We start from the raw sequence: 72,089 nt of genomic DNA on the forward strand, positions 1-72,089 counted from the left end.
GAATTTTCGTAAAACCCTGTATATTTGATAAATGTGATGAGATATTTCGAGGAATTATAATGTTGGGACGACCTGAGTGTGCTGTGATCAAACCTCACTCGCGTGTTTTATCTACGTCGTAAGTTGTTGGTTTGAAAGAATGATTGCCATTAGAGGCCGATTTTATTGATTCTTAAGCAGAGTATCATTTTAGCAAACCGTGCGGTACATTAAAAGAAATGCTAAAATTGGTCGAAGCAAAGTCATAAGGTTTGAAAACGCAGCAATGTTATTTATTACAATAAGTAACAAGAAAGTTTTGGAAATTTTTTCCGAGTTATCTCACTCAACTGTTGACAGGCTTTGTAATTTATAATGTAATAAAGTAAGTTTCAAACCACCCAGCGAAGAGCGCCATTGTTCATCGTTTTGCGGCTTTGTCATTTACTTGTTCAAAATTTTCAAAAATTAAATTTTCTTTGGAAACATAATCTAAGAAGCAAGGCTAAATTAAGATAGAATAATATGTTTTCAGGGTTAAGCAGGTACAACAAAATCAATTTGAAAATTATATTGGAATCTTATAATCATTATGGAAAGGTTGCAGTTACTTCTGCTTAGTCTACTATCACAAAAAATTAAAACCTAAACCATTTGTTTAAACAAACAGTTGTAAGTTACTCGTATAACAAATAATTATCAGAGACTTCATTAGCAAAGTCTTTACCAAACAGGAATTAAATCAAAAAGTAACGTGTTATTTTCAGATTTCCATATGGCTATGAAGAGTTTCTAAACACTTATCATTTTGGGAAATATTCCTTTCTAGGAAAATTTAGAATGACGCCCTTTATATCTAAGCATGAGGGAACTGCCTCATGACTTGCATTCAAAACTTCCTCTTCTGGTTTAAGAAAACTCTAAACTATGTAGATCAGAAGTAAATAACCATAGAAAGGGGCTTTAAAAATTATCTGGGCTCCTTAACAGTGTATGTTTTTGTAACTAGAACTAACGGATATACAGCATTAAGCTTATAGTAGAAAGCAAAATGATTTAAATTTCAAAAAAGATTCTTACTTGCCAAAGCATTTTTCGCTTAAGGTATTGTACATGATAAGTAGCTTAAAATTGTTTGTCTACAATCGTTGAAATTACTAATAGCGGAAGATTTAAAAAAATAAACCGAATGCCACTACAATAATGGTTTAGACTTTCATGAAAAATGTAGATTCGAATTTTGAACCGCCACCAACGGTCAAAATATTAGAAATTTACTAAGAAAAAGGACTTTTTAAATGATGAAAAAAGGATGCTTCTTCGTGGAGTTTAGATATCGCATTTATTTACAATATAAAAGCTAAAAACACAGTAGAAAAAGCAAAGAAATTAGAAGAAATGTAATGTTTAGCAGGGAAGTCTAACAATGGATTAGTTATTCTTATAAATGAGGAAAATAACCATGTAATAAATAGGGATTCAACCAAAGGTCAGGAGGCGTTTGTTATGGGAGATAGGATATGTTTTGAAGAGGCGGTTTTTAATGACTTAATATTAAAATGACCAAATAAAACATTAAATTGTCCAAAAACAAAAATGAACGTAAAAAATGATGATTTTAACCAAACAATTTGACCTTGACCAAAAATTTTAAATTAAATTGTCCCAATTTTAAATAAACTAGTCAAAAAAATTCAATCTTTATTGATATTATTATTATAAAGCTTATTGCAACAAGAGAGCTTTTTTATCTTCTTACCTATTGGAACTGTTTTCGCTTCGTGTGGGACCACTAATTGTTGTTTAATAATCGCCAAACCGATAACATGCTTGCATATGAATTTTTTTTTAAAAAGTTGGGCACGTACAGGAGCTATCACGCCAATCAATATTGTTCATTTCCATCAACCACAAAGACAATTGATGTTTCGAGTATGTTCCAAAAGTTACAAAATTTTATTTATCGCTACACTTTCAGTATTTGTTAATACTAGCTACCTTAAGTCCAAAGTTTTAGGGTAAGCATTGGATGATTTCCAAATACTTTCGACTTCACTTTCTATATACCAATCCCCGACTACTGTTTTAGCCATGCTAAAAAATATCCCCAACATAGTCGTCTGTGAATTGTCCCTTCTTTTTTAATCACATTGTTTGTTGCTTCTAAGCAGTTATTGGTGCTAGGCACACCTAAAGCTCGACCTTCAAATCAACCATCAAAGGTTTCAAAAATTTTCTATATTGCAAATAAATTCGATTTTTAAAGTAGCATTCTTTTTTAAATCATTTAGTCAATCACTAAGGGACTTGTGTGTACTATTTTCACGTATAGTGTAGCCGTCGTAGCCACCTATGGTGGAGCCAAATTTTACATCATTCATTATTAAATAGGTATACAAGTGACAATGAAAAGTCAATCAATAGAGAAAGAATGCTGTCGGTGTCCCAATTTTATTGATCGAGGACCTACAAGTGTCTAATTTAACCATTTTAGTGATTTTGGGCAATTGTTAAGCTTGGAATGTACATACTTTTCTTAAATTAAGTTAATTTCGTTCAAAATTATTTTCTTCACTTGCCGACTTGCTAAAGTTGCTCTTCGGTTGTTAAAGGATCTGTGCAAAAATTATGTTAAAGTAAACGGTGATTGATATAGGCACATAGTGGTTGACAGAGCGCTTAATTTTAAAATGAATATACTTAGGTTGTTATAGTGAGCTTATTTATTTATTGAACGGGACGATTGAATTATGTTCATAATTAAGAGACAGGTTTATTAAAATATTGTTCATATGTAAGAGACAGGGTGTTTGGAACCTTGTCCATAATTAAAAGGCAGGGTAGTCATGTATTTTTCTTTTAGTAGAGAATAATCTGGTAAATAATGTTTATAAATGTAGTAAGGTTAAACGACAGGGTGGTTGTGTTATGGTTTCAAATATAACACATTTTTCTTGGGTAATTTTAGGTTGCTTCTTTAGGTAATATACAAATGGTTGAAAATTGGCTTGAACCTAAATTAAATATTAAAAAAGTTTAATACATCAGGGGTTGTGTGTTCTCAAATGTCCGAGTCATCTTGTTCAGTAATTGAAATTACGCGAAGTCAAAGTACCACGTAATTTCAGTTATTTAAAATCGGTCTTATTTTAGTTTCAATATAAATAATTTTGAATTTAAAATGAAATATTCCACACTAATCTTTTCGCTCATTTATTTAGGATATTGAGAATATTCGAATCAAGGTTTTTAAATTATCAATGGAAACAATATAAATATATATGGGATTTACATACGTTTATTGAAATTGACGAATCCTACAGAGCAATTAATATCCAAGACCAAAGGTTCATTGTGTTGTTATTTATTGGCGGATTGACCTTTTCATTTTTAATTGTGTTCTTAGAAATTATTTGGAAGATATTTTAAAGAAATGGCAAAGAAAATTATATCAAAATGTTGGATTAATGTTTCGTAAAAAAATATATAATTCTATAAAAATTTAATTGAATTATGAGAAATCTTTTAATATCAATATACGTCGATAATCTTAACTTTGCAAAATAATTTTACGTTTTTATGTATTCTGAAAAGCTTGAGTGAACTCGTTTCTTACATCACCAATGGTAGGGAAAAAACTTTAAATTTTAAACACATGAGTTATATTATTGGAACCACATTTAAATTTAATCAAATCTTCTGACCTTGCGAACCTCAGTTTGGAAGAGTGGAGCCCAGTTCACACTATACAATTAATTGGGCCACTTAATTGTATCCAATTAATTGTAAGCAAGAAAATTGCATAGTGTGAACAGAAATATTGTAACAATGGTACCAACTATTTCTGTTCACACTATGCAATTTTCTGATTACAATTAGTTGGATACATTTAAGTGGCTCAATTAATTGTATAGTGTGAACTGGGCTTGAGTGTAAAAGGCGCGAATCTTGTATTTGGCGCATGCGAAACAAAGTTGTAAAACGTTCCCAAAATGTATTAAAAGCAAAGGTTCTCCGCCGACCTCAGGTAAAGAAAGTGCACAAAGCAAGAGACAAGGACAAAACACTGAGGGAAATATGTAAATAATGTGTAATATACTGCTGATTTAAAGATACTCTTAAACAATGGCGTTGCTAGGCGTTTCAGGGGTGTGGTCTTTAGGATTCCAAATATAAAACAAGCCTCCCTATAATTTTCCCAATCCAAAAAAGGGTAATTGTAGCCCGACAAAGATGGAAATTCTATAGAGTGGAATTCTATTGTGTAACATGCTAATAATGAGCACTTCTTTAAAAGATAAAAAGTGGCATTTTAATTGTTGAACATGTTGGTATATGTGAAATTCGTTGTCCACTGTGTGTACCGGTAAGATTAAAATCACACCAGTAGCTATAATTAATTGGTTCTAATTACAAATTAAAAAATATGTTTGTCTTAAATAGCTTAAATCTCATTTAATATCTTAGCGACGCCATGGCTTTAAAAATATTTGAGTGCTATTTTAGTCCAAAATAACCCACCCCTTCAAAATCACCTAAAATCATTGACAACTTAATGTTGGAAATCATGTTCAACAGATTATTTTAAATACGAGTGAATTATACTATAAAGAATAAGATTTTTTAACAACATTAACATCGCAGCAGATGGATTATCTTAACTTGTATTACTATTCAAAATCAAGTATGATTTACTTTGATCCTTAACAACTTAATCTAAGTTGTTCAATCATATTCCGGGATGAATTTGAAATCCCTAAGTTATTTAAAAATATTAGGAAATAAATTCAGTGTTCCACAGTGGTATATAATGTTAAAGAAATAACTTTATATTATACTATGAAAAAGGTGGTAAATCTAGCCGATATTAAATTAAAACCAATTTTTATTAAATTGGATTTCTTAAATTTCTCTAAATTAAAAAACAAATTATATTCATTTTTCATTAACATTCAAAAGATTTGGAACGCTAAAATTGAGACTTCTATTTATCAAAAATTTATATATTCTTCTTCACTGACGGCAAAAAAACTATCAGCAATATTCCAGCACACTGTAGAATAAAGCCAACAAGTGTAAAACCAAATAGAAACTATTAGCAATACCCTTATTAAGTATTCACCCATGGTTGAGATCAAGTATTATAAGACATAATCAAGTCTTCAAAAGCAATTTCACCACTATTTTTTTAATCCAAAGCTGGTTTACAGTTTGCGTAGCCTAATTCTTTCGGATTTCTTGAAAATGACCGAGAGTCAAAAAATTTGCAAACCAACTCTCTTTGAACTTCCCCCTTCTTGAAGCCTTCTCCACCAACTCTCTTTGAACTTCCCCCTTCTTGAGGCCTTCTCCACCAACTCTCTTTGAACTTCCCCCTTCTTGAGGCCTTCTCCACCAACTCTCTTGGAACTTCCCCCTTCTTGAGGCCTTCTCCACCAACACTCTTTGAACTTCCCCCTTCTTGAGGCCTTCTCCACCAACTCTCTTTGAACTTCCTCCTTCTTGAGGCCTTCTCCACCAACTCTCTTTGAACTTCCCCCTTCTTGAGGCCTTCTCCACCAACTCTCTTGGAACTTCCCCCTTCTTGAGGCCTTCTCCACCAACTCTCTTGGAACTTTCCCCTTCTTGAGGCCTTCTCCACCAACTCTCTTGGAACTTCCCCCTTCTTGAGGCCTTCTCCACCAACTCTCTTGGAACTTCCCCCTTCTTGAGGCCTTCTCCACCAACTCTCTTTGAACTTCCCCCTTCTTGAGGCCTTCTCCACCAACTCTCTTGGAACTTCCCCCTTCTTGAGGCCTTCTCCACCAACTCTCTTGGAACTTTCCCCTTCTTGAGGCCTTCTCCACCAACTCTCTTGGAACTTCCCCCTTCTTGAGGCCTTCTCCACCAACTCTCTTGGAACTTCCCCCTTCTTGAGGCCTTCTCCACCAACTCTCTTGGAACTTCCCCCTTCTTGAGGCCTTCTCCACCAACTCTCTTGGAACTTCCCCCTTCTTGAGGCCTTCTCCACCAACTCTCTTGGAACTTTCCCCTTCTTGAGGCCTTCTCCACCAACTCTCTTGGAACTTCCCCCTTCTTGAGGCCTTCTCCACCAACTCTCTTGGAACTTCCCCCTTCTTGAGGCCTTCTCCACCAACTCTCTTGGAACTTCCCCCTTCTTGAGGCCTTCTCCACCAACTCTCTTGGAACTTCCCCCTTCTTGAGGCCTTCTCCGCCAAATCTCTTGGATTTTCCCCCTTCTTGAGGCCTTCTCCAATCTAGCTCCTTGACATTGAAAGCTCCAATTGCAGATTTTCTTCGACGGTTCCATTGTGGTGGTAAATCCGTGCAAGACATCTCTGGTGGAGGTTCATCAAAATGTTTTACTTTTAGAGTTTGAACTAGCCGCTACAATGCCATCAAATTATTGCAAAACGCTCACATCCCAGCGAGTCATCCACAGTCTCAATCCATAATTTTATTTTTAGATAAACTCAGATCTGCGATAACGCAGTACAGAGAGTCATTTTTAATTTTACTTTTTTAGCATTTTGCCTTAACAAAACGTATTCTTTTAGCTTTGAAAATAAACATTGGGTAAATAATTTTACTATAAACTAATACACATAAAAATTGCAAATACCTTTAAACTCACGATACCAGAGGAGAAGTGATCAAACTGATCATGTAAGACATTATCAAAAATTTATAACTACTACGAATTTGTCTCTTCTTATTTGTGTTTGATTTAGAGAAGATATGAATACTTTCATTCGTTTTTGCAGGTACTCCAGTAAGCGAGTTTTTATAACCAAAAATTGGAAATACAAATTTATTAGGTATTTTATTATTAGCTAACACGTTCAGGTTTGCTTTGACCAATTTGGAGTTATGTGCTATTGGTTTCAGTCATATTTCGGCCAAGGCTTTAGACCTGTAAATAAAAGTTACAATTGTAATATAAGGCCTAATATAGTTCCAAAATAAATTAATATATATATTTATATATATATATATATATATAATAATAATCAGCTAGGCTAATACCAAAGGCACCACCTTAGGCCCAAGTCATCTAGCCACTTATAATGCCTTTAAGCAGGTGGCCGGGTTACAATGCGTAGGAGGGTGGTAGCAAGCCCTTCATGCCACGCGAGCCAATAGCGCCCTACACTAACTATTACCGTTAACCTACACAAGTTTTTATGGAAGGGGAAACCGTAGAGCTCGGGGAAAAACCCCTTAAACCAGTGGGAAGAGAGCTTGCAAACTCAACGCAGAAGGAGTTGTTCCGAGTATTAATCTACTCTACAATGGCGGGCGATTTGAACCGATGGGGTAAACATGTATATTCGACTTTCCCGCAATACACGCACCCCACCACACCCCATAAATAAAAAACGTCTTTTATTTGGAAATTGAATGATAGTAAAACAAAATAAAAACCAGGAAAATATTTAAAGTACCGTTTTAAAAATCTGAGCCAAACAACAAAACACAATTTTCGTTTACCTTCGAAAAGTACTAACATAGGCTACCAATCTTAAGGCTCGTTCATTATTTATCAGATAGATACTGTTGACAAATGGTTTAAGTATATATATATATATATATATATATATACACATGTTTGTATTATATATGTATATGAATGTATATGTATGTATGTGTAATTTTATGTTAGTAACCTTTTTACCTAGCATTATATAAAGAATAATTTATCCGCGTATAAATTTAGGGTCAACGACTAGCATCGGTTCGACGTTCCTGTTTTATCATCCAGCGGATCTTTATTAGCCTAATGGCTTAGCATGATTTTAATACCTACTGTGACATTAACCTATTATTGAAATAATCGAAAATTTTAAATATAATATTTCGGCAATGGAGCACTAATGGCTTGGCCAAATGTTATTGCTAAAATGTTTTGAAACTTGGAAATCCCAAAATAGAGAGGTATCTTCCTAAGTTGCACTCTTTCGTAGAATTGGTAGGGGTAAGCCTTCGAACGGAAGGGGGGGCTCGAACCGGGATAAAAAGGCTGGTCATGTCAAGGCAACCATCAAAATGGGTGGAGGACAAGCTGCCGATCGAGAACCGCAACCGGCCTTCGTTCTGGTTGGGGTAAAATAGCTTTGTCCGCCCGTTTGAAGTTATTTACCCCCGACATTCACTCTTAAAAATGAAGAGTTAAGAAAATTGGGTTGTCTCACTGCAACCCAAATTTGGGTTAATAACAACCCAACATTAGTAAATTTTTTTGAAATTGGTTAATTTTTTATGTGTTGTTTTATTAAACCAAAATAACGTTAAAAATTTGGGTTGAAATCCATATAGAATCTTTTCAAATCTCATTTGGTTTCAAAATTTTCAACAATGGTTAGCTTATTCTTACCGATTCTCATATTTGTTGAAAAGTAGATATTTTGTTACTTTAATAATTAAAAATAAAATGTGTGGAAAATACAAAAAAAATGCATAAAAATAATACAACGAAACGGACATAGAAATTTTCAGTATGTACTCTTTCGAGGGAAATCGTTATTATTTGTTAATTTTAGAAAAATCGTGAAATGTGTCACGGTTTTAGAAATGTTAGTTTTTGAACGGTACGTAGTAGACGAAAAAGTTCAATAAGCAAGTTGTAGAGCATACTCGAAAACCTTAAATGGAATTGGTCTGGTGGAAATCGGACATTTCGTCACTGAAATATTGGTCATGAATAACAAACACGCTGGTACTACCACGTAGCGTTCAAAACCTAACACTTCTAAAGTCGTGAAAAATTTCATGATATTTCTGAAATTCACAAAAATAACGATCTTCCCCGAGAGCGTACATACTGAATATTTCCAATTTCTAGAAAGTATAGATTTTGAGAAAAATTCCTGGGCCGATCAAATGATGACACCCTGTATACGAAAAATTAAACGTCCCTCTTAGATATGAATGTTTTTTCATGGATAAATTGTAGGAGTAAAAGTTAAATGGAGGACACACATGGATTATTATTTATCAAGGCACAAACTGTCTTGAGTTTTCGACCCGCGGGTCTTTGTCTAACTAACTTAAACGAAACCAATTTTCTTCTAATCGTATCGTAAAAAACCTAAAAATAAAATCAATCTTTAAAAAAATGTATTTTTATTTTTAGCAATTGATAACTTTGTAGGTTTTTTACGAAACGATATATATAAGAAAATTGGTTTCTTTCAGTTTAGTTTAACAAAGAACTGCGGGTCGAAAGCTCAAGACAGTAATTATCTTGAGGAAGAGTAATCCACGTGTGGCTTCCGTTGAAATGTTATTCACGTATTTTCTCCATGGATCCTTTAAATGATTCATATCTAAGAGGGACATTCATTTGGTCTTATATAGGCACACGAAAATTTTCAGGTCTAAAATTTACCTAGCTAGCTGCACGGCAAATCACCCAAGGCGGGGTAGTTTTCAACCCAAGGCGGGGTAGTTTTCAACCCAAGGCGGGGTAGTTTTCAACCCAAGGCGGGGTAGTTTTCAACCCAAGGCGGGGTAATTTTCAACCCAAGGCGGGGTAATTTTCAACCCAAGGCGGGGTAGTTTTCAACCCAAGACGGGGTACATTTCAACCCAAGGCGGGGTAATTTTCAACCCAAGGCGGGGTAATTTTCAACCCAAGGCGGGGTACATTTCAACCCAAGGTGGGGTAGATTTCAACCCAAGGTGGGGTAGATTTCAACCCAAGGCGGGGTACATTTCAACCCAAGGTGGGGTAGATTTCAACCCAAAATCAAGTTGAATTTTGAACCTTTAATGGATTGAGTCTAAACAACCCAAATTTTGGGCTGGATAAATACGGACAAAGGTTTGGGCTGAATTTTAACCCATTTGGGTAAATATCTTGGCCCGCGCGGTCGTTTGCTATTTACCCCCAGAAGTTGGGGGTAAAAAGCCAGGATACGAGCGTCCACTATTTACTTATTAGCAAGGCTTTGAACTTCTCTCTCAAGAACTTAGAATGCCTAAGACACCGACCAAGTAGTTTTTCGGCTTAATCGGTCTCTTCACTGGAAGTTAGCTAGCTGAGTGGCACATGCGCTATGCAACTTATCAACTTTCAGTGAAGATTGTAAACTAAACAGATACGAGTCGCCCTTAAATGTCATTCAGAGAAGTTTAGAGTAGGTTGAGGGAAAATATTCGTCCAAGTATCGCTCTACTATCCATGAGCCATTGCATAGATATCAGTTAAATACTTACTTGCTTATGCATTTCGCCTTTACGTATCATTGCGGAAGACGATCCCCACCTGGTCTGTTCGTCTAATATTAGCTTGTTCTTGGGAAGACCGCACGCTAAGTTCAATTCCGAGAGGTTTTCTGCCTTTTGGGTTGAGAACCTTATTATAACCACGATATGCTTTAGCTAGTAATGTCAAGTTTAAGAAGTAAGTCAGGGACGTTAATCTTTCAATTTACTTTAATACGCGTTTTGAGAACTGAAGCACTGACTGTCCTCTCATTCGTGTTAGTCGTATTAACTTAAAGTAGCTTGACAAAGTCCTCTTCCGCGTGTTTCGCTTCGGATTTCAAAGTCTTTAACAATTCCTAAACGGCAACATTTAGTACATGGGCCAAGCATCGAACCTACTAAATGTACGAAGTGCAAAATATAGGAACTAGAGACCAAGCAATTTATCTACTGACCTTAATGACCTAGTAATGTCCCTTTCGTTAAGAGTCGAACGCAATCGTCATAAATATCTTTTCGCGTATGGCTCCCGGGAGAATGCAAAAATCCGAAAAGCAAGTCGTGAACCTCCTATTTGTTTGTTACTGCAATAAATATAATAATAATAATAATAATTTATTTTGCAGAAATTGTTTACATTGTTCCAGTAGTGCTGGCCTAAGTCTTCGTTTAGACTTTTAAGCCCTACAACGCTTGGGACAAAAAAAAAGGAAAAAAAAAGCAAATAGCGTAGTAATTAGACAGTTTATATACGCATGTTTACAATTGTAGTCAAAAATAGGTTAGATATTTATGAGAGCAAAAAGGTTAAAGATTTTAAAGAGAAAATTACAAATTATTGATTGGTAGTATCGAACGAAAATTAAGAACATACTCCCGAGCCACCTTTTTAAAGGTAGATAACGTTTTGATATTGTCAGTTTTTAAGGAATTAAACAAATTTACACCTTTATGGAAAATTGAGTTCAGTCTGTGACTAAGCTTAGGTTGATCTGTTAAGAGTAGTTTTGTATGTCTAAAGTCATGAGCGGAGCTTTTATTTACATTGAATATTAGCATGTTTTTGATGTCCAGCAGTCATGGGTGAGTGGTTATACTGTCCGCGGATATCCTTATGGAAAGAAATGCAAATCATTGACGATACCAATAAGTAACCCACATCTAAATTATAATGTGCTATCAAGTTGGGCTTCGTTCATCTTTAAACTGACCTAAAACTACAAGCCTCTATCTATATTTACAATCACGGTAGTTTTTTTACGAAACCAGATTTCCTTCAACCTCTAAAATTCAGAAAATGAACTGAAAACAATAAACTAATTCATAAATCTAAAATTAGATAAATTCGAGTACTACCTGAATTTAAATATACGCTCAACCGTTTAGTTTTACCAGAAGTAAATGAACCAAACTTATCTATATAGCGCTCAGAATCGGCGGGCGTTTTCCTTGTGAAAATAGAGTCAAATAAAAGCTAATTTCCATCCCCATCTTTTGGTACGATAAATTGCACTTGGGAATTGTAGGTATAGCTATTTCTTTGTTTAAAAAATGTTTTCATAAATACAAAAACCTTTTTTTCGGCTTAGGAGCGCACAAAATTTCAAATTCGAAGTAAAAATGGAACTTCATAAGGAAAACGCCTCCAACATGAGGAGTATAGCAGTCTGATAACTTCAGTTCTTTAACTTCTGGTTTTACGCACCTATAAAAAGATTGTAGAATACCAATCCAAAAACGAGCAGACCTACGTAGGTCCTGGCCTATAAAACCCTTGTCAGACCTTATATTTTTTTAATTGAATTTTTTCATACGCATATACTTTCAAACCTTCGTAGGTCGTGGTCATATTTCTCATTTAGTACGAGTAAAAGTGGTTAACTCAGCGGCAAAATTCGTCCCAACTTGCAATGTGGCCTTAAAATTCGAGGATCCGATGAGTCCACAGCGATGTGGGGTGGACAAAATATTTTGTTGGGGGCAAAGTGGGAAAGAGGCGTTTTAGCAATCGCGAGAAGTAACAACTTTGCAATGAATTTAGTCTACGAGTTTCGACTTGTGGAGACTTGTCTGAAAATGAGTGGTTTTCTTTTCTGAATATGATGCACGAGATCTTCAACTATATTGTTAAAAGGATAATTAAATTTAATAGGCATTTTTTTAGTTTTGTCTAACTTTAATGGCATTGGTCCCCACAGTGCGTCATCTTCATTCGTCAATCAATTTAATAAATCTATAATATGGTCAACCTTTTCTTTAAAATCTACCTTTTTTAATATTTAACCTTAGTTTTTTCTCGCTAATCCTCCCTCATTCGAAAACAATTCTAGGTGCGCCACTGAATGCAGTTTATCAGAGGCTAATGAATCCTAGTCTTTGATAGCGTTCTTGCAAGTGTGCGTCGAAAACACGTCGTCTTAGTTTCACAGAGATGTGGTTGTGGAGAGCCGACGAAACTCAAATTTTTAAAATGAAAATGTCGGTAATGATAAAAGATATTTTAAAGATTTCGAAATTCAACATTTATTGTAGAATTAAAATAATTTATTATTAATTCATTTGTCGTGGCGAAGTTAAAATTTTGAGTTTCAACCCATGACTATATTTATTAAAGGTTAAAAATCACGCAATATAAAATCAATGGGAACAATCTTAAAAAGCCAATTACTTACGAAATCTTAATTAAATTTTATAGAAAAAACGTAATAAAGGTTTCATGCAGCTATTTTTTAATTTTCGAGCGACTACTCTTATAGTGCCGTAAAACGTTTTGAAATATATATTTGTTGCATATATTTTGTATAATAAACCATAATGCATATTTTTTTGGGTTACTCGTTTTAATAAAAATCATGATTTATTGACCCATAAAAATAAATCAAATTAATGTTATAAGAACATTGAGGGAGATGGATTATAGGAAATCATTTGAATTCCTCGTAGGCTAATGGCAACATTTTGGTTCAAAATTCATTATACCACTAACTACAGAACAACGCCCAAAATACCAACACAGAAATGTTACATAAATTGGCTTAAGTCTACGGGCGTTAAAACATATGTTATCCGCAATTTTCCAACATGAAGTTTAATTTTAATAGTAAGCAAAATTTTATAATTTACGTCACCAACCAAGCCATAAACTTTGAGCCAATCAATTACGCTAGTTAATGTGTGATGTGCGTTCACATCAGAAGCCTTCTTCCATCTCATTGCAACATGAGCGTTCTTACCTTCGTAGAATGACCTTAAGTCATGCTTTGTAGCTTTGCTGTCCCACAAGTATTACAAATACGTTCAAAAGCTATTTAAAGCGAAACTGTAATGGTAATATAATGCCTGAACTTTATTTCATTGAAAAGGTTATTAGAGAAAATAAGGGTTTTCATTAAAAATAGAGTTCTTGTATTATTTTCACTCTAGAAATGTCAATTCGTTATTAAACGTGGTACATTTTTCGGCAAATTAAATAAAACACTAAAATAGTTTCAACTGTGTCACAGATTAATAAATTTTTCGAACCATCTGCTTATGGCTGGGTCAGAGTAATCTGAATAAACAGAAATACTAATATACACATTTCCTTTCATCCAATTAATAATGTTTTTTAACCTAAAAATAATTGTTACGTTTGCTTTACGTGAGGTTATGTATTTTTAAAGAGTCGCATTGTTAAAAAATAAAAAATAATTGATTTTAAAATCTGGAGCTAATTGTTTTCATTTTAATTTAAAAGCGATCAGTGAAGATATTCAGATAAAGCTTAAGGATTTTAGAATTCATCGGATAAAGGCAAGAAAAATGGGTGCTCTACTATGACTATGAGAAACCAACACAGCTATTCCATAATAGATGGATATTTGTCGACCCAAGTATAAAATGGTTCATTTATGGTTTTGTTTACCAAATTCAATCTAACCCATTTTACCCAAATTTCAACACATCCTATTTAAAGGTCTGCCTAAAAGCCACAACCTTTTCTAAATAATGTTTGTATTTTCTTTACTAAAGGCCTCTTTAGAGCCTAAAGACAACCTTTAAAAATGTTGAAAACTTACTTTAAGAGTTTGCATTACTGCATCAACCGAGTGATTCCCTACCTTTCTCTACAATAGGACCTAAAATTGCCTTTCACTTGAATCAGTGAGCGGATATCATTTACTAGGCAATGCGTAAGGGACAAACATTTCTTTGTCTCCTAAAGTAGGGTAGTAAAATTAATATTAAGCTATCCTGATAACCAAGACGCCATTCATCGAGCGACATTTAACGCTTTTTCATTCATGTGGCCGGGTTACTTCACGCCACGCGAGCCAACAGCTCCCTACACTCACTGTAACCACTAAACGTACAAGAGAATAACTCGATAAGTAATTTTTCACTTAAAAATGAACATTTTAGCAACAATAAAGTGTTTGCAGAATTTAAAAAAATCAGTGGAGCCATTGTGACGTCACTGGTGGAAATTCTTTGGGTTGACCTATTTACGTAATAACGCATTTTTATAACACGGACCTTATTAACGAAGTATTTAAGACTGAACTAAATTATTAACTTAAGACAAAATATTTTTGAATTTTAATTGGTTTTATTTTCTAGTAAGTTTTTGACATATGAAAGAATGTCTTGCAATGACGCTTTTATTCATGGTTAGTTTCACAAATAAATCTGAAATAGAAAAGAAAAATCGAAATTAATATTTTATTTTTAGGATCTTATGTTCACAATAGCAGTTGCGAAAACTAAAATAATACAGGGTGTCTGAAAATATTCGGCATGGATATTTTTCTCAAAGACCATATATGTTCCCTAGTAATTTACCTATTTAAACTGTAAATTTCAAAAGAATCGGAAAAAATTTCTCGGATTTGGAAAAAGTATTTATTCACCGGCAGGTGGTAGACAAAAATGTTCAAAGACAAAGTTGAAGAGGAAACTCTGAAATCTAAGAATAAATTTTTTTCTGTTAATTTAGGGCTTTTTTGACCTAGATAATCGGTCACGAAAAATAACAAGTTGGTACTACCAAAATCATGCATTATTTGGTTTAAAAGTACTTAGTTTTCAACGTATCAAAAATAATTCGAAAGCTTATCAAAATTGGAAATTTATTAGTTCACAAGAATGGTTCGATGATTACCGCTTCTGCTGCTACCAGATTTTGGAATTTATTCTGACCTTATCAGGTGTGACCCTTGATATACCAATTTCGCAACTTGCAATTCTTACGCTCGACCTTGGAAATGCTATGAAATAAGCGAGGACATTAATTTCCACGTCGATGTTGTTAGCACCTTCTCCTCGACCTCTTCCATAAACATTGAAGTCACGAACAGCACGACGAACAGTGGAGTGGTATTGGGAAAGCGCCTTCTAAATAAACGACAGACTAAAGCAGATTTTCGATTACCTCCACCAAAATACCACTCGACCATTAACGCGCGCTGTTCATGAGTATAACGAGGCATACTTGGGGCGTTCTGATTGAATAACGAGGCATACTTGAGGCGTTCTGATTGAATAACGAGGCATACTTGAGGCGTTCTGATTGAATAACGAGGCATACTTGAGGCGTTCTGATTGAATAACGAGGCATACTTGAGGCGTTCTGATTGAATAACGAGGCATACTTGAGGCGTTCTGATTGAATAACGAGGCATACTTGAGGCGTTCTGATTGAATAACGAGGCATACTTGAGGCGTTCTGATTGAATAACGAGGCATACTTGAGGCGTTCTGATTGAATAACGAGGCATACTTGAGGCGTTCTGATTGAATAACGAGGCATACTTGAGGCGTTCTGATTGAATAACGAGGCATACTTGAGGCGTTCTGATTGGATAACGAGGCATACTTGAGGCGTTCTGATTGAATAACGAGGCATTTTTGAGGCGTTCTGATTGAATAACGAGGCATACTTGAAGCGTTTGCTTTTAATACGTTTAAAAAAACTTTGATCGAAGGAGATAAAAATGGGTGTAAATTATTTAAATACAGTTTTTAATGGATTTATATAATTTACACGATCTACATGCGGAGTATCCCCAGCGATGGATAGGATGGAATGATCCTGTTCAATGGCCACCAAGATCACCAGACCTGAACCGGCTTGATTTTTTGCCTAAATTTGGTAGTACCAATTTGTTATTTTTCGCGACTGATTATCTAGGTCAAAAAAGCCCTAAATTCACAGAAAATTTATTATTAGGTTTCAGAGTATTCTCTTCAACTTTGTCATTGAACATTTTTGTCTACCACCTGCCGGTGAATAAATAATTTTCCCAAATCCGAGAAATATTTCCCGATTCTTTTGAAATTTACAGATTAAAGAGGTTCAATACTAGGGAACATATCCTGAAAATTTCAGATTTTTAGTGTAAGTGGTCTTTGAGCAAAATGTCCGTGCCGAATATTTTCAGACACCCGGTATGGTAGCACATTATTCAACCATTATAATGTTTAAAACCATAATAACCGTTTGCAGTATTTCATATGATTTAGATTTGTTTAACCATTTTTTTATTAAGCGCTATATATTCATAAAGTTAATTTCTTAATTTTTTTTAATTAAGTGATATTGCACTCTGACTATGGTGATGTTGGCGCAACACAACACTAGGGGGTTTTCCCACTTCTATTCAATAACACGTGACACTGACGGTGCCTCGTGTGCCTATTCTATAAACCAACAAGAAAGCCCGCTAGTGTTGCGTAGCCCCATCTTCACCATAGAATGATAGAAATCTTCCTCATTGGGAAGCGCTATCAAGGAAGTTCAATTATTTTGTTTTAACCAGTCTTGAAAATCTACTAAATTTTTTATTGTTTTTTAATAAACTTTACTATTTTAAATCACTTTTGTCACAATTCATTTATTCCTCGGATCACGCTATCCTATGAAGCCCCACATCTCCTACGTCATAACGTCTTCTGTCCTTTCATCTGCTCTGTCCCACTCTCTAAAACTTTAGCTAAGACGACGGAGCAGACGACGCGAAAACATAGGGAAAGACTGCATCTTTACCAAAAAGAGGGAATCGAACTTTCACCTACTGACCTTTGGAATCTTCATATTAAGAAATATACTTACGGCGAATAAGATTAATCTTATCCGCAGCAAATGCACGAAGGAGGCTTGCATACGCCTGGGATGCAGGGGCAGTAAGGTGCAAAGCGACGGATTCTGTTCAGATCTATATCCTCCAAATACGTTTTGAGCTTAAAAATATGTGCCAGAGGGTCTTTTGCATTATCTAAAATAAAAGAAATTTGGTTTATATTAAAAATTTAAAAATTAAAATACACGTATTATTTTTACGATTGTAGAAAACAAGTTATCAAACCAAAATTTTATATTTTCATTATAACTAACAAAACAGATCAATGGGAAGACATTTTTTGGTTTAATAAAGGCGTACTGCAAAAAGCAAGACCAACACAGTAAGTTTATAAAAGGCCGAGCGAAGCTACTGCAATTGATAAGAAGAACATACCTATGGAAAGCGCTTCAATTTGGAGTACGTGCAAGAGGGAAAATGTAAGAATGAGAATGACCAATAGCTTGTATTCCATCTTTACTCGAAATGTTTGACCAAATCACAAAAGAAACTCTTTATACAAACGAAAAAGTTAAATGTATTTAAAGAAAAACTGCTCTATTATTTTCACGGAAAACAAATATGCAGAAAATAATAAACGATACAGTACTTAAAGAATAAAAATGCAAAAGCTTTTGCTAGTGCTTTAACACGAGCTTTCAGAACAAAACACTAACTCAGCCACAGCGAGTGGTTTGCTATTGAAAGCAAACCTAATTACCTAAGCTCTTTTCTAGGTGAAACAATGATATATAATTAATGATTGCTTTATTATTAAATTGCAATTAGTATTGTTTGCTTAGTACATTGCTTGGTGTAAGGCATGAATTCGGGTTTAATTGGTAGATACATATATTAATTTATAAATTTCACATAAATAGGATTTTTCTTTTCTAAAACGTCATTATATACAGATTTTGTCCGAAATGATTCAGCATAGTTATTATACGTCAATCAAATTAAAATTGTACCCCCATGAGTTGGCCTCCAAACCATCAGACTCCCTAGCAATACTCGCTACAAGATTGTCCACCTGCTTACGTGAAAAGTTTCCTCTTAAAGATTAAATATCAACCATCTTTTGTTTTGGAAATTTTTAAATTACCTGATTTTAATATCCTTAATTTGTCACAAACACCAAAAAACTATTTAAAACCTTAAACTTTTGGATATATATACATTTTCTGCGTATTTATAACTCAAATGTGTAATAAGATAATTAATTTTACAGTTATACAAGCGGCTATCTTTACTAATATTACCACAATATATCAACTCGTCATTTCTCATGAAAGGTAATTTGTTTTCGTAAATCCGAAACCGCCAAAATTAAGTCTCTCGAGCGAGTAAACGTTTGGTGAATTCAGTTCTACCTGTACGTACATAACGCTCAGGTGTTCATTGATATTATACCGCTGTCACTGCACTTGCGTCAGGGTTATCCCTGTTACGTATTCCACAGAAAATCCAGAGTACATGTTTCACGATCACATGGGACATTTTTGCTAGATTAGAAAATGTCGAAAAGTTCAATATTTTCCACAATTTATGAACAGAAAAAAAAACGATTTTAAATTTTTTTTGTTCCACGACAAATCGTTTTTACATTTTTTTTTAATTGACAAAGCAAATTTTCAAGTAGTTTTTGTATACATTCCATAGCTATTTATTACATTGTATATTCAACTTTTAATCAGAACAGTTTCAAAATTTGCCTATTTTATGCAAAGTTTTACAAATATTTTCAAATTATTTATTAGTGTTTTAAAGTTTGACACTTTCGCTAGCTTATAAATTATTTTTTTAAATTATGTTTCTTGCACTTTTAATTTTTTATTACCTATTTTAATATGGCAAAGTTAATTTTCAGGTGTGTTTTTTACGCATTGAATAGATATTTTCCTAAACATAGTTTACTAAATTATTAACCCTTATAATACAGTCTTGGATCTGATACACTTATTTAATATTTATGTTTTAAAATAAATTTTCAAAATCCCAATACAATATTTGTAATCATCGTAATTGTTTTTATTTTCCTTATTTGGTAAAAATGACCTTTAACAGAATTGATCAAACCTTTTTAAATATTGTTACTATTTTGAGAGAATCGGCAAAACTTATAAACCCGGTAATAAACAATTAGAACTAAATAGTTACGAATCCTATAATATTAAACAAGACGTACGACGGTCAGAATACACGCAATCCTTCTAATGTGATAAGTTTGTTTGAGTTAAACACAGCAACCTGCAACTCCGGTGACATAACCAATATATATCCACGGTCACACATAATTGTATTTACACTTATTTGTTACTTCTAGTCATACTTTGAAAGCATCGAAGATTCCTTCGATCATTTTCACTCTTATTTTTTACTTCTAGTCACATTAATTTGTTTCTGCTAGTCAGCCGTTGTGTGTCACACTTATTTTTTTTGATTATCCGACAAAGACTTGTTCGATCAGTGTCATACTTAATTGTTTCTTCTGGTCATACGTTGAAAGCGCGGCGCACTCTGAACGGCCTTGAAAAACGCTAGAGACAAAACGGGCACGTAGAACTCTATCAACAGGCGGATTTACAATGTTGGAAATTGCTGCCCAAAAAACCTTACCTAGAATTAAAATTAAGGAACGTATTTGCAACTCTAGGTCAGCGGTTCCTAATTTATTTTTGCTATGGAACCCTAAATTATGCAGCTAATACTGGCGGAACCCCAACTCATTTTTTTTTTACTTATCTTAGAAGACTGTTGCCACGAACAAAGATGGCCGCACTGCGAATTCTCGGAACCCCTGCGACCCTTCCACGGAACCCCAGGGTTCCGCGGAACACCTTTTGGGAACCGCTGCTCTAGGTTATATGTAAACCACAGCTATTTAAAAATATAACTTTTATGAAAATCGGACTTAAATTAAGGAACTGTATATAGATTTTAAGGTGCAAATATAAAACCACGAAAATTGGGGTCCCGTAAATTACCCTGAACACTATACTTACATTTAATATTTACTGATATAACCGAAGTTGTAGGTTCGCTGAATCCTAACCTATCCAATAATATTTTTTAGCGTTATCGGTCTTAATTTTAATAAAATATCTACCACATAAAGCGAAACCACCGAAAATAGTAAATTGAACAAATGCATAACTTCTAGGGCTCCGATTTGAAAACTTTATGAAAGGCTATCAATGGAGATGTATGTTCGAGATATCATTGACTCTTCTAGCCCTAACCGTTGAAAAGATATGCGCGACACGGCGGCATCGGCTACACTGTACGTGATAATAATACACACAAATCCTTAGGATTGTGTTTAAAAACAAGTAGATAAATATAAATGTTGAAAAAACTATTATTTTAAAAAATGTATTATTGTAACCGAACTTATAAATAAGAGTTGTAACGCTGAACGGGTCAAGCCCCTGATGACGGAGATATAATGCTGCCGAAACCAGTCGGGTTATAACATTTGGATATTTTTAAATAAAATCTGTTCTTATGCAGTTTTTTAAATATCGATGTCTTTTATTCCTTATTTCAATTAGTAAATTTGTGCAAGTCACTATCCGAATATTAAATAAGATAATTTATAAATAATAACTTAAAAATTTAATTTATTATTCAAACGATGATTTTTAGCCCATTTCTGCATAAGGGCCTACGATTTGATGCCTCACCCAAAATAAATCCTGGCACTGTCATTGATGGTAACGAATTTAGTTCGACAATGCCATTAAGAAGTTGATAGTGGTTACGTTAATATTTTTTTTTAATTCAAAGAAGAAAGGGCTGATTGAGTCTGAGAAGACCGCGAGCCTACGTATCATCGCATCATTTCGTATGGTGGTGACGTATGCCTACGACGCTGCCAGAGAGATCGAGAAGATGGCAGTCAACGTTATACAGTACGGTATAGGGACAAGCCACCCACTGGGGGAAAAGCGCGCGAAATTAGCTATAACGGTACGATGTCGTGACGTTTCCTTCCCCCAAAATGGCGTCAAGTGCCTTGTCCCTATATTGCTCTACATACATGGGTGATCCGCCTTTTCAGTGTTTTTCTCTATCAACCTTGAAGCGCCTCTACACGATGTACTTGAAAGAAATTTTTATCTTTCTAGTCTCAAGAGAAGAACGTTATTCGTTTGGTAGCGTTACTTAGTGATAACTCGTAATCTCAGTTGATGAGAAACAATACGTTATTGTGAGCTTCTGGCGAGACGTACACTTTATCTTTAACATAGCCTTGAGCTGTATTAATAAAATTACAAGCGAATATTTTTATCGTTTTCGATTTCGGCCGTTAAATTGCTGGTCTTTTGTCTTCGCTCAGTTAATCGACACACTTTGCGGAAGAGAAATGGAGATCAATTTCACAGGAAAACGCATCTTGGTGACTGGAGCCACGAGAGGTAAAGAAATTCAAATTACGTATTTCATTTAATTTCCTTGGGTATGAATTTTAAGCCTTTCCTTTATTGACTCCTTTATTCAATCTTTTATTAATTAAAGATTTATGATCTCCAATATATAGTATTTTATATATCTTTTGCGTGTTTGACAACAAATATCTCACGAGTAATAAGGTAATCCTTTCACGGTAATAAAGTTATGAACGAAAACTGAATTTGGAATCGAGCTTAGGAACCTTTATAATTCATATTACTCCACCGAAATTCCCTTAAATGAATATGGCCAACGATATTACAACTTTGGTTTTCAAGAGTAGCGACTAACTCACTTAAAAGTTTAAAAAAAATTGAAGTTAGCACTATGTAAATGTTAAAAGAGGTCGAGGAGTGAGGGAAAATATATTACAGTGGAAACTACGTCCAAAAGGGTTGGACACGAAACCCCTTGTCTATGCCATTGTTATAATCGATATAATTAACGTCATCAATGCCGGATGAAACAACCACAAGGACACCTAAGCTGGAAATTTATAGGGCACCTATAACCATGCTCCCCTCAGCCTTGTCACGGGCCTCTTCCTCTAGACAAGATCCGGGCGTCTGGGCTTAAGCCAAGGTTCCTAGAAAAATCTCTTATATAGGTTGGCGCATACAGCCTCTTTTCAAACAAAAAACCAAACACTCCCGTTATAAAAAACGGAGAAACATATCCGGTTTCCCCCTAAAAACGCGTCACTGGATGTCAGGCAACAAGTCGTCCCTCTCCCTTTTGTCGTGAGAATCGTCGCCGGAGTTTTATTTTGTTTCACTTGTTTATTCAGTAAGGAAAGAAGGCACACCGCGCTTAATATCTACTATCAGGTGGGATACTCTTTGACGGTGTCAATTCGAGAAAGTGATTGATAGTGTATTTTTTACGAAAACGTATAAACCGAAAAAAAACTAATAAATTCTAAATTCGGGCTTCGTTAGGACACAGAGGCTGTTGAGATCTTTGTGTGTGCGAAGTTTCATTTCAATAGGTAGAGTAGTTTATATAATATTAAATAATATAATAGATTACAAAAATAATGAAAAGTGAAAGGATATAATAGTGAACGACTTTTACTTCAACGTATCGTTTGAAAATGTTTAAAAAGAAAAAGAAACGACAGAAAAATGGAAGTAAACTATAAGCCCTCTCTAATTCGGTCTCTCGAAAACACGGACTCTGTGAGCCCAAGTCCGTTGACCTATGGTCTTCACAAATTCTACAAATCAGTACCATGTATATCAATCAGATAATTCTATATACATACTAGCCGAGAAGACCGCCTTACAGGCGGGCCCTCAGCTAATGGTGTGTTTCGAGGCACTCCACCCCAGTACGCCGCCCCAACCCCTTTTACCCATGCGAGAATTTCCGTGGCACCCTTTTCCCCATAGTCGAACCACCGCAGTAAAGCCCCCTCCCCATTTTCCCATGCGATTATTTCCATGGTACCTTTTCCCAAACTGGAACCCCCCCATTAAGGCCCTTCCTTCCTTTTTTTCCCATGTGATAATTACCGGGGTACCCCCAGTAAGGCCATTCCTCCCCCTTTTCCCCATGTGATAATTACCGGGGTACCCCCTCCCCATTTTACCCATGTGATAATGACCGTGGTACCCACCTGCCCCTTTTTCCCATGTAATAATTTCCGTGGTACCATTTTCCCCATAGTAGAACCACCCAAGTAGGGCCCTTCCTCCCCCTTTTTCCCATGTGATAATTACCGTGGTACCCTCTCCCCCTTTTTCCATGCGATAATTTCCGTATTACTCCCCTCCCTCTTTCCAATGCGAGAATTTCCGTGGTACCCTTTTCCCCGCAAAAATAACTCAAACTCGCAGTCGTATCAAACCCCCCTGTACCCCTTTAAACCTCCTGAATCCAATGGCTAATGCATAAAATCCACGGGACCAGGGAACACTTAACAGACCTGGTCTGTTAAGAGTTCCCTGACGGGACTAACGTACGCCGAGAGCACCACGGGACTTTTAAATCGGAACGACCCCGAAACCCCCGCCCCTCCCCGTTTCCGAAACTCACAGGCCTTCTGAAACTACCCCTTACGATCCCCCCCTTTCCGAAATTCGCCGCGGAAAGGTAGAAAATTTCGGTTGTATTGCGGGTCGGGACAAACACGGCCCAACTCTCAGGGGCGACAGATTTTGAGAAAATAGATAGTCGAACCACCTCAGTAACGAAGCCAAAGGCAGTCTCGGTTTTCCTCTGTTCCACGGGTCGCTTTTTCCTCGCCGGCCCGCCTTCGCCTTCTTTACTGACTAACCAAAAGCTCGAACAACGACGACGACGAAGTGGTTTTTATAATATAGATATATAAATTTTAATTGCGCAGGAATTAATACAATTATAGAAGTTTCTTTTAAACGAAAATATTTATATTTATATATATAATTATCTCATTAATTTAACTACAGGCTATCAAGGACCTGTTATATAACGGTTAAATGTGTTCCGTCAATAAAGCTGACCCGATCCAGTCTTTCATAAACCGGATGTACGTGGCCTCGGTAGTCCAATGGTAGTGGCGTTCGGACGGTAACACAAAGGTTGCGGGTTCGATTCCTGCCCGAGGTGATAGTGTTTTTCTTTGTCACTCTGGTATGGAATCATGCGCAGAAATATTCCTTGGTTTAAAAGAAACTTCTATAACAATACCGTACAATTGTCATATAGTAATTATGTAATACGGTAGAAACCGCGTATCAACGAGCGAATCTGAAAAAATCCCACGTCATCCTAATTCTAGAAACCAACTTCAAGACTGTGTAATAAAATAGTATTCGTAACAATAACCGTGAAATTTGATGACAATAATTATTTACTTGTTAGGCATTGGTCGAGGCGTCTCCAAACTGCTGCACAAGCTTGGAGCCACGGTCATCGCGGTTTGTTGCAACCAGACGTGGTTGGACGAATTAGCGGCGGAAGTAAGTGGTTTCTATACAAAACATTAGTGGAACCCTAAATATATCCCTATACTATATTGTTTATGCAGTCGTTTGCAACATGTTTCTTCGCCGGCTACCTTCAATTTGACAAAATATATTTCGCAGAGTTGGGCAAACTCGGAATGAAATTGTGCTAGTAATTTTCCCCTACACCTTTTCGTCACTCGCCGAGTGAGCTCGCGGGAAAATGTGAAGGTATTCAAGTTCAACTCTTTCACTCTTATCGATTTTGAAGACTATTTAAAGACCGTGGGAAATTTGAATTTAAATATAATGACTACATTGGAGAGCGTGGTACCATCTATTATCGGCAATGTAACCTAAAATATAACATAGCCAAATAATAACGCCGTCGGAGAGCCATTGTAGATCTTTAGGCAACTTAAATTCTACTTAGATGACTTCTATCTAAATTATATACCCCAAATCCTAATTATCAAGACATATTTAAGCGAGAGCGGAAAGTGTTTCATGTACGCGAGTTGGAAAAGGGCAAATAGAATAATTATTTCGGGTAGGGGAGGTAAATACGAGCTAACCCCCACATCTCTTAATCCGCCAAGGATAACTAAGGAAGGTTAAGACCAGAGTAATCTTCCCTTTTAAATTTATTTTTTTGGACCGAACTGAAATTTCCCGCGAAGAATAAGAATGAAATTGGTGACCTTGACTATTGTCACTCTTTGACGAAGATGGTGACCTCTTTGGCCAAGAGTGAACTCGGCGAGTGACAAATATCGAGGAAGGGAATGAGTGCAGATTTTTATTTAGTTCAACTCTCACTTTTGAGTGAGAAGGAATCTATAAAACTCATTAGCGATGTGTCCCATGTCTGAACGTTGGTAAGGCAACTTAGTGATTTACTTAATCTCTTTCAGGGGGAAATAGTGTTTAAAATTAAAAATAAATATCAATTTACAGCAATTTCTACCGCGATAAATTGGATTTAAAATTAACATTAAATATTCTTGTTAAGCGCATATTTAAAATTTTACAAGGTTAGACGGAGTACTACTTGCTTTAAATTTATAGCCATGATGCGGGGTGTAGTTAGATAAATACATATCTCGTAGATAACATAATACATTTCTGGTAGTAGTTACCTGTCTCTCAAAATAAAATAAAAAATAAAGTTTTTTTTTCCCATTTCAGCTTCCCGGAGTTGAGTTGGTTCTCGCGGATCTGGGAAAATGGGATGAAACCAAGGCGGCTTTGTCCAATGTTGGTCCCATTGACTTACTAGTCAACAACGTTGGCGTCAACATTTCACTAGAGTTTCTAAACATGACCGAAGAAAATTTCGACTTGTGAGTACAGCCTATCATCATGAAAATTTCATTTATTCATGCTGCTAAAAGACCGTTGAAACGTATATAATTAGAAACAATATTTGTAATTTTCTTCGAGGGTCTACTGACTTACCCTGAATTTGTTTAGCAAGATATGCAAGTATAAGTTCACTTCTCCTGCAAGAGTTACCAGTGTAGAGTAGTGTTGTGCAAAGTTAGTTCCAATGAAAGAGTTATATCTTAAGTGTGAGGGGAATGACAATATTTCAAAGTAACCCTCTGAGCTATTTTCGATCGGAACGAAAATATTCCAAACCCCTACGTCAAAGCTTTGAATAATAATAATCAGCTAGGCTAATACCCAAGGTACCACCTTAGTCCTAATTCATCAAGCGATTTTTAAAACCATTAATTCAGGTAGCCGGGTTACAATGCATAAGATGGTGTTGGCAAGCCCTTCATGGGAGCCAGCAGCTCCCTACACTAACTATTACCGTTAACCTCGACAAGTTTTTGTGGAAGGGGAAATCGAAAATAAACCCTTAAATCAGTGGGGAGAGAAGTTTCAAACTCAACGCTGAAGGAGTTGTTCCAAGTTATCACCCAGTGCCACAAGCTGGGATCGAACCCAGCTCCTTTGGCTGTGAGGCAAAAGTACTAACCACTTCACCACCCCACCATCTATTTGTTCAATAAAAATATTGGTTCTGAAGGGTTCACGAATAACATAATTAAAGAAAAGACTTAACTAAAAATACAGAAACTCCCACTAAATATGTCAGCAAATTTACACAGGTCAAAGTTAACAGTTTATTAAAACGTGAATTTTTTTATAATTCCGCGGAACTCTGCCGGTCCGTGGTAGAAAGTTTGATGGTCTTGCTAGTGTACAATGAGTATGGCACAGCTCTTAGTGGCGTTACTGCAAGTCTCTCTCCGGCTGTGTATTTATTTTTTAATGTATTTTTTCAGACATACTTCAATAAATTTAAAATCAACATTTATCGTTTCTCAGGTAAACAGTTTTTATTGGTTTTCATTTACGACACCTGAATCCATTTAATATTTTCTAACCCTAGATCGCGGCCAAATCGATGATCGAGAGGGGTGTTGGAGGCGCCATAGTCCACATTTCCAGCGTGGGAGCATTTTTCCCCACCAAAGAAATGCCTATTTACTGTGCTTTGAAAGCGGGCACCATCAATTTGACCAAGTCGATGGCTTTAGATCTAGCTAAACACAATGTAAGTTACACCGCCTTAAAGCTTTTATAGCTGTTGGTTTTCAAGTTTCTAAACTTAAGGATTCGACATTTTGAAGGTCGACAATGACATTTTCGAGGTCAGGATCGGTATTTGCAAAATTTTACACATCATAAATTTATTTTTCATGTTTAATGTAAGAAGTATGGTATTTATTGAAATTAAGAAGACACTGAAGCTGGCTTTAGCTAAAAGACAGTCCATTTAAGGAAATGATATTTAAATTAGTGCATAGCCCAATTTGAGCCAATTTTTCGTATTTCTTTATTCGTTAGACGGTGTAAGAGAAACGTTGAACTCTTTAGAGTTAGGTCCCCAAAAGCGCTTGAGAACTAGATAAGACCAGCTAGCGACTGATGCCGTTCGAAAAAGCGTCGTCAGACTGTTTCGATGTTCTTATTAATTATTAATAAAAGTGGCAGCTCAGTCCCAGAGAAACGCAGCTATAAGGGGTTACCCTTATCCTTGATTCGTATGCTCGCTTATAGATTCAATACCATACATTGTGCTACGATATATTTCGGGGCGCCATTTATGCAAGTTTGTATTATGCAGGTACTTTTCGCGTTTAGTAAAAAGGACAGAAAAGGAATTTATTTACTTAGCCCTTAGTAAATGGTTCTCTGACAGAATTACTCAAGTGGTAATTTGTTTGAAACATCCTGAGCATTTACATTTTCTGAGAATAAATGTCCCAGTAATAATCGCACCACCATCTATCGGTTTTACAAATAGCTATTTGATTTATACTTGCCATTAGAAAGGGAAGCCTACGCTTACGTCTTACGTCACGGAGGTCACGCTGAGGTATTGCGTCAAAGTACCATCCTCGTGTGCTTTTTCGTCTAACTGCGCATGTGTCAGATATTATTGAAATTCGTTTATTGCGCTTGGGCAGTTCGTACTTAATGAAGGGGTGAATAGACCTATTAAAATATGGTTGTCGAAGGCGTCTAGCGATGGGGGGCGCCACACGGTAACACAGAGGTCATCATACACATGTTTGTTGGGCTGCACGTGATGAATTTCATTTATTTCAAATCGTGTTAAAAATTAAGTTATGGTCTCACAGTTTGTCGTTCTAGCTAAAAGATAGACTCAACAGATTTTCAATAAAAATAATAATGAAAACCAAATCTAGTCATTGTTAATGATATAGTCTTATCAACGTTCAAAACCTGGAAGGTATGGAGCCGACGATAATAGTCTTTATGTTACCGTTTAGTGTAGCTATATTTGGAGGGTGGCATAGGTCTTTTGATTGAAACATGGCGTGGTTTAGTGCTAAAATATTAAATTTTGTGAACATCTAACTTTGTTCTTACCTGTATAACAGAGGTGAACAAGTAAGCAATCCTAACCTTGAAAATGGAGGTGCCGATCTTCAAAGTCTCTATATCTAAAATGACTATATAATAAGGGCGACTTTGAACTTCAGAATGGTACTCGCCACCTTTAAAATAGCATTTTTTAGAATTATAAAGTTGGTCATTTACTTTAACGTTATGTTTTTGGGTTTCTTTAGATTCGTGTGAATAACGTGGCTCCCGGATCTGTGAACACTGAAATGGGGAAAATGATGACGAATAACTCAGCGTTCATGGAACGAATCGCCAGGAAAGTGCCGATTGGAAGAATCCTCGGTAAGTTCGTGGTTTGTCTGTGCCAACGAGCGGCCTCTAGCTTCAATCAAGGTTATTAAACTTTTGGGAGGTTGGATAACGACGTTTTATGAGTAACAGAAACACTTTTTCAACAATAAGTCAGTTTTTCTGGTCCCTTTTGGATAATCTTGATTTGTTAACAGTACCCTCTATTGCAGATAAAATAAATAAACAATGATGGGGTCGATAAATTATGAAAATTAATTAATAAAATATATTGACTTTAATAACTTTATTAACTTAGAAAATAAAAATATTTTCGGTAAATATTTATTTAAAATTGTGACTATATTTACGCAATGTAGATGGCACCACAGTGCAATAACGATCAAATAGGATAATTTTGGAAAAAGTCTGACTAATTTGCACCTTCCGAAAACGTTCGTACTCCAGCCTCTTACAGTTAAATAACAACACCTTGAAACAGCAAACGGCTCTACAGATTCTGATATTTTATCGTAATTATTTTTGGTCTAGAACCGGAAGAGATTGCCAAAGGAGTTGCCTTTCTGTTGAGTGACCACGCGTCGGTGATCACAGGCGTCACGTTGCCTGTGGATGGGGGATATTTGCTCAATCCCGCTTTTACCAGTATGCCCATTTCTAAATGAAATTAACATTCGCACATTTGGTTTATTGATTTTGTAACGAAACAAAATGAAATAAATTTATTGTTATATAAAATTAAATGGAGAGCCTTTTATGAACGAGCCAGACTGAAAAACGATTGTCGAAAACCGTTTGCATTAAATCTTCCTAACACGTTAAGTGGCATAAGAGAAGCAGCTGATATGAATTTGCTTCTAATCGGTGCTATAGGTTTGATTCCAAAAGTCAATGTATCAAATTCTAAAGCCCGCAATTGCACTGTACGAGACCTTTCCTAATTACTGGTTATTGTGAGCTCAGCCTCTTATTAATTGCTAATTGTTTTCAGGACCAAACCAGACGTTTCTAATTTATTCGTGACCATTTTTAGCTCATAAACATTCAGGGGGTGGAATGCCCACTTTTCCCCACTCAACTGACGTTCCTGACTCTCAGCCACAGCTCCCTTCATCCCAGCATTAGTCAAGAATTTTAACAGACAACCCATTGGCTTCTTCTAGGTTTACTGGCCGTGCGTGGTCCCTGAGAGATTCTAGCTCCAGTCGTTTTCAAGGTCTAAGGAGTTACTTTTCCATTTGCGTTACGTCACTTTTGCATCTTACAAGATTCAAGATGTTTATATTGCTAACTGATGCGCTGCCTCTACTTCCTTCGCTTCATATATTGTCATATCAGTCGTTTAAGAGTGCCTTCCGAACTCTATTCTTCATATTTTTCACGTAATGCTTAATAGTAAAAAATCAATTTTTAGTTAATGGAACGAGAAAAGTATGAGGGTGTGGAATTACTCGCCGAATTTCACTGCACATAAGTGCATAATGAGTAAAGAAAGAGAATCGCACTGCTTTTGTGTTCTCTCAATCAATATATGTTCCTACGCGCCTGTCAACTTCTATTTTATGTCTTAGTTTATTACCTTTTATTGAGTACTACGCTAATTTGAAGTATTGCGCATCGTAATTATTATATATTTAATATGACGTTTAGCTAAATAGTTTAGTGTGTCTGCATATCGTTATTCAGTTTTCGGTTAGACTACAGTTACGGAATACAGTGGTAAATCGAATCTATATGGAATGTATTTTGGCGTTAGAGTTTTTTGAACTCAATTCGACGTTTATATTTTCCCCATACATGCTCCAGTTCGTGATATAGTTACCGTGGCTAAACTATTGGCTCTGGAAGTGTGTTAGGCTATGTGAAGACGAGAGATTTTCTAACTGAAATAACGATGAAACTTCATAAACTCAAATCTCATCTCATCGGTATAATTTTGGGTATTCTCTTCATTGTAGGGTTTTTATTTTCGGTTTTTGATTTGGTTGGAGTTATCAAAATAGTCAGTCCACGAGCGCCGAATGTCGGTCTCGAGACGCTTTGGGATTATGAGATTAATGACGGTGCTGAAGAACCAATCACCAGATTCCAAAAAAGAGTGGATATGGACGACGTTTGCCGTCACAGCCAACTTAACAATAAAGAGTCCTGCTGGGAAAGGCTGACGAACTTCGGAAAGGATTGTCAGAAGAAATGTAGAGATCATCAGTGTAGTGTCATCGTGGACGACAGGTCTAAAGTGTTCTTCTCTAACATTCCCAAAGTGGCCAGTACCAATTTCCAACGGCACTTCTTGAGAAACATCGGCGTTAAGTCGATTAAGAATGTGCACGAGATGTCCTTGTCACGTCTGAAGTTGGTCACTCCTTCGTTTTATACTCAAGATGAACCGGAGCGACTGTGGTACCGGACGATTATGTTCACGCAACATCCCTTCAGAAGATTAGTGTCAGCCTACTTGGATAAACTGAATTTGGCGTCCAACGACTCTGTCGTTCAAGCTTATTATCGGAAATATTCGTTGCCTGCAATGAAACGCTATCGAAGGGAGAAATTCAACTCTAGTGCAAATCCGCGCTTGACTTTCGAGGAATTGGTGGACTATCTGATAAATAAAAGTTTCAACGAACATTGGGTGCCGTATTGGATGCTTTGTGATCCTTGTCTTGTCAGGTACGACTACATCGGCCAATTTGAGACTATGGACGAGGACACGGAGTTCCTCTCCAACACTCGCTTGTCTGCATACGATAAACCCACAAACGACACAACCACTCTGAAACTCTTGGCCCAAGTGCCTCTTGCGAAGAAGTTGAAGCTTTATGAAATTTACAGGCTAGATTTTGAAATGTTTGGGTACAGCGCTGAAGGCTATCTATAAAGTAGCAGCATCCGATTTGTTTTTTCACAAACCTAATTGCATTCCAAGGCTAGAATATGTTATTACTCTTAATTTCTATCAAGAATGTATTTATTTATACTCAGGGAGAATGAATATGTCGAGATTATTTTTAGCGTTTCTCCAATTCCACCCGTTGGGCCCCCCGGTATGCTCCTCCGCTTTAATAAAATCAAATAATACTGCAATCTCATTGGTTCTTAAAAATTACGTTTTTCGACGCGATTAACGCTGCAGCGAGGACGCAAAAAATAAAACCGCCTCCTTTCCCCCCCCCCCCTTAGCGCGACGAGGTTAGGGGCTCAACGTGTCCGTCGATAGTCTCGACATATTCATTCTCCCTGAGTATAAATAAATACATTCTTGTTTCTATTAAGTAAAAAAAATATTTTCAAAATTTTGCATTTGTCGCAAAGATAACATTATTTGCTACAAAAACTAAGTTTTTAGTTTTCAAATACATGTGTCATTTAATGAGTATTTTTAATAATAACTTTCTATGCCTTTAAATAAAAAAAACGCAAATATTTTTATAATAATCTTTAATCCTAGTAAAACAACGTTTTGGGCTTCAGTGTTCAGACTCTTGCGGCAGTTAAGTGATTGAAAAGCTCACACCTTGACCTTCCGGGCTTAATTGACTTTCACCTATTGCCAGGGCTGGACTGGATAGTAGTTGGCCCCACCGGTTATGCAATCGTATGGGCCCCATTTCCCATTAATACAAAATATTTCCTCTTTGGCCCCCAATTAGAATGGGCCCTGATGTGACCGGCGATCTCCGGTTAGCCGACCGGAACAGTCCGGGCCTGCCTATTGCAGCATTGGTCGGGGAAGAATATTGATTTGGCAGTGTATTGAGTTTGTCAAATTGAAAAGGTTTTCACGAAATAAAACATTTCACGAAATTTTGCGTTAGTTTTCTCTTCTCAAATTCGAAATTTAAGACAACAATTTGTAACGCAAAATAAACGTCATAATTAAACCATTTATTTTAAAATATAAATTTTATATTTTTATCAATTCTGCAGTTTTCGCAAATACGTTAAATATTTTAAACATACGATTCCGCTAGATAATTTACAACCAAAAATAGTTTTTCTTTTAGTCATTTCCAATTCGTGGAAACTCATTAACCTACCTGGACACTGGCGTTGATGGGTCATCCCACTTGTTTAGTACCCTTCGCAATAGAGGGTCGTTCTGGGGGAAAAGACCATGGTCCTTTTTAGAGTCGTTCATCTATGCCGACTCGCGGCACCGTAGTTGTTGGGTATAGCGTGGTATCTTCCTCTCCCTTTCATTGATATTTTAATAGTAAAAACAAATACTCTAACTTTATCCCCAAAAAGAAGAGGTTTGCCATTTTCTTATGTTTCCACGAAAATGTATTTTTGTGGGAATGGCTCTATATTTATCGCAGGGAAATTGTCAAATCGGTATTGCCCTGTCAAAGTATTTTTTTCTATTGACAGTGGTGAACTTTATTGTGATTTATGGTGCTTGCCACTTCGGCGACATTCGTCAAAATTAATTCCACATATTTATTTCGGCGAGAAGTGCGGCCAATGTTATAAGTTCTCGGACCCTGATTTTGGTTCTCACGATCTCCCATTGGAGAGTGACCATCTAGAGTTTCCCGGGGCACGGCTCATGATTGGTCAGAAAGCTATGACGCTCGAACGGCCGCGTGTTCTGTGCCATTTAAAAAACGGATCTTAGCTAGTTTTCAACATGAGTTGGAGACCTGAGAAAAATCCAAACAAGACGTGAGATAGAAATCACCATTGTTCGAGTTCCAGTGATGGGACATTTTGGTGACCGGGTTCGCCCTTTAAAATAAGTTAATGTGCGCAACCGTTCTACGTTTTCCGAGCTCGTAGGTGCTTCAATAGGTGTGTTTCAACTCCTGTGCGGAACCCCAATCGAAGATTATCGGACATCACCGTCTCCGAACTTCAGGAAGAATTCCTCCAAACAATGTAATTAGCTTATTTTTGTTTATTCACCGAATTGATTTAGTTTTACATTTACGATTATGTAATTTTTCTTGTCTGGATATATTTACCCTTTTAAATGAATAATTTAAGTAAACCCATAAATGGGTATTCATTACTTTTGTACGTACGTACTTCAAAGGTTGTCGTTTCGTTATTAAATTGTTTATATTAAACCTCATTACCTCTTATATTTTCATAGATTTAATCATATCCTTAGACAGGCTAACTTTAATTTCAAATACCCCTAGACTCTTTTAATAACCTCGCTCACCCCAATTGTGAAGGTAACATATTCTTAACTTCTTTTAATTTATATTAATTATAATTATTTTTAAAATTATTATTAAAAGTAATTTAGCTTCATTTTTTTGCAATATTTAAGAGATTTCCATGATTAGTCTTATATATTATTTGCAAATTTAAATAAAGCGGCATTTTAGCCTCATTTTACAACTCTATTTAATACAGATGATAGAAATTGGTAACGCGGCTTCGGTGTTCAACATTTTTCCCCAGGTCCCTCCCTCGCTAACAATATTTCCTGTTTGTAAATATTTTTTTCACCCTTGTTTATTACTATTGTATTCTTTGTTCTGTCCTGTATATAGTTAACAAAATTAAATAGATCAGTTTTCGTGGTATACTCAGAGTATCAGTGTAAAATACTAAAAATAGACACCAGAAATTAAGGAAGAATGGTAAATAGGCCTTCGCGTTTTGCAGTATAGCCCGGGGTATCAACAATCTCTCCAAAATAATATTTGATTGATATATATACCCTCGCAGGCTGTTGCTGAATTTTGGTGCCATAGTCTTGTTATTTTGGGATGGACTGGAAATTAGCTTTTCAAAGATTCATAATCAATAACGTTTTCAAAGAGATGGATAAAAGTAGGGAAATATATCAAAGTGGAGGTTAGAATTTTGAAAAGAGGAGAATACGGGAATGGATAAACTAGAATTTTGAAAAAAGAGGAATTACATCGAACGACGATGCCAGAATTTTTAAAAGAGGTGTAAATACAGCAAATGGGAGGCTAAAATTTTGAAGATAAGGAATACAGCAAAGAGTGTGCTAAATTTTGAAAAGATGGTAAAATACAGCAAAAGAGAGCCTCGATTTTTGAAAAGAGGGGAATAAAGCAAAGAGGGAGACTAAAATTTTGAAAATGGGGAAATACGGCCAAGAGGGAGCCTAAAATTGAAAAGATGGAAATACAGCAAAGATGGAGCATATAATTTTGAAAAGGGGGAAATACTGGCAAGATGGAGGCTAAAATTTTGAAAAGGGGGAAATACGGCAAAGAGGGAGTCTAGAATTTTGAAAAGGGGGAAATACTGGCAAGATGGAGGCTAAAATTTTGAAAAGGGGGAAATACGGCAAAGAGGGAGTCTCGAATTTTGAAAAGGGGGAAATACAGCAAAAAGGGAGCCTAGAATTTTGAAAAGGGGGAAATACCGCAAAGAGGGAGCCAAGAAGTTTAAAAAGGGGGAAAAACAGCAAACAGGGAGGCTAGAATTTTGAAAAGGTGGAAATACAGGAAAGAGGGAGTCTATAATTTTGAAAAGGGGGAAATACAGGAAAGAGGGAGTCTATAATTTCGAAAAGGGGGAAATACAGGAAAGAGGGAGCCAATAATTTTGAAAAGGGGGAAATACAGGAAAGAGGGAGCCAATAATTTTGAAAAGGGGGAAATACGGCAAAGAGGGAGTCTAGAATTTTGAAAAGGGGGAAATACAGCAAAAAGGGAGCCTAGAATTTTGAAAAGGGGGAAATACCGCAAAGAGGGAGCCAAGAATTTTAAAAAGGGGGAAAAACAGCAAACAGGGAGGCTAGAATTTTGAAAAGGTGGAAATACAGGAAAGAGGGAGCCACGAATTTTGAAAAGGGGGAAATACCGCAAAGACGGAGCCTATAATTTTAAAATTGGGGAAATACAGCAAACAGGGAGGACATAATTTTGAAAAGATGGAAATACAGGAAAGAGGGAGTCAAGAATTTTGAAAAGGGGGAAATACAGCAAACATAAGATTATGTATTTGTACCCCACCGTTCCGCTGGGCACTACGGCGGCACACAAGACAAACAGTCATGCCGGGACAAAAATGCACGTTGCGAAACAAACGTTCGGCCAGTGAGACAGCTATAAACAGCAGGCTCACATATGGCAAACAAACGCCCTCATCGTGGCCCAACAAAAGGCGACACCATGGGCTGCCCTAATTCCCACCCTCGCACAGCTGAGGACTAGAGTGACTTCCTCTTGCACCGCAAACTATCCTCCCCAGTAGGTTATAGAATGCCGAGTATGGAACACCCCCGATGTTCCAGTGACCCAGCGCTCCGAGCACAGAACACCCCAAGGACTCCAGTGACCCAGAAAACCGGGTGTGGACCGCCCCCAAGTGCCCAGCGACTCAGAACGCCGGGTGTGGAGCCCCTCAATACAGCGAACAGGGTGGCTTGAATTTTGAAAAGGGGTAAATACAGCAAAAGAGGGAGTCTATAATTTTGAAAAGGGGGAAATACAGCAAAAGAGGGAGTCTATAATTTTGAAAAGGGGGAAATACAGCAAAAGAGGGAGTCTATAATTTTGAAAAGGGGGAAATACAGCAAAAGAGGGAGTCTATAATTTTGAAAAGGGGAAAATACAGCAAAAGAGGGAGTCTATAATTTTGAAAAGGGGGAAATACAGCAAAAGAGGGAGTCTATAATTTTGAAAAGGGGGAAATACAGCAAAAGAGGGAGTCTATAATTTTGAAAAGGGGGAAATACAGGAAAGAGGGAGTCTATAATTTTGAAAAGGGGGAAATACAGGAAAGATGCAGCCAATAATTTTGAAAAGGGGGAAATACAGGAAAGAGGGAGCCAATAATTTTGAAAAGGGGGAAATACAGCAAAAGAGGGAGTCTATAATTTTGAAAAGGGGGAAATACAGGAAAGAGGGAGCCAATAATTTTGAAAAGGGTAAATACCACTAAGGAGAAGGTAAGAATTTATAAAAAGGGCAAATACAGCAAAAGATGGTGGTTATAATTTTTAAAAGAGGTGGAAATACGGAAAAGTAGAGCATTATTTTTAAAAATCTTAAAATATTCTTCTCATTGGGTGGAGCCAGAAATTCCGTTCCGAATTTATAATATAAATGGTTTTCTTCAGCTACGCTATAAATATTTTGGCTTTTATTAACCTTGAAGGGCCTCTACATAAATGGATATAAATGGGTTTATCTCTTGAGATGAAGCGGCTTACACTGTATCAATAAAATAAAGAAATTCCAACGTCTGCAATAGCCTTGGATTAAAAAGTGATAGAAAATTCCTTATCGTTTTCGTCTCCGGTCGTTAACGTTGCTGGTGTTTGGCTTCGCTTAGTTAGTCGACAATATTTTGCGAAAGAGACATGGAGATCAATTTCACCGGTAAACGCGTCTTAGTGACTGGAGCCACCAAAGGTAAAATAATTTAAACTTCACACTTAGTATAAATTTGTGTAGCTGCCTACAGAGATAATAAATTAGGTCTATTGTTATTTTGACATATGATATTTAATTTTTAGCATTTTCTTTAATAATGAGAATCTTTTAATTTAAAGGATCTAAATCGGGTTTCAAAATTTGGCAATGATAAAAGTGATATTTCACGAGAAATGACTAATTGTTTTCTCAGAATAAAATTGCGAAAGAATTCTTAATTGCACGTACAGTATTTTTGAATAACAAGACGGTCAATCCCGTAATACTACATCTCCTCGGAGGGTAGTTAGTTCATTCCCCACGCGTCGTCTCACAGTACTATAACTACGCTTAATCAAAACTGTTATAACGGCTATACATTTTTTTAAATAAAATAAGAAAACGGGCCGAAAATTTAAAAAATGAATATGTTTTATATATTTCACTAATATATTCCCAAATTTACGAGATTTTAATCCCGTTGCAGCCACATCGAAATGTATTTGGTACTAGGTTGTTAATTCGGTTTGTAAAGGTGAAAACAAGAAAACACAACACAATATATTTTATTGTTAATAATAATAATAATAACAACAATAATCAGCTAGGCTAATACCCAAGGCACCACCTTAGGCCTTAGTCATCTAGCGACTTTTAAAGCCATTAGTTTAGGTGGCTAGGTTACAATGCGTAGGAGGGTGGTGGCAAGCCCTGCATGCCATGCGAGCCAACAGCTCAGGTTTTCACAACGAATTAAATTTTATCAAATACTCACTTAAACAATTATTAATTATCCCAGCGATAATGTAAAATTATTTAGACATTACACAATTCTAAAGGCTTTACCACTTTAGTAATCAAGGTGAGCGAGAATAGGGTTGGTCTGGATCAATGCAAATAAAACATCGTACACAAATTTTCGCTCACATTATTTTCGGTACAGTATAAACGTGCGAAAAACCACTTTAATTGAAAAAAGCCAACAAATAGTATTATAGGTCCTTAAAAATGAGATATATACGAAAATAAATGTTAAGCGAAAATTTAAATTATAAGTGGAAGCTCTGAACAAAATTACGTCGATTCACCACAACCCAATGAAGCATGTACAAGTCAATCCAAATACGAAAATTTTATTTATTATAAACTATCAATACTTTCTATACAAAATTGAGCAACAAAAATAACCAATAGAAAAATATAAAAGAATATTCAACCAAGAAACAAGTTAATCCAAATACTTTGAAATCAGGAAACCCAATTACCGAAAGTTGAAAAAATTATGTGAAAGTTAAAACGAAAAACACCTTACCGTTAGCAATACACGGCTTACAACGTACAATAAATGACCCTAGACGGAATAGTAAGGGCTCTTTATTAATAAAAACAAACAAACCCAATTGATGAACTGCATTTTGTTTTATTCAAGGAAGAAAGGGCTGATTGAGTCTGAGAAGACCGCGAGCCCGGCGAGACACCATCTGATTAATCAGGGCGAGATATGTGTAACGGCTACGCCAAAGGGGGGATATGTGGGGACAGGGGTGGGGACACCCGTGGCGGAAGTATTCCGACCACCCGTTGGGGAATTGGTAGTCGTCCTCACACGACCATCCACAAACTCTGCCTCCCGGACGCCTGGGATTACAGGAGTGAGCCACTACTCCCGGCGATGAACTGCATTAAATATCTTAATCCGTCAAGAAAACGTTTAAAAGAATTTAGGCAGTAGTGACCACCCAGTTAAAAACCAGACCAACATAGATGTAAGAGCGTTCGCAGTTTCCGTGCAAAGGTTAATCATTGCGTTATTGTAAAGTTTATGTGTAGGTGTGTAGGTTGTGAATGTTGAGTTTGTGTTATGATGGTTGTGGGTGTTGAGTTCGTGTTATGCCGGTTGTGGGTGTTGAGTTTGTTGTGTTTATGTTACGATGGTTGTGAAGTCTGTTGAGTTTGAACGGGTGTTTTCTCTCCAACTTCTTCTTAACGACTTTGGGACGGACCGAGTGCTGAGTGTTATGCAACCGCTCAACGTCCAATGGTAGGGTTTCCACCAATTGTACACGGTTTTCGTCTAAGTAGCAATTTGCGATTTATTGGCGCCGGCCGGGAATCGAACCCGGATCTGCCTCGTGCAATAGATATGCTCTAACCACTCAGCCACCAACGCTTGTTAAGCTACGGTGTTTTCCTATAAAACAGCTTTGGCGAATGTCCTTTACAAAGTTATAACGTTAGGTACTATAATTTATTCTACATCTTAAATACATTTTAAATATTTATAAATTATATTAATCTTATATTTAATTAAATATTTATAAATTATATTAATCTTATATTTAATTAAATATTTATAAATTATATTAATCTTATATTTAATTAAATATTAATAAATTATATTAATCTTATATTTAATTAAATATTAATAAATTATATTAATCTTATATTTAATTAAATATTTATAAATTATATTAATCTTATATTTAATTAAATATTTATAAATTATATTAATCTTATATTTAATTAAATATTTATAAATTATATTAATCTTATATTTAATGAAATATTTATAAATTATATTTATCTTATATTTAATTAAATATTTATAAATTATATTCATCTTATATTTAATTAAATATTTATAAATTATATTCATCTTATATTTAATTAAATATTTATAAATTATATTAATCTTATTTTTAATTAAATATTTATAAATTATATTCATCTTATATTTAATTAAATATTTATAAATTATATTCATCTTATATTTAATTAAATATTTATAACTTATATTAATCTTATATTTAATGAAATATTTATAAATTATATTTATCTTATATTTAATGAAATATTTATAAATTATATTTATCTTATATTTAATGAAATATTTATAAATTATATTAATATTATATTTAATTAAATATTTATAAATTATATTAATCTTATATTTAATTAAATATTTATAAATTATATTAATCTTATATTTAATTAAATATTTATAAATTATATTCATCTTATATTTAATTAAATATTTATAAATTATATTCATCTTATATTTAATTAAATATTTATGAATTATATTCATCTTATATTTAATTTAATATTTATAAATTATATTAATCTTATTTTTAATTAAATATTTATAAATTATATTCATCTTATATTTAATTAAATATTGAAGTATTTTTATGTAAAACTTGATCGTGATCAGGAATTGAACTCGGGTCGCATTGATACCATGCGGATAGTTCACCGCCGAGCCATTGACTTCCTTAGGAAACATATTAAAGGCGGGTTTTGTTACTAAACGGATGAATACAATATATGTGGATATGTTTTTATTGTACCTTGTTTTTTTAATTTTTGTGAACTTGTTTTTATTTCGTCGGGAATTGAACCGGGAGCGCGGTTTTAGGACTTTGATTTGTTGCCGCTGTGTTATTGATTCCTTTTACGTTGTGTTTTAAATCTGTAATATATTATTCAATGACGATGTTAAACTCTTTAATTGTCAGTAGGTTTAATTTTTGCGAATACTCTTTTTACCTCTCCGAGGGGACAAAGTCCCCTAGGAGGGGTTATACAACGACCGTGTCTGTCTGTGGGTGGGTCTGTGGGTGGGTCTGTGGGTGTGTCTGTCTGTCAGGACTGCGAACGCGTTCGCATTTTCGGTGCAAAGTGTAATCACTGCGTACGCAGTTTCTCAAAGGGTTGGCAAAACCACCGTGTGACGGTGAGCGTTAACGGATGCATTTGCGGTTTGGTTTGGATGGTGTTTTTTCGCTCACCGTCGTGACGGTTTGGTGTATTACGGTTTTTGTAATGTTTATGCGTAGGTTGTGAGTGTTGAATTTGTTGTGTTTGTGTTGTGATGGATGTGCAAGTTGAGTCTGTTGTGTTTATATGGGCGTTTTCTCTCCAACTTCTTCTTAATGACTTTGGGACGGACCGAGTGCTGAGTGTAATGCTACCTCTCAACGTCCAATGGCAGGGTTTCCACCAGTTGTACACGGTATTCGTCTCAGTATCAATTTGAGATCACATCGGGCGGGTTTCGAACCCGAGACCTCCTGCTTGACAGGCTGACGTTCTACCACAGAACCACCGACACTTGTTACGCCTTGTTGAAAATTAGACCTTCAGCTTTATCGGAAGCGTATTTAATAGAGTACGGGTTTTTTACGAATGAAATTTTAAAGGTTAAATTTTGTTTTAGCGCAGTCAGCCGAGATAAGAGGGTTAAAGAGTAGACCCTGTGGGTGGTCCACTTTGTTAGTTTTTTGTTATTTATTTACGGGTATTATTAACGACCTATATATAGTTGTGTTAATTCAAAGACGATTATTTAACTTTTATTGCTTTAAGAGCTGGCGGTTAGTCAAGTGGCTCTATGTGCTTTGTTGATGGTAAGGTTTTTGCTTCTTGTAAATATATTTGGTGTGGATATTTGGATATCTACGATTTCTAACGCAGTCAATGATTTCCTGGGTGTGCGAGTCATTATATGATACTGGAAATTGGACGGCATTGGTCTTTTTCATGCGGTAGGTGTCACAACGTCAACTGGAAGTCTACGAGTGTTGAAATAAAATGAGCGTTAAAGATGCGGCAATTATTTCGTAAGCGAGAAAAATACAATTACCATCTGTAGATATTTCTTTCATTAAAATTTGCTTAGTATTATAATCAACTGATAACATGTACTGTAAAAAGGGTTAAATTCAATTGTGCATTGTTTAATTTATAATATTCTGAATAAATTAAACTCGATTGTTTCGTCTCAATTATTTAAATTAAAATTTTATACCGGGCAGGGTTTGAACCGAGAATACGTTTTTCGTAAATAACTCTGAATTGTGGAGATATCTTTGGGGGTCGTGTCGAGAAATTAATACCACTAGGGACCATTCTTCCGAGGAGAGGTATATTTTGGCTTGCCAACTTGTTTGTCTATTCTTTGATCTTATATTTTTACCTCTCCGAGGGGACTTTGTACCCTAGGAGGGGTTATACAACCACCGTGTCTGTCTGTCTGTCAGGCCTGCGAACGCGTTCGCATTTTCGGGGCAAAGGGTAATCACTGCGTACGCAGTTTCTTAGAATCAGGGTAAAGGTTTTTCCAAAAGCCCCCTCTTTTTGTCATAGGGTGTAGTATAATTTTTTAATCGGCTGGGATTCGAACACGAGCCCTCTTGAACGACAGGTGAGCGTTCTACCGCAGAACCACGGATACAGTTACGCTTCCCTGAAAATTAAAAACTCTTCCGAGGAGAGGTATATTTTGGCTTGCCAACTTGTTATCTTTTGTTTTTTGAGTATATTTGTTTTTCCACGAAAACGTACAGTTTTGGAGGAAACTTTATAGTGTGTACGTCGCGTTGTTTAGCTTATCCGGTTTCATGATAATAACATCGAAAATTCCTGTTTGTTAATGGTAAGGCGTCGCACTAACTATTCCGTCTACGGTCATTTATTGATATACGAGCTGTGGTTTAGTCAAGTGGCTTTCTGTGCTTTGTGGTGGTAAGTTTTTCGCTTCTTGTTAATTCATTTTTATTGCTGTGGATATTTGGACATCTACGATTCCTAATGCAGTCATTGATTTCCTGGGTGTGCGAGTCATTATGTGATATTGGAAATTGGACGGTATTGGTCTTTTTCAGGCGGCATGTGTAACAACGTCAACAGGAAGTCTACGAGTCGTCCACTACCAGATGTTGAATATAGCTATTCTAAGGGCGAGTGTTGAAATAACATAAGCGTTTAAGATGCGGCAAGTATTTTGTAAGCGAGAAAAATACAAATACCCTCTGTTGATATTTCTTTGATTAAAATTTGCTTCGTAATATATTTAACTGATAAACTTGTTCTGTAAATAGGGTTAAATTCAATTTTGCAGTGTTTTAGTACGTCTAACCAAAAGTAAATAGGGGGAGAAAGTCTATCACTGCCTCCAGTTTTACCTTCCACCATGCTTGACACCCTTTTTAACGAGCTAGTAATCACTTGATATTTCTAACCAATAAGGATAGCACATTACGCGCATTTGTGGTATTCCGGTCCGCGCTCAAGATGAAAATTTTGAATTTTATTCCCTGGCAACCATGTCACCGCCTCGCGATTTCAAATAGTCTCTCTGTCAAATGCTGACCACTATTTACTTCGATAACGGTTGATTTTAATTAATAATTACTATATCAATGGTAAAATTAGCAAAAAAAGCTCGTAGCTATATCTATTATTTCAGTTAATCTTGCAAATTGTTAGGCCTTAACATCGTAGATATACCAATTAGTCCCGATCTCTACTCTTAGATGGCGCCACGCTCTCCACGATTTAAGTGAACGTTTTTCTAGTTACGGTTTATTTCTTTTCAAAAGTCGTGTTATTATTTTTAAAATGTCGCATTTTAGTTTCTATCATATATCTACTTTATTTAGGAACTAAATTAACCAAATTATTGAAAGCAAAAGTTTAATATCACGTATTTTATAGAGAACTATTTTTCATCGTGGTGAAGTACAACCGATACATTTGTGTCCCTGTAAAGAGGCGAGGGGGAAGTCATTTCCGAAGTCCAAAATTTTACCCCTCAAATAAGACGTCGTGCGGTTGGACCCAAGTGCCAGACTTTCTCCCCCTATTTACTTTTGGTCTAATTCACTGTTGTAACTACTTAACTTATGATATTCTGAATAAATTAAAATTGGTCGTTTCGTCTCAATTATTTTAATTATAATTAAAATTTTATACCGTTCAGGATTGAACCGGGATTACGTTTTTAGTAAATAACTCTGAATTGCGGAAATATCTTTAAGGGTCATCTCGAGAAATGAATACCACTAGGGACAATTCTTCCGAGGAGAGGTATATTTCGGCTTGCCAACAGTGTTGGGCATTAATCAATTAAATTTTCAATCTATTAATTATTTGACTAAAACATTATTGCAATTAAAATAATTGTAACTAAGCGATTATTTGCACATTGAAATTAATTTAATTGCAATTAAAATATTTACAAATAAACCATTAATTGCACGTTGCAATTAATATAATCGAAATTTAACCATTAATTGCCCAATGCAATTAATTTAATTGAAATTAAACCATTAATCGTCCATGGAAATTAATTTAATTGTAATTAAATTTAATTGGAATTTAATCATTAATTCCACATTGCAATTAAATTAATAGCAATTAAAATTAGTTGCAATTATCTTATTTGGATTAATACCTGTTAATTAACGTTTTGATTGTTTAAAGTAACAATTAAGTACCCTATTTAACTTTACGGATATCAGATGAACACGATTTATATATATTTATGCATATAAAATTGCTCTTAGATATATTGCTTCATTAATAAAATTTAGCACTACTCCTTGGTAGGAAACATTACTTTCATAATATCAAAAGTGACATAATAGAGACTTGGCACTCCGTAGCTTTGGCCGAGGGGCTGATCACTCCGCGTAATCGGTGTACAGAGCCGTACCTTTGACTGTACTAATGGGATTACGCGTAATCTTTGAAGTCCCTGCCTTTGGCAGTGCTAATCTAAGCGTAATCTGGTGTACAGATTTTCTAAGAGTGGTTAGCCCCTCGGCTTTGGCCATGGCCGCCATTGTGGTCATATTTTTCTCCCGACGATAAAAACTATTGAAAAAAAACTGTGACGTAGCACTGACAAGTCCCTATTACGAAAACTGTGACAATACCTGTATTTTAATATGCTAAAGGTTTAATGAATGCTCGACTCGAGATCGACCACATAAAATACTATATATTGTCGCCTTTCTGGATCTTTTTTAGTCTATGGTAGTATATCGTAGGTAGATGGCGAAAGCATCTCCACAGAACGACGAAAAATACAAAAATACCCTAGGTTTGACAAGTGCTACTTAGTTCCTCCGATCCTCACTACGAGGCGTTATTTGTTGGTTTTAACTTCCTTCCATCCCCAAGGCATACATTCGCATCTCCCCTCCCAACTTGTATTTCGCTCGTAACATTCATTAAGAAATAGGTCCGATTGACACACTTTTGGTAATTATGTCAATTTTGATAATATTCATTTTTTTATTATTTTCTTTGTGTGTCGTTCATATTTCTTTAGTTTGTCGAATGTAACTATAAACTAGCAAAAGTTACAAGTCGCGACGTGTTTGTTTGTTTTGTAGGCGGTTGGCACGGCACGCAGTGCAAATGGTACTTGCCTTTCGCTCCAGATAGGCCAGATCAATTTTTAAGGATACCGCACACTCCAATTGGACAACTAGAGAAAAATGACGCTCAATGAAGCATCATTCTCTCCTCAATACAGTCCAAAAAGATCGCGCCTAGCGGCCCTCTTAAACAAATTAAGAAGTGTTCGTGATTCATCGCCAGGGCTTACAAGTCAAAATGACTTAGCCCTACAACACATGTAAACTGGAAAGATATATTAAATAAAATAATTGAATTGAATTATTGAACGCTAATTGGACAAAAATAAAGAGAGCAGTAAAATACTTCTTAATAAAGCATATAGTTTACATAATTATGATAGAAGCAAACATTAAAAGCCTATATTGACAGCACCGCTCTACTACGTAGCTTTTTTTGCTTCAGTTAAATCATTCTGCGTCATTTTGTCTTTAAATATCATTATAAAATTACCCTAAAAACTGAACCGGATTAACACTAATGGGGGCCCTGTGCCAAGTATAATTTGGGGCCCTTATTTTTCGACTTTTATAATGTCTAAACGCAAGACACCAAAAGAATAGGTACATTAGCTCTGAAAACGTTGTAGGGTCACGTCACTTGGTTACTTTCCATCGATCTTACAAAGTCCGTAGCGCGCGCATTTTTTTATTAGTTAACGTGGCTCGCGCAAAATCGCGAGAGTTTCTTTCGTCTAAGAAATTAGGAATTAGTCCACGCAACACCTCCGAGGCTCTGAATAAGCCCCAACCTCAGAGGCCACTAAGTTAGCCCCAACCTCGGAGGTCTCCTTACATAGCCAAAACGTCGGGGGCCCTGTACCGTAGCAACCTTTACACATACCTTAATACGGCCCTGCCTCCGCCCAATTTTTTTTCCGCAACAAAGTTCCTAAAGTAGCTCAATTTGGCGGGAAATCGCCCATCTGGCAACTCTGTTTCGCTCCTACTTACTACGCTACGCATTTTCCATTGCACTACACATTGGTTCGGACGCCACTCTCCAGTCCGCGCCCTTTCCAATCATCTGTTTTAATTGTTAGTGTTAAAAAATTGAAAATTGTTGAAAAGTCACGATAAATAATTGGTTGGTTTTTAATTGTGACTACAGTATTTAACAATTAATCAATTGTTAATCGTGAGTTTTCACAATCACAATTAATTAATTGTTAATTTTTATAGTCGTGATTAACAATTTATTAAATGTTAATTGTTAATTGTGAAAAGCCACGATTTACAATTGGTTAGTTTTTAATTGCGACTACAGTATATAACAATTAATTATTTTTTAATCGTGAGTTTTCACAATTACAATTAATTAATTGTTAATTTTTATAGCTGTGATTAACAATTCATTAATTGTTAAGTTTTAGTTGCCCCAGCAAGTGAAATTTGCCGAACACTGCTTGCCTACTTGTTAATAAAATACATTAACGAAAGATTGAGTTTATATTAATTCATATTTTTTATTAATTTATATTAAATACGACAATATGATTTAACAAAAAACACTAGAAGCAATGGCTAACGTTTCGATTCCCGAGTCCCGACCCGCAAAATATTTATTATTAAAAATAAAATAAATTGTCTTTAATTTTCCATAAAAGTTTTCCTTAAATTTCCTTTAAATGTTTTTTTTATTACAAAAAGACGATCAAAATTAATTAATTTTTTAATTGTCATGAAATTCATGAATGTTAACAACATAATAAAAATATTTGGCTATAATAAGTTCATAATAACGTAAAACTGAGTTGAAACCGTCACGACGGTGGTTTTGCCAACCTTTAATCTGAAAAAACGGTTTTTCGACTTTGCTCCGGTAACGCGTTTTGGACTTTGCCCCGGTAACGGATTCCAGAAGCTAGTAGGCCACAGTTTGAAGCTCTCTGGCGTTCTTTTAACACATCGTAGGAAAATGGGGGAAAAAACAGGCATACTTCTCAAATCATCCTCTACAACTCCTTAAAAATTGTGCTAAACCTTTTGAAACACCCTGTATAATTTTAAGAACTAACAAGTTTATTTCCAAATATTTTAAATTTCAAAACCGGTGAAGTACCCGATATATCAGTATTTATAATATAATATTTTTTATCTTAAGACTACAAAAGGAGTTTTGGGGATTTTTTACGGAGCCAGCAGAAAACGTTTAGTCGACTCAAGAACCCTTTAAAACCCCTTGTGGCGCCATTGGGAATTAAGAAATTGAAAAAACGTTTTAAAAAATCTAGCTACGCTCGATTTATAATATCGCATAGTCCTATCATTCCATCGAAAAGGAACTAATTTTAATCCAATTAGCTTAATTATGAAAACTAACTATAACTCTCGTAATGAAGTATATCTATTAACTGCCTCAAAAGATGGGAATAGACATAAGTCTATAATTAGATTCGTAAGTGTGTCAGTTAATGGAAATAATTACTGATAGCTATGTGTGGGGTGACGTAGAATGGACGTCATACCTAGAAAAATAAACGCCTCTAGCGGGAATAATACGCAACTACAACTAATTATTACTCGCTGGTCCTAGGTGTCGACACCGCTTCCTGCACGCGCTCGCTATGACGACCCAGTACACCATTCTAGAAAGAGATTTCAGTAAAAATGTTCCATGCAGAAGACGGGCACATAGAACAATTATTTGAAATTTAATAATAAACCTATACTCTTTTTTTTCAAAACGATATTTTTATATTCATTTCATTGTTATTTATAAAAGCAACCGTGAAGCTTGATGCCCATAATGTTTAATTTTTAGGCATTGGTCGAGGCGTAGCCACACTGCTGCACAAGCTTGGAGCCACGGTCATCGCTGTTTGTTGCAACCAGACCTGGTTGGACGAATTAGCGGCGGAAGTAAGTTATGTTACTACGCAAACGATACAAGTAGTTCGTCTATCTTATTCTGAGGTAAAAGTTATGTGATCTGAACTAGAGGCTTGCGCCGCCGCTAAACGCCGCCGCCGCCGATAATTTTGAACGCACCGATAGCGCCGCCGCCGATAGTTCGAAAATCGGCGCAAGCCGCCGCCGCCGCCGATACAAAGAACGGCGCCCCGCAGTTTCTTTTTTTTATACACTTTTTTTGGTATATTAAGCTCGGTTTTTATTAACGCGAAAATAACGACATTTGAACACGACGTCGAACGTAAAATTTTTGTTTTCGGATTTCGGTCGACGCAGATTAATAGCATTTTCACTTAGCGTAAATAGATTCCAGCATTGCTATCTTAGCTATAGAGAGAGTCACTAATATAACCAAGGCTTATCCACATTTTAATTCCCTTTAAATTTAAATGTTGCTTGGTTTATCAATATGTCCCCCCTTTTCCTTCTTCCCCTGTTGGCCCTAGTTTTCCGTTAGTTCCTAACTCCGCTGCCAGAACAATCGCCCGCAGCAAATATTCAGAAATGGGGCGTCCCTGTGTGAAGTACATTAAGTAGTCCATGGAAGGACTAGTAAGAGTTGGTATTTGCCCTTGCCCTTCTGGTCGCGTGCTTTTTAAACTGTCGCTACAAAAATTGCTCTAAAATTTATACAAACGCCGAGGTACGCCGCCGCTGCCGGTCATTTTGGCCACGCCGAAGACGCGGCCGCCGACCCATATCAGATTGGCGCAGGCCTCTAATCTGAACCTAGAAAATAGTTATGGTAAATCAGATATCAGATTATCTGAATACAAGATCATATTAACACAAAATTTCCTAAAGGGGCTCATTTTTCAAATTTTAAAAGGTTAGGCGGTCTTTGCTTTCGCCAACTACTTTTCTATGGCCTTGACAAATTCTCTTTCGTAGACATTATAACTTCTGCTAGTAATAACCTGGCCGTCCAATTAGAAGTATTAGCTTGTTTTCCGTTTCAGCTTCCAGGAGTCGAGTTGGTTCTCGCTGATCTGGGGAAATGGGATGAAACCAAGGCGGCTTTGTCCAATGTTGGTCCCATTGACCTATTAGTCAACAACGTTGGAGTCAACATGCCTCTTTCATTTATGGACATGACCGAAGAGAACTTCGACTTGTGAGTACAACTTGGCGCCGCTTAAAAGACAACTCAAACGTTGCAGGGCCATAGAATCGTTCGATTTTTGATCTCCTTCAAATTTGGTGCCATTTTTTCCAACGATTGTGTTGACCTTTAAATTAAAATCAAAATTTTTTGTTAAATTTCAATGTCATCCGCGCTCCAGTGAGCGTTTCTTGAAAGATATAAAAGTACAAGTTCACTTCCATGCGTTTAAAATGCAAGCTTTGGATGAACTATATTCAAGAGGAAAGGACATCGCACTTCTTCTATGGCATTTGGCTTTCGACCGATTTTTTTCAAATTGAAACATGTTGTTGGGCTTGATCAAAGGAGCAAAATTGGTTATTGCCATTTTTTCCTAGCTCCTTTAGTTTGGCCAGTAGCAGCGGTCAAAAGTGGAAGAAACTTAGGTCGTTAGTGTAGTCTATTTGTTAAAAGAAGTCTTGGCCTATCGCTTAGCGCTCTATGTTTGCACGTCGCTAGTTCGGGCTCACTAACAATAGAGGTCTCTTGCCGAAATTCCGGGTGCTTCCCAAAACCGAGGGTCGTACTTGGTTTCGTTCTGTTCGTACGACGTTCTGATCGCACGATGAACGAACTCAGTAGATAAATAGTTAAGTATTGAGTCTTAACTGTCATGTGACCGTGACTTTAACCGAGTATGTGTTGCATCGATAAATAGGTGTTTGATCTGTTGTTGAGTGACCTATGAGCGAGTGTTGAATGTGGGATTCAACGAAATGGTTAATCATATATATTCTGATTTCTTTAGTATTTATTTTATTTTATTATTGCTACAAACTATAAGAGCTAGGGAAAAATGGCACGAGACAATTTTGCTCCTTTGATCAAGCTTAGCAACATATTTCATTTTGAAAAAAATCTGTCGAAAGCCAAATCCCATAGAAGAAGTGCGATGTCCTTTGTTTTGAATTGCTATTAATACGTTCGACCAGAAGTTAATAGGGGGAGTGGATATAATTTTCATATTTGAGAGACGGCATTCTTCTAGAATATTCCAGCCTTTTCTCTCTGTCTTTTCTTGAGTTTCTTACGCGGATGAATACAACCAGAGAGGGAACTATAATGTACACGCTCCGATCAAGACCGACGAGTCTAAGGCCTCTTGCTGTAACTGGCGTTTCGGTCGAGGCTTTTTATCGACCATATTTTCACTTCTTTTCACTCAAAAACGTTTAATTTGGAATGCTGCGAGGAAATATGAAATATGTAAATGTTTCATTATCTCAGGTTTCCATATTTATCCGTTAAAATTTAAATTTAAATAATTTAACGTTCATAAGGTTTTTAAATCCTGCTGGGTTTCTCTAAGGCCTAAGAAACTGATAACGGACAATAACCAGCTAGAAACTATATTTCAGTACTACCAATAACTTAACTTACTGAAGTTGTTCAGGAATAAAAAAATGGTCTATACCAAGTTTAAGGCTTTTTTGAAATTCACTCAAAAGAGCAAGTTTGATACGTTATCGAATCCACAGCCAATTTCCCCTCAATATCGTCTTAGCTTGGTCCAAATCTCCGTAGATGCTTCAATTAGTTACCTCAGTGACCGACGGGTGGCGTTGTGCAGTCGTCAAGTGCACCTGGCGACCTTTTTCAAATCATTTTATGATTAAATTAAAATATTATCGTTTTTTCGGCCTCCCCCCTGTTGACTCGCACAGGCCGAAGTTACAAATGGCGTCTTCCCCTAATAACCAAAAGTAATACTAAAACTGAAACTGAATCCTATAGTAACTTAAAATTTACAATTAACAGAAGTAACGATTAGTGTCCTTGGTCAGGAATCCATACTTCTACTTGAAATGCTTATCCTGCCGTATCGCGTATGGTAAGATCACTCTGACGGCTTTGGCCCTGCCGACGAGAGAAAAAACCGCTCTGTGCGTTCGTGCTTCCCTCTCACGTTGTACTTTGTTAAGTTAACATAGTGACGTCAAAAAAAACTGTCAGACACATCGAGACGAAAATCTGCCCCGATAAGCATTCCAAGTAGAGGTATGGATTCCTGCCTTTGTATATGCTTCTGGTAAGTAAGGTTCAGAAGAGATACATGAGTTACTGCACCAGGTAACACAGTCATTAGTGACTTTACTGCAAGTCTTCTTGGAATCCATGGTATACCTATTGATGGTATTGTAACTGGTAATCGTATGTTCGTACGTCATCCAGAGATACATGAGTTAAAGCAGCGGGTGGCACAGTCATTAGCAAGAAAACATAGTGTCTTTCTATGTTTTCTTGTCATTAGTGACTTTACTGTTTTAATTTTTGAATAGTTTTCTTTCAGACATAGTTCAGTAAATTTAAAATCAACGTTTGTCGTTTCTCAGGTAAAGATATTTTAGTGTTTCTTATTCATGACACCTGGATTTATTAAAAATGCGCTAACCCTAGATCGCGGCCAAATCGATGATCGCGAGAGGTGTTGGAGGCTCAATTGTCAATATTTCCAGCATCGGAGCTTTCTGTCCCACAAAAGAAGTTCCAATTTATTGCGCTTTGAAAGCGGGCACGGTGAATTTGACAAAGTCGATGGCTTTAGATCTAGCGCAACACAATGTACGTTACACCCCATTAAGGATTTCAGAGCAGTCAGGTTTCCATGTTTCCAAGTTTTAGGAGCGGCATTTAAAAGGTCGATAATGATAATTTCAAGGTCGATCGTTTAAAGTTTTTAACTATTTTCTATTAGAATTGTGGTATTTGCTGAAAGGAAGAACACGTTGAAGACTGCTTTGTATAAAATCACTATCTCACCTAAGCTTTTATATGTACTTATTTTCTATTAATTTCCCATCTTACATCAGAGAGTATTCAAACGAAGAAATTAGGAAATTCATCACCCCAAAAACGAAAGAACTAAGCAAACCGTAATTGCATGTCAAATCTTTAGACGTGGTTTCTCGCTAGTGGCAGATTTCTTGTTTGCAAGAATAATAGATTGCAGAGGGTCAATTTGAATAATAATTCCTATTTTGTTAATTTATATTAAGTGATCCCTCCACTGAGCGCCTGTAGTAAAATTTAGGGCAACAATTTACTTAAATTTACCAGGTGGTCCTTTTGGGTAATATATTGTTAAATGGTACCCTCTATGCATTTTAAAACTTTATTATCAAAAAGAAAGCCGGTAGAACTAATTAGATTTAAAATTCAGAATCAGAACAGACTCTTGTAGCCAGGAATAACAATTTCCATATTTAAAGAGCGATAACCTATCAACATATTAAATAAAATGTTAATTAAATACGCCAAAAGTGCCAAATTTAAAATTAAACCGTCGCACTTTGTAAGTTTAACATTTAGAGATGACCAAACAACAAAATAAGTTGATTGAAATCTGCCACTATCGTATAACAACGTCTGCTAATTTCACAAGGAAGTACCCATATATTTGTTTGGTACTACTAAAAATATTTTATTCCACGCTGGCAATTTGTTTCTTCTCTTTGTTACGCACACCGATTACGAAATCAAACAGTACGGAAGTGAATACGGTAATTACAATGATCACTCAACTGATTACAGTGATTAAGGAAATAACAACGATAAAGCAGCTTGTACCGAGACTATAGATCGATTACGAAACGATTATAGATGATGGATCGATTACCACAGGTACGGAAAATAAACAACGATTTCGGAACGATTAGATTAAAATTAAATTTTGATGGCGCATACACCAATTTACGTTATTAATCACACATCTTCATTCGTTAGTTAGAAATATTATGGGAAAATGAAACTTTGAAATCTTTGCTTTTGAATCATAACTGGGAAAAGCCGGGCTTGTGGGTATTTTCAACAGGCCTCCGAAAAAGCATCGACAGAAGATCAGCTTTTTCGGCATTTCAAGCGCCTTTGGAAGCCTAACTTTAAACTGTATGCTTTAACGAGTCATCCCAAACTACAGCCTGTTGAACTGTAGTAAGATTGATCTCTCAGCTGTTTTGGTTTTTTAATTAATTATCATTTGAAGTGGCAGTTTATTTCTAGAGTTTGTGAATACTTCACCTAAGCTGAATATAACGCCACACTACCATAAGAGGCTTTCCGGTTTCTATTTATTAACGACGCGTAACGCATGCATCGTGGCATGTTCCCTTGTGTTATGTGGCGCCATATTCAGCATTCACAGAATGAATATCTTACTCTTTGAATTAATAGGTGCCTTGATTCGCATACTGGCCAAATAGATCCAATACACATCTGCGGCCAGTTTTTTCAAAGCTAATACTAATTATGTTTTGTAGAAACGGTTAAAAGGAAGTTATATACTAATCTTTTTCGTTTTTCTGATAGTAGATGGTGTAGAAACTATTACTGAAAATGGTGATTTAATTGAAATATTGCACGATTTGAAACTATTCAAATAGTCAAGGTTATAAATGTAAAGAAAAGTTTTAATGTTTCTCTAGATCCGTGTGAATAACGTGGCTCCCGGAGCTGTGAACACCGAAATGGGGAAAATGGTAACGGAGAACAAGGAATGTATGGAACGAATCGTCAGAGACGTTCCCATTGGAAGAATTTTTGGTAAGTTCGTGGGTCTTCTGAGCTGGGTAACTTCAACTCCCAATCAAGGGGATAAAAACCAATTTAAAGTTAACGAAAATCTTTAGGGGCTTAACTTTTAAATTCCTTAAACAGTCTACCTAATTTGAATGCAGCTAGCATTGTAATTGAAATTTTGAGGTTGCATCGCCTATATTCTTAGCTTTAACAAATAAAAAAGGACCTCAAAATCCTTCTTAGGGGTCAAGCAAACATAGAATAACTCCAAAATCATAATAAAGGGTTCAGCAAACAAAGAGTAACACCAAAATCCTAATAAGGGGTCCAGCAAACCAAAAGTAACCCCAAAATCCTTCTAAAGGGTCCAGCAAAAAAAGAATAACCCCCGAAATCCAAATAAGGGGCCCAGCAAACCACAAGTAACCCCAAAATCCTTCTAAGGGGTCTACCAAACAACGAATAACTCTCAAAATCCTTCTAAGGGGTCGAGCAAACAAAGAGTAACCCCAAATTCATAATAAGGGGTACAGCAAACAAAAGTAACTCCAAAATCATAATAAAGGGTTCAGCAAACAAAGAGTAACACCAAAATCCTAATAAGGGGTCCAGCAAACCAAAAGTAACCCCAAAATCCTTCTAAAGGGTCCAGCAAAAAAAGAATAACCCCCGAAATCCTAATAAGGGGCCCAGCAAACCACAAGTAACCCCAAAATCCTTCTAAGGGGTCTACCAAAGATTAACCCTAAAATCATAAAAAGGGGTTCAGCAAACAAAAGTACCCCCAAAATCCTTCTTAGGGGTCCAGTTAACAAAGATTAACCCCAAAATCCTTCTTAGGGGTTCAGCAAACAAAGAGAAACCCCAAAATCCTAATAAGGGGTCCAGCAAACCAAAACTAACCCCAAAATCCTTCTAAGGGGTCCAGAAAACAAAGAATCACCCCCAAAATCCTTCTAAGGGGTCCAGCGAACAAAGAGTAACCCCAAAATCATAAAAAGGGGGTCCAGCAAACAAAGAATAACCCCCAAAATCGTTCTAAGGGGTCCAGCAAAGAAAGATTAACCTCCAAAATCCTTCTAAGGGGTCCAGCTAGAGGTGTGCAAATACCATTTTTTTGGGGATTGAATCGAATATCAAATATTTTTTCGAGGCCAGTCAAATACCAAATCGAATATTTAAAACGTCAAATAATTTGGTCGAATATTTTTAGGTAGAAAATCCAAGCCAGTTAACTGATCAAATACCAAATAGTATTTGGAATATCAAATAATTCGTCGTATTTGGTTGCCAAATACCCAAATAGTTTGCACATTTGTCAAAAAAAAAATTAAAAAGTCATTGAAATCGCAGGACGTTTCACTAGAAAATATCAAATTACTAAACCAAAAGTATAATTTTTATTTCATTTATTAAATGCTCAGTAGCGTAATTATATTGAGGACCAGGGTGGAATTTGATAAAGGTGCCTCATCCAAACATTTTTAAACCTAAAATCCGAGGGCTGAATATTCTCCGTAACAAGTTTACAAGTACAGCTTCGTCTGTACTAAATTGATTACGTATACTAGGTGTACTAAAGTGATTTTGTAACTGATCCCAATTTTATTCGTTTCCCACCAATTGCCGTTTTATACGTAAACAAATGTATTTAGTTTTATCCACACAGGTAGATAGAAAATATGTATCTATCGTTACTTCAATTGGTGAGAAACGAGAAATTACAAGGTTGTTGACGCCCCCGAATTTGTAGAATTATGTTACTTTTATATAGATGAAATTTATACAGTGGATTTATTATCGTTCATAGATTTTCGGGGTCTTTACCTTGAGGGGCTCAGGAAAACGAATCCGCCTAGCCCCGTGGAAGCAACGCTACTGTAAATTCTTGACTTTACCATTCAAATAATTTCAAAATGTTAAACAAAATCACAAAGTTGCTTTAACCTTTCGCCCAGTTTCTTTTTAGTTTTACTTTGTTATTCTAGAAAATTCGAAAACAAAAAACACGTCAATAATCTAGCGAATTATAGGTGCAAAAATAAATAGCTTCTGCCTTTTGCAAAGAAGTGTTAATACACAAACTATGGACTTGCAAGGTACTCTTTATATATAGTCCTTGCCGCTGTGGCCTAAAGAGGTGTCAGAAATAAAGAGTAGTTCAAAATTTTCATTGTGTTCTCCTTTGATGGCCTTGAAACTCAACAAATTAGAAAAAGACCCGCGGTTATTCGACCAGTTTGCAAACTATTTGAAAATATCAAATACTTTACCCTTCCCTTTTCGAATATTCGACTATTTGATCAGGAAAAACGAAAAGGGGTCCAGCAAACAAAGAGCTACCCCGAAATCATAAAAAGGGGCCCAGCAAACAAAGAATAACCCCAAAAATCCTTCTAAGCGGTCCAGCAAACCAAGAGTTACCCCGAAATCCTAAAAAGGGGTCCAGCAAACAAAGAGTAACCCAAAAATCATTCTAAGAGGTCCAGCAAACAAAGAGTTACCCCAAAATCCATCAAAGGGGACATCATATAAAAAGTTACCCCAAAAATCCTACAAAGGTGCTCATCAAATAAAAAGGGGCATCCAAAACCAATCATAGGGATTCAGCATATAAAAGGAACCCCAAAATCCATCATTGGGGTTCAATAGATAAAAATAACCCCAAAATGTTTCTAAGGGGTTCTTGAAATAAAATTAGAGATACCGTACTTACCTGTTCTAACTGAACAATTAGCCAGCAAACAACTCTTATGATTTTCATTCTGATATTTTCGCATGAATATTTTTGGTCCAGAACCGGAAGAGATCGCCAAAGCAGTGGCCTTTCTGTTGAGTGATCATGCGTCAGTGATCACAGGAGTCACCTTACTCGTAGATGGCGGCTATGTGCTCAATCCTTTTTTAACCAGTGTTCCCAGTTTCAATCAAAGTAACTGAGAAGAAAATTCGAAGAATTAAAAATCATATAAGTGTAATAAATTCGGACATGCTCCAGTTGAACGGAAATGAGACTAAATAAAGAAATAATATTCGTGTAAAGCCAAGTTTTTTCAATTAAATAAAGCAGAAACCAGAATCAGTTTTTTTTTCTGTCATGATTTTGAAACGCAGCGGACCTTCTAACCTTGGTGCCAATCGTTACAATTCTTGGTGTGGTCTATGGGTAAACTTTGAGCATGCTTTGAGTGGTACAAAGCTGGGCGATATAAATATTAAGTCGTGTTTATTAAAAGACTCACATTGATTTATGTTTTCCCTACCTCACGATATCTATTGAAGAAATGCATGCGCATTTAGTTTATTTCAGTGTAAAAAGTGAAGCTTTTTTTGAAATACCGCATATTCTACTTCTGATTTTACTATTACTTCTTCGAAATTTTGTTCAAGAACTTAATAACGGAGAAAGACAAATAATGAGTTATCACGAGATCTTTAAAAAAATAGTACTTTATCACGGGGTATGACAGGCAAATAGTGAGTTCACTGAGAGAAATTTCTGTACTTTCTACAGAGTTTTTGTACAGTATTAATGTGTGCGAAATTTTTGCAGTACGTTTCTGTAAGCAAGTAAAACAGTTCAGTTATTTTATTTTTGTACAATATCCTTATGTATATTTTAGTTACAGAACTGTACTACGAACTGTAGAGATTACAGAACTATTTCTGTAATCCATGATCAACGATTTTGGCTGTTAAAATGACCAAATATGTTTATTTGTGGCACTGTAATTTCCACCAAAAACTGCAAAAATTACAGATCTCGTCTTGTAATTTGCGCAACAACTATTTAATGTAAGTTTTACAGGTATATCCGTAGTTGTTATAGAAATATTTTATAGAAACGAAATTTTCTAAATTTCTGTGGTTATTACCATAAGCTTATGATAGCCACTCTCGCTCCTAACGGAACGCGCCTCTTGCGACTGCGATAAAGCTCGGCTCCTATCTGTCGTTTCAAAGGAATCGAGCGGCTCGCTGAACGCACTTCCTTCTCCGTCTCTGGGTACTTATCTCGACGATGATTCTTTTAAATCGCCATCGGTCTTCGCTTGGGTGCCCATATCTGCGTTCCCCGCATCTGCAACTGCGGTGCCCATGTCGACTCATGGTTAAGTTGCAAAAAAGCACTAGTCGTCTGTCCCGCCACGCCGCCGTCAACGACATCGCACGGAGCGCTCTCGTGACATGTCCACCTGTGTGCCTTCCGTCCTCGAGCCCCCGCAGTTTGTCGAGGGACGACGGCAAACGCCCAGATGGCATGGCCCTTGTCCCTTGGTCCGGTGGTAAATCATAAGTATGGGATTTCACATGCTCCGACCACATAGCGCCTTCGTATTTGGCTTCGTCTTCTACAGCCCCTCTCTGGGCCGCCATCCAGGCTGAATTGAAGAAAAACGCCACATATAGGCCTATGTGGGCCTCGGTCATCGCTTCCAGTTCTGTGCTTTGGCTGTTGAAACTCTTGGCTTGGCCCTGGAACACGCGACTGGCCGGAAAATTCGGGAAGTAACCGGGTAGCCGCGTTCCGTGGAATACATCAGCCAACGCATAGCCATTGCCGTGCAGCGGGGCAACGCGGCCGCCGTCTTGAACACGTTCCCACCAGGCTCCTCTCTTGATGAATTTCTTTACAAACTCCACTAATTTTTACTTTTCATTTTTGTAAACCAATTTTTTTGAAATAAATTAAAAAGTTAATTCTTGATTATAGGCTTACTTATGTAACAACAGTAACATTCATGCTACTGATAAATAAACCCTATAGCAGATTAGGTGAAATCCCACACCAAAGATTTGCCACCTAAGCATACGGAGTCTTTGTCATCCGTCAGGTCGTTTATCGTCGTCGCACAAGGGCACGATTTAAAATGTCGCTCACGGCAGCATGACGGTGCGGGTCGCTTCTCGTGTCATGACGCGACTAGCGACTCTCACCTCTTTTGTAACTCAACCCTTAAGCACGTGATTATTTTGAGGTATCAGAAAAAGAGCGGTCAGTTATCACAACATCAAATAAAATTGCGTTGTTATTTCTCTACTCTAGACTGTGAGTAGACGAATTAGCAGACGGAAATCCAGTAGTTTAGCGAACTTCTCGCGTTGGCCGCTGGAAGGTTCTATGGTAACCGAATGTCTTATTTTTAAAATTACAGTTTAGCAACTTGCGCAAAAATTACCAAAATTAAAATAACGTAGACGACGAATTTTTCTAGTGCACAAGTTTTATTTAAAACATAAATATTTAATTTGTGTAATTAAATATTTATGTTTATGATTTGAGCGCCCCTAGCGGATTATTTTTTTTAGAATAGTTTTTACATTGAAGCCAATATAAAAACGAGCGTGGCGCTGAACACTTTATAGTACAGTTTATAGGGGGAAAATCCTTGCTCGCGGAATTTCGACGAATGTGTTGGCCACTGTAGCGTGAACAGCGCCTGATCAAAGTTGACCGTGGTTCACCAGTGCGGCGCTGATGGCGTAACTTTCGTTACCAGCCAATTGAAAAGCATGGGCCAAAGGCAAGGTTCTTTAAAAGTTCTAATCGCACCACACGACAAAATTTCAAAACCCGTTCTAGTTTGTTATCCGATTTCTATATTGGCTTCACGAAATGCAGTTGCAGAGTCAGCTGTCAGTTATTTTTTTGTATTATTCTAACCCATAAGTTAACTTGTATTTACATTAGAATAAGATATAACAGGTTCAAAGCTTTTGTTAAAAAAATCTGAGAATGTGGGAATTTTTGTTTTAAAATTAAATTTGTACATGGTACACTTTAATAATCTTCGATCAGGGGGGACTCCTGACTGAAGTTAGTGTCGAAAATTTTGAGCGCTCCCGACAACAAACGAGGCAAGCCTTGGGCATTTTGTTCCATTCTTAGGCTTAGCGAAATCATCAATTTATTCCGAAGATTATTATTATTGTTAATAGTTAGTATTATTTATTTATTTTGATTAACATAAAAGTAGTATTAAAGGTAATATACCGTAGTGTCTGTTTTAAACGGTGTCCGTTTGAAAATAGTCCTCGGCTATTTAGATCCGTTTGCCGAAAGCCCTGGTCATTGAGTTGGGAATATTAATCTAGAGATCCAATCAAATCTGCTCCCCGCGAAACAAGTTTTTGAAAAATACGAATGTGCTGTCTGCTCTAAAATGACGAGCAAACGTTATCATATGACCCGTGGCGCCATCCATTATTTTTGAAAAATAAGTCTTTTAGCCGGAAAACGCGTCTTATTTGAACGAACCGCGCGTTTCGAACGCGTTTCGAATGGTACTTTGATGAGAAATAATTTTTTGGAAACTTATTGGTGTATAAGTTATTTTAATTTAAAATATTGTTTTGAATTAAATGTTTTTAACAATAATAAAACAATGGGACGAAAATGTTTCGTTAAAAACTGTGTAAATACAGGTAGAAATAAAAAGGTTTCGTGGCATAAGTAAGGATATAACTAAAGATTTATTTAATTATCTTAGTACATAAGTTAGGCTAATTGTAAAAATAATGTTTTAAAATCAAGATTCCCAGTTAAAAAGCCAGATTTACTTAAGAAATGGCTTTTGGCTATTGGTAATGTTGAGTGTTATCCACAACTAAAAGATGCTATCTGCGGGGATCATTTTGATCAATCGGACTTTCAGAAAGACTCAAAAATATGCTTACTTACGAAAAATGCGGTTCCTACTTTACACTTGCCTAATCCAGACGAACCTGACTTGGAAGGAATTGTAAAATTTGTGTAATTATAAATAAAAAGTTTCAATTTTAGTCAATTTAAAATTATTTACAGAAAACTTACAGTCGGTACAACTTACAAGTAGGCATATCTTCACGTTCATCAGAGATAAACACAGAGGAGGAATCACCACCGCAGGATATTGATGTTGACCATGAATCATACGAAAACTCATCATAGCATACAATTCCACATGCATCACCAAGACACCACCACAGGAATTTGGTGCTGTAGATAATGAATCAGAGTTTGACGCATCCAATACTTCCTACTCCAAAGAACCCAGCACTGAAAATGAACCATCACTACAGGATGACGTAGTTGATCTGGAATTTGACTGTATATTATCCCACTCCATGCAATGCAGTACTGAAATAGATACACCTGTCAAAGACCAAAATGAAGCTTTATTTTCCTTGCGAACATTTCATGTAATTAAATAATGAATTTTCTAGTTTTAGGAACCCTAATTTTACCTCGCCTTATATCCTAGACATATCATAAAATACGTGAGCAACAAATAATAGAACTTGAAAGAGCTCTTGCTAACAATAAAGACCGTGAAATCGCACAACTTAAAAGAAAACAAAGGTCATCCAAAAGCAACTTAGAATAACAAACCAAAAAATGAGGCGGAGAAATAAAAAGATAGACTGCTTTAAAGAGCTAATTTCAACATTGAGAAAAGATAAGCTTATGCTTGAAGAAAATGTTGTAAAATTCGAAGATTTATTTTCAACTACTTCAAAAGAAATTTTTCGACACTTAAAGCAGGCGGGACTAGAAAACAAAAGCAAAAAAGAATACAGCAGCACGCTAAGAGAATTTGCTATCACGCTTCATTTTTATAGTCCTAAAGCGTATAGATTTCTTCGTCGTTCTTTTTGTTTGCCTCATCCAAACACCCTCAGATTTTGGTCTTCTAAAATAAATGGTGAACCAGGTTTCACAAGACAGAGTTTTGAATTTCTAAAAAAGGAAATCCAAAATTCTGAATACCCTGTTCCAGTCTCTTTAATGTTAGATGAAATGTCCACTCGGAAAGAGATTAGATGGAATGGTAAATCCTTCGATGGATATGTTGATTATGGCACTTCCATAGAGACTAATTCTGACAACAACGAAGTGGCAACTTCAGCTTTAGTTTTCATGGTTGTTGCTCTAAACAAAAGCTGGAAATTACCAATTGGATATTTCCTCATTCATGGCTCCCCAGCTTGGTTATTGGACACATTGGTAAAGGAAGCTTTTCAGCTTCTACACTCCACGGGTGTTGAATGTGTGGCTCTAATATGTGATGGTCTTTCATCTAACATCGCTATGGCACAAAGACTGGGAGTTGTAATGAATAAAACTGAAATTAAATCAATTTTTCCAAATCCTGGTAAATGGTTAAATTAAATTAGACAAACTGTACTTTTTTAACCGTAGAAATGTTTTTATGAATAGCTAACCCAGAGAAAAAAGTTGCCTTTTTCTTAGATGTTTGCCATATGTTGAAACTCCTCCGAAATTTGTGGGAACATTACAACATGCTGGTTGACATGCGAAATGGCGAAGTATTTTTACTAATAATAGTAAAGTGTTATGTAAACGTATAGTTTCTAAGTTAAACAAATATATTAGGATATCTTTTGGGCATTGGTCGTATTACTTGAATTGGTGCAGGAAGAAGAAGGACTTAGTATTGCCAATAAGCTCAGCCGCTTTCACATAAGATTTCTAACTCAAAAGATGAAAGTGAAACTAGCAGCTCAAACTCTGAGCTCTTCGGTAGCCAGCGCAATGAAACTGCTTAAACAAATTCAAGAGTTTAAAAATTGTGATGGCACAGTTAACTTCATTGAAACAGTTGATAGGTGAAAAAAAAATATTTTAAATTTACCATGTAGACATGATTTTAATGTTTATATATTTCTCAGGGCATTTGATATCCTTAATTCTCGTAATCCTTTTGCCAAAGGCTACAAAGCTCCAATAAATATCAGAAATATAGAAATTAAGAGAGCCCATTTGAATGAAGTTAAGGAACTAATGTTGAACTTAGCTGATTCAGAAGGAAATTTGATTTGCGAATCTAACCGTAAAACTGGACCTCTTGGTTTTGCTGTGGCAGTTACAAGCGTTTTGTACTTGGCTGACACTTATGTAAAGCCTGATGGTCCCCTAAAGTATGTAAATTTCTTAATATTAAAATTAGTAACATGAATAACATCTTAACTTAATTTACAGGTACCTTGCAACATACAAACTGTCCCAAGATCATCTAGAGCTTTTCTTCAGCACAATACGATCAAAGGGAGGTTTCAATAATAATCCAACTGTGGCGCAGCTTAAATCCTCGTACAAGAGCACATTTATGGCAAAACTTGAAGCATCTGACTGTGCAAATGTACTAGCTCTCGACTAGCCATACCAGATATGTGTGATATGTCAACAAATTTTTTAAGCTCCGAAACAAGCGTGCCAAATGAACAAGTTTCTGGTTTAAGTGATTTGGAAGATGAAACCGAGTTGGATTTTTATTTTGATGGTTCCAATCTATTAAGAGACAACATCATTCATTATGTAGGAGGATTTGTGGTAAAAAAACTCCGTAAAATCTTAAAATGTGAAACATGCAATGAAAGTCTAGAAGGAAACACCAATAGCAGTTTCCACGATTATTGCTTGACGTCCAAGGGGTTAATACTTTTACGTGACTCTGGCGGGTTAATTTATCCATCGGAGAGTATAGTCACAATCCTTCAGATTACTGAAAAGTGTATTAGAAGCTTAAACCTTGAATATCACGGTTCTTCAAATAAAGGCCTTACATTAAAAATTGAGTTGCTCGTCAGAAGATGTCTCAATCATGAGACTCTTTTCCCAGAATTGAATGATCACATGTTTGATCAAGAGATAGTCTGGAACCATCATTTAAATTTCGGGGTCAAGAGAGTTATTAACTTTTACACAGACTTAAGGCTGAGAAAAATTGCCAAAAATTTCAATGAGAGAATGAAAAGAGAATGTGTAAGAAAACAACTTACCAAATTGATATTGTTCAAAGGTCAATAGTTCTATTTTAGATTCAGCATTATATTTTTTTTATATTAAAAGAACATATTAATTATTATTCAATCGATTTAAGTTTTTTCCACGATTGTACATTGAGCTAGACCATAGGGGCTAGGGCTAGACAGACTATTTTTCGATTTTCCAAGAGCTAGACGGCGCCACGGGTAGAATGATAACGTTTGCTCGTCATTTGGGAGCAGACGACAGTATTCTTATTTTAAAAACTTGTTTCGCGAAATACTGACCTCTAGATTAATATTCCCAACTCAATGGGCCTGGTAGCGGCTATTTTGGATCGGCAAACGGGTACGGGCTTAAATAGCCGAGGACTATTTTCGCAAGGAAACGGTTCCCAAATAGACACGGCTGTAATATATACACGGTAATGAATGAGAACAGAAATGTTTCGATGCGAATTTACAAAGCCCAGAAATTCCCGCGACTTGGGGCGCCAGCAGCGTAAGTTAAAGTTATACGATTTTAATGTTCCAAATTTTTGGATGTTAAGGAATGTAAATAGTGACGTAGACTGGAGCTTAGGTGGTGAGGCTCTAATTTAAAACCAAGCTTAATTAATTATTATTTATTATTTTATTGAAACACCTATTGTATTAAAGCAAGTCTCGGCTCCTATATGTTTCGAATTTCGCTCAATAGATGTCGACTTAGTACAAAATCTAAACAAGCTGCTAAGCTACAATGAATCCTAAATTCAGATCCCTGGCTGCTGATTGGTTGTTTTTGTGACGTATTAACATACACTATATATTTAACCAGTTTAATATTAGTCATACATTTTTATACAAAAATATATTATAATTTGAAATCCACTTTCTGAATGAGGTTTGTGCATTTTTCATAGAACGTATAACAGGCTGTCTGCTTCATCTTTACTTTCGTGTAGGCAAATATCTCGTGATTCGTTTTGTTTTGATAAATATAAATACTTTATACTTGTATTTTACTTAATTAATTATCGCGATTTCATAAGAAAAATGGCAAAGAGTTCAGGTAAGATCATTTAAGTTAGAAAGTCTGTAGAATTCCACTAATTTGTGATCATTGTTAGGCTCTAAACACAGAATTACTTTGAATGAAGTGTCCTATAATTCATTCCAATTGGAAAGAAATAAAAGAGGGATGACAGGGGATCAATTCCTACTATTCCTTCTTGGCAAACTGTATGTGAATTTAGACAGCTATATTTTAGGATTGTGATTTAATTATTTAATCTAATTGAAACTCAGAAAGGAAAATCCATCTGATAATTCAGCATTGAGAAAGACCAGGTCATTTGGGTGTCAGACTGAAACGTTTGTGTCAAAAATAGACCACAAACACACACAAACTGACATTAAAATATTTAGAGACTTTGAAAACCAAACGGATAATGTAACTTTCATTCAACCAACAAAAACATATGAAAGACAACCTAGACCTAGTAAGTTGTTACTCTTCTCATTTTGGAACATTCAATAAATAATGTCTATATATTTCTAATTTAGAACCAGTATCCCATTTGACGTATGGTTTGGCTGTTGAGTCAGCTGAGTCAACACCAGAAAAGCAAAAAGAAGGTGATAATCATTTTTGCTCAACTCCAACGACTCCCACAACAAGCAAGAAACCAATTAGGAGTAAAGCTCTATTTCAACTAGGACTTGCAAATGTTTCTCCAATGTATGTTTTAACCGCGTAGATTCTTCTAAATTTATATTTGTTTAGTAATTTTTATTTGTAACGTTGTTTTGTAGTAAAGAGTATGCCGTTGTGAGTGAAGAGACGGTTTTTCAAACACTAGATTTGCTAAATCCTGACCAAAATAGGTTAGCCAGTGACGAGGAGCATCAAGTACATGGGGATTTTGAGTCTATGGAGTAAGTTTATTTATCATATGATAGGCTAAGACACACTTCTCTGTGTGTAAGATCCTATTTTGTGCAAGGTTGTTCAAAATTCATTTTGAAAATGTATTTTCATTTTGACATTGAAGGAATATTTTAAATTTAGCATTATTTCTGGATTAGGGTTATGATAACTATAACCAATTTTGAATGCAATGCACTCACGTCGTCAGTGCACAAAAAATTATAATTTTATGTTAATAATAAAAACACTGTATTTTGAAAAACCATTTCCAAAATGGATATGTACTTTTATTTTGCATTTGGAGGAAAAAAATATAAATAATCCTGATGTTGTGATATTATTGTAGAATTTTGGAACAATCGGAAAATGAGTTAAACTTTTCCCACAATTTTACTGAGGGTGACATTTCCGATGATGATGTAACATGAATTATCTAAACTTTTCTTGGATATTTTGGTTAATAAAAATCATTTTGAACCTTTGAAATAGGGTCTTAAAGACGTAGAGCCAGATGTTGATGAAATAGAATCTGAGATGGGATCTTTGGTGATTGAACCTACTTTAAGAGTAAGTTATTTTAAATGTGAAGTATTTAGTGACATTGTTTTCCAATATTATGTGTACTTTTTTAGACGCCTTTGGAACCCATTAAACACAATGTCAAAGACTCATTTGCGATAGTACACCACCCTACATTGATTGAGTTAGTTAAGAAGGCCTACGGTACAAAGTGCAGAGGTTGTTCTGAGCCACTCAATTATGAAACAAAATTGTATGGAACTGCCATACATATTTTGTACCAATGTTCTGGACCTGGGAGTGATGCAAAAAGGCACACTAAAGTATGTTTTCATCTATTGAATTGAATTGAATTTGTAATATTGGTAATATTATATTTAACTTCCTGTATAGGGGAAATGGATGAGTCAACCTCTTTTCCATAGCTTACATTCTGGAAACGTAACCATAGCCAGTTGCATACCATTGTCTGGGAATATGTATGGAAAGATCGCCTTACTTATGAGACATGCCAAAATATTTTTTTTCAAGCAAGATACGTACTATAAGTAAGTTTACATTTTCTTTCCGATTCCTTATAAATAACATGCATTATATAAATTTGTGGGGAATCTCGGAGAGCTGGTGGTGGACCAGTTGGGTGACGATCAGCTGGTGGATTTGTTGAACCTGTGTCAGGAGTTTTCTTCCCTGTTTTCCTTAGAAGAAGGAAGTACAGGGGTTCTGCGTCATCGTATTAGATTTAAACCTGGGACTGTTCAGTCTCCGAGACAACCATTTCCCCGTAGTCCGCACGAAAATGACCTGATTGATAAGGAGGTCGCTGAGATGCTTAAGTGTGGGTCGTTCGGCCTTTGAAAAATCCCTGGGCTTCTCTGGTGTAGTTAAAGGGGAAAAAATTGGGGAGTATCGATTTTACTTTAACAAGGTTACCATTGGTGATCCTTTTCCTATTCCCCTTATCAATGAGGTTTTAGATTGGGTGGGTATGAATAAATATATCAATCGGCTGGACCTTAAGTCCGGGTTCTGGCAGGTAGAGATTGCTCCTGAGGATGTTGCTAAGACCGCCTTCATTAAAAGGGAGTAGAAATTTGAGTTTCTGGTGATGCCTTTTAGGTTAACTGCTGCTCTGGCCGCGCGTTTCAGCGCCTGATGAATAGGGTCCTGCGGTATACAAAACGCTTTGGTATTTCGGTATACTTAGGGCTCGTTGCAAAAGTCTGCTTTGCTAGAATCGCACATGTTAAATTCCATGGCCAAGCAGTTTGGCTTAGGCTTTGGCAACAGGCCTGTAGATTACATCGTGATTGCCTCTCAGACCTGGGAGGAGCATATGACCGCTTTGCGCTATGTTTTTGCTCAGTTACGGCCTCGTGGCTTTTTAAATGTTGTTTGCGCAACCAAAAGCCGAGCTGTTTGGGCTCATTATCAGCGGGGAAGGGGTAAAATTGGATCCTGGGATAGTGATCGTACGGGGTGACATTTGACTCGGGGTCGGGGACAGAAATAACCCCGAAAACCCGGGTCGGGTCGGGGTTTTTTGGAATTTTCACTTTTAAGCGATTTCTAATTACAAAAATGACGAGAGTAGTCGCATCACTTCAGCGGCCGACTATTTATAAGTAAAAATAAATCCATAAGTGTATAATATTGTTTCATAAGTGTGACACTTTCTATTCTTCACATGTAAAAAATTTACTGACAAAACCGACTGCATTACGTGTTTCGTCGCCGTTTTGCGTCCGCTTGCTAACGCGCCACACGTAGCCTTGACAGCTACTCGCTAGGGGGATATTTTCTTCTTGTGATGACGTCACTTGGTTACTAGCTCTCAGTAAAATATTTTCCAAAGTGACGATCTTATGGAACAATATTATAAACTTCGGGTAAGACCAAAAACGAAATCACGGCGAACGAGAGGCGAGTGTGACGCGACCTTTGTACCTTCTAAGTTCTAACGAGAGAAGTCGCCGAGAGATTAGGCTGCTGGGTTGCCCCGTCCTTCTCCGTTTTGGTTGTAGGCTAAGCGCTCGCTCGGCCGTTTATTAATTTTTTATTGGATTTGGTAAACCCGACTTTAAAAAAAACCACGACCCAAAAATTTAACAACCCGACCCGTGTCGGGTCGGGGTTGAAAACCCGGGGTTCCCCGACTTACCGGGTCGGGGTCGGGGTCCCCATACGATCACTATCCTGGGAAAGTGAAGGCCGTCAGTGAGCTTCCTCGTCTTAAGAGTCTTCGGCAGGTCTCTCGGTTTCTGGGAATGTGCGGATGGCATTCTAGGTTCATCCTACATTTTGCTACCCTGGTTGCACATCTGAATAAGTAAAAGCGGAAGGGTCAGGGTTGGAAGTGGGGTCCGGAGCAGGGCTTGAAGGACCAGGTTTCCTGTGCTACTATGCTCCGCGTTCCGAGGGTATATTCTTTGTGACTACCGATGCTAGTGGGATTGAGCTCGGTGGCATGTGGTCTCAGGTACAGCAAGGGGAAGAGGTTCCTTAGGCGTACGTTAGTCGGCTACTCCGGAGGGCTGAGTTTTGAATTATAGTACCGCTGAGCAGGAGAGTTTGACTGAGGTGTTTGCCGTGGAGAAGTTTCATCACTATCTTGGGGGTCGGGAATTCGGGGTTGCTTGAGATCATCAAGGCCTGTGCTGGTTGCTTAAATTACGAAACAAGAAGAGTTGGCTGATGCGATGGGCGCTCCGTTTGCAGAAGTTTTTGCCCTTCGAAGTCTTTCATCCTGTTGTCCGTATTATTCCTGCACTGACGTTAACATCATGGATCATGGCGTTCCCGAGGTGCCCGAGGGTCCTTTTTACAATACTCTGGGCGGGGTGTATTCTTTGGTCTGTGTAGGGGGTGGAATGGCGGTTCCCGTGGAGGTGGTTTCCCTGCATAAAATAGTGGAGCCTCAAGGGGTTGATCCTTTCTTGGTGACGGTTAGGCAGCGCGTGAAGTAGGGCACTAGTCCGGAGGGGCTGTTCCGCAAGGCTATAGATGGCAAGTCGGGCAAGGTCTGGTTCTGGTGGGTATCGATATGATGGGGCCTCTTCCTGTGACGAAGAATCAAAATTGTTTCATGGAGGTAATTAGAGGTTACTTCATGAAATACGTGGAGGTTGTTTCTTTCCGCAATATCACGTCTATCACAGTCCGTAAAGTCCTGGTCCAATATGTCTCGCGCTATGGTATCACGCGGGCGTTATTATCCGAAAATGGTCCGCAATTTATTTCTGGGTTGTGTGTCGCCTTTTGCATATTCCGCCTATGCTTACGACTCAAGTCTAATTTACTATTGTCCGATACCGGTATTCGAAAAATATTGGCAGGATAAACATTTAAAAATAATAAAATACTTGATTAACTACCTGGTGATAATATTTTATTGCCACAACCTTCCATTTCCCTTTAAAAGGGCAAGTTCTTCAACAAGGCGTGGCTTTAGTCTATTTCTTAATTTTGTAAGTAGCTTTCCGGTTGTACTAAACAGACTTTCACTATCAACACTGGATGCAGGTGCTGATAGATTTATTCTAGCAAGGCTGGCAAGAATTGGGAAACGTTCTTTATTGGCGCGCCACCATTCGAAAACATTGCTTGTCTTAGGGATTATAGGTCTGCGAATTTTTCGCCGCTAAGCGCGTAAGACCAAAGAATGTTTTTAAAATACCCAAAGAGTGATTGGCCGCGCCACGTACGCCAGACTTCAGAAGCTATAATATTTTTTAGACGGGGGTTTTCGAGTGTAAATAAATAAAATCAACGATGTTCGATTTGTGATAGATAATATGTATCAAGCAAATGAAAAGAAACCTATTCGGATATGCTCTTTTTATTATCATATACAATACTGTTATGGTAGAAGAATTTATTAATATCGGCTGTACCCATATCGGTGCACCTATCTGGGAAACCGCGTTGTTCTACTAGATGGAGATCTGGCCACAGGGTTTCACCACTTGCCAGGTTTTGGCGGGAAAGAACCCCAGTGATAAGGAGCCGCCCGACATGTCATGGTCAGATGGTTACGACACCCAGCCGATGTATCATTGTTTTATAAGCTCTCTTTGTAAAAAGTATATTGAACATTAAAAGCCTGTGCGATTTTCTAGTATAAGTTGTATTTTAATTCTGACGTTTTACGCCTTCGACCCACATGCACTTGCAAAGGAAAAAGGCTACGCAGAAGTAGATGGCAGAAACCTCTGCCTGAAAAACCGTGGAAAAAACACTCAAGGGTCTAACAAAAGTCAAACTTTTTAGTTTGGCAGTAAACCTCAGCTTCCACACCTGAGTTGGTTTTGGAGCCATCCGTAAACCATACAACATCACCTTTTTTTTCCGAGAACTGTGTTTTCAGTTCAGTCTAATTGACTTGGATAGCACACACTAAACAGATTATCAAAAAAAGGTTACTTTGGAGCCATGTTGTGCGAACCCATCAACAATTTGGTATGGCTCCATTCCTAATTAGCAGACTTCCACCAGCCATTATGTAGTAGCCGATAGGCACCTATATGCACAGCTTCCTCTATACAGGGTGTCCACTAAAAAATGAACCAGGGCGAATATCTCAAATTCTGTTTTAGGTACGATTTGGATATTTTCAAGTCGTGTACAAGATGTAGGGGGAAACCTACTGTGAAAAGGTCGATGAACTTGAACCATGTCTTCAAGGTCATCCAACAACTAACGCGAGAACCGTAAGGGTTAGAAAGTTGGTTCCAATTAGAAACGTGTTCCACGTGACTTTTTAAGTACAAATAGCTTTGACTTGATTGGATTTGACCAATAGGAAGCTAAGAAATGCTAGATGGAAAACAATAAGGTAGTTCAGTTGATAACGTGTCGAAATCGAAGTTCGGGAGCTGATAACTCTAAAGATAGTCGTGTTAGAGAAATGAAATTTGCTACACATCCTCATCAGGATTAAGGGTCTTTAGTTTAAACCAACAACTACCGCGAGAACCGTAAGAGTTAGAAAAATTGCCGCTGCTAAGCGAGCATTTATCCCATTTTCATAAAATAAGCGAACCATTTCGACCTGTTCTCGAATAGTATACATAACTTTATTATTTCTAAAGAAAAAACTAAATTTGTGCTTACAAAAATAAACTTAGAATGAATATTAGGCTTAGCGTAAAATAAAAGGACATTTGAAAATATTTTTAAATATTGTTGTCATGACGACCACCATAATAAGTTTGTCTAGCAAATTTCGATGTAACACAAATTTGTTTCGAGTTATGTGCGTTTTCTTTCAATTTTCATTTTAACGACCTTTGTGATTTTGAAAAACAGTTCCTTGACTTCCTATTATTCGAATTCGATCGAATCAAAGCTCATTAGACCTACAATGGGACGTGGAACACTTTTCTAAATGGAACCAACTTTCTGACACTTACGGTTACCACGTTAGTTTTTGGATGACCTTGAAGACATGATTCAAGGTCACTGAAATTTTTAAACTAAAAACCCTCAATCCTGCTGTGGATGTGTAGCAAATTTCAGTACTCTAACACGAGTATCTTTAGAGTTATCAGCTCCCGAACCTCGCTTTCGACACGTTATCAAAATAACGACCTTATTATTTTTCATCTAGAATTTCTGGGCTTCCTATTGGTCAAAGCTATTTGTACTTATAAAGTCACTTGGAACACTTTTCTAAATGTAACCAACTTTCTAACACTTTCGGTTCTCGAGTTAGTTTTTAGATGACCTTGAAGACATGGTTCAAGGTCATCGCCATTTTTGCAGTAAGTTTCCCCCTACATCTTGAATACGACTTGAAAATTTCCAAATCGTACCTAAAACAGATTTTGAAATATTCGCCCTGGTTCATTTTTTAGTGGCCACCCTGTATAGTCATACCATTCGATAGCTAGGC

The 72,089-nt window shown here is 36.5% G+C and overlaps 3 protein-coding genes and 1 long non-coding RNA gene across 4 annotated transcripts; 3 read left to right on the forward strand and 1 right to left on the reverse strand.

The window, feature by feature from the left end:
• Nucleotides 1-14,791: 14,791 nt before the first annotated feature.
• Nucleotides 14,792-17,796, reverse strand: LOC149949508 (uncharacterized). The gene is made up of 3 exons (XR_016479920.1): nucleotides 17,682-17,796; nucleotides 17,279-17,441; nucleotides 14,792-14,856 (listed from the first exon to the last, which is right to left on the reverse strand). It is a non-coding gene; the product is annotated as an uncharacterized LOC149949508 (long non-coding RNA).
• Nucleotides 17,797-21,547: 3,751 nt separating this feature from the next.
• Nucleotides 21,548-29,607, forward strand: LOC149949509 (L-xylulose reductase-like). Its single transcript, XM_090169247.1, has 7 exons — nucleotides 21,548-21,706; nucleotides 24,585-24,682; nucleotides 25,856-26,010; nucleotides 26,965-27,007; nucleotides 27,072-27,236; nucleotides 28,780-28,897; nucleotides 29,396-29,607. Exons 1-7 carry the CDS (start codon nucleotides 21,655-21,657, stop codon nucleotides 29,527-29,529), a joined length of 765 nt encoding a protein of 254 aa, XP_090025373.1. The 5' UTR covers nucleotides 21,548-21,654; the 3' UTR covers nucleotides 29,530-29,607.
• Nucleotides 29,608-30,758: 1,151 nt separating this feature from the next.
• On the forward strand, nucleotides 30,759-31,745 carry LOC149949510 (carbohydrate sulfotransferase 11-like). The gene has a single exon (XM_090169439.1). The coding sequence runs from the start codon at nucleotides 30,759-30,761 to the stop codon at nucleotides 31,743-31,745; it is 987 nt and encodes a 328-aa protein (XP_090025565.1).
• A 5,410-nt stretch (nucleotides 31,746-37,155) lies between these two features.
• On the forward strand, nucleotides 37,156-57,035 carry LOC149949511 (carbonyl reductase [NADPH] 2-like). The gene is made up of 7 exons (XM_090169440.1): nucleotides 37,156-37,218; nucleotides 48,190-48,287; nucleotides 49,298-49,453; nucleotides 51,762-51,815; nucleotides 51,880-52,044; nucleotides 53,904-54,021; nucleotides 56,795-57,035. Exons 1-7 carry the CDS (start codon nucleotides 37,167-37,169, stop codon nucleotides 56,935-56,937), a joined length of 786 nt encoding a protein of 261 aa, XP_090025566.1. The 5' UTR covers nucleotides 37,156-37,166; the 3' UTR covers nucleotides 56,938-57,035.
• Nucleotides 57,036-72,089: the final 15,054 nt, after the last annotated feature.

Source organism: Leiobunum rupestre, chromosome 3 (genome assembly GCF_980474605.1).
Source record: "Leiobunum rupestre chromosome 3, qqLeiRupe1.1.hap1, whole genome shotgun sequence".
Lineage (NCBI taxonomy): Eukaryota > Metazoa > Arthropoda > Arachnida > Opiliones > Sclerosomatidae > Leiobunum > Leiobunum rupestre.

What these genes read in the sequence shown, in the direction of transcription:
- LOC149949509 (XM_090169247.1), top strand. Translation starts at nt 21,655, where the DNA reads ATGGAGATCAATTTCACAGGAAAACGCATCTTGGTGACTGGAGCCACG. An exon ending in GGTGACTGGAGCCACGAGAG is followed by an intron (nt 21,707 to 24,584) that starts GTAAAGAAATTC and finishes TTTACTTGTTAG; the next exon opens with GCATTGGTCGAGGCGTCTCC. An exon ending in ACCGAAGAAAATTTCGACTT is followed by an intron (nt 26,011 to 26,964) that starts GTGAGTACAGCC and finishes GTATTTTTTCAG; the next exon opens with ACATACTTCAATAAATTTAA.
- LOC149949510 (XM_090169439.1), top strand. Translation starts at nt 30,759, where the DNA reads ATGAAACTTCATAAACTCAAATCTCATCTCATCGGTATAATTTTGGGT.
- LOC149949511 (XM_090169440.1), top strand. Translation starts at nt 37,167, where the DNA reads ATGGAGATCAATTTCACCGGTAAACGCGTCTTAGTGACTGGAGCCACC. An exon ending in AGTGACTGGAGCCACCAAAG is followed by an intron (nt 37,219 to 48,189) that starts GTAAAATAATTT and finishes TTTAATTTTTAG; the next exon opens with GCATTGGTCGAGGCGTAGCC. An exon ending in CAACGTTTGTCGTTTCTCAG is followed by an intron (nt 51,816 to 51,879) that starts GTAAAGATATTT and finishes CGCTAACCCTAG; the next exon opens with ATCGCGGCCAAATCGATGAT.